The sequence below is a fragment of the Cibotium barometz genome, chromosome 45 (genome assembly GCF_041138505.1).
Source record: "Cibotium barometz isolate CiBa-2024 chromosome 45, ASM4113850v1, whole genome shotgun sequence".
Lineage (NCBI taxonomy): Eukaryota > Viridiplantae > Streptophyta > Polypodiopsida > Cyatheales > Cibotiaceae > Cibotium > Cibotium barometz.
The window spans coordinates 28,072,306-28,144,394 of record NC_141090.1 but is presented as its reverse complement, the minus strand read 5'-3'; the positions used below and the strand labels follow the sequence as shown (position 1 = coordinate 28,144,394).

Here is a 72,089-nt window from a genome sequence, read left to right as displayed (position 1 = left end):
TTCCAAAGGAAAATAGACTACCCACCTCAAGAGACATAGCGAGGCGCTATGTGACATCTCTTAGAGGACTGGATTATGATAAAATACATGCATACGTCAATGATTGCATTCTCTTTCGTGGGACGCATAAGGAGGCTCTGACATGTCCCACTTGTGGTGAAGCAAGGTACAGAACAGATATGAAGAGTTTTGATGTACCTCGTAAAGTCTTGCGACACTTTCCTATAATTCCTCGCATCAAACACATGTTCAAGTGCAAATCCATAGCAGAGCTCATGTCATGGCATTCCTCACATCGATCGGATGATGGCATGTGGAGAATTCCCGCAGACACTCCTGCTTGGAAGCATATTGAAGATGAGTGGCCCAGCTTTAAAACAGAGCCCAGAAACTTGAGACTTGGCCTGGGTATGGATGGAGTGAATCCATTTGGTTTCAAAAGCACCGCATACAGCGTGTGGCCAGTTGTGCTGGTGAATTACAACCTTCCACCATCAATGGCGATCAAGAAGGGACATCTTATGTTATCCCTTCTAATTCCAGGGAAACATAAAGTCAAGCATATGGATGTTTATCTTGAACCACTGATTGATGAGTTGGAGGAACTATGGAGAGGTGTTGCGGTGGTGGACATTAGTAGGCCTCCCTCCTCTCGACACTTCGACTTAAAAGCAGTGTTGATGTGGACAATGCATGACTTTCCAGGATACAGCGATTGTTCTGGTAAGAATTCTAATTACCTCCCTACTCTATTACTATTGGCTATATATATTAATTAGACGGTTTGACTTTATTATTCTAGCTTTTATTTATATTTTAACAGGTTTGAAAACATCGGGTAAACATGCATGTCCTGTTTGTGGTCCTTCGTTAGTACATGAGTATGCTGATGGTTTGTGTAAGACTATATTCGATAATCATCATCGATTTCTCCCTTCAGATCATCCTAAATATGTTGCTAGTAAGAGTAACATTCCTCCACAAACACTTCGTGCAAAAGATTGGAAGCGTATTTGGGAGTCTACAACTATTCTTCCTCCAGATGGCATGAACAGGTATAGTGATGTTTTTTCAATCTTGTTTTGTGTAGTCTCTAATTGGATTAAAGGTCACATAGAGCAATCCCTTGTGCAGGTACTCCATTTTTTTTCGGCTGCCATATTGGACCCATCTTAAGATCAACCATCTTCTTGATCCCATGCACATCTTCAAGAATGTGGGATCTGGTATTTGGGAACATATTACTGGTAAACGAGACAATGTTAGCGTACGTGAGGACTTGCGGGTCGCAGGACGTATGCGTCAAGCTTGGCCACGAGAGGTGGGTGGGCACGTTCGTCTTCCGCCTGCACCATGGATTATATCAAAGAAAGAGGAGAAGCAGGTAAAGCAGGCCATCACCACTTTGCGTACTCCCACTGGATGCATGAGATCATTGAAGGGAGCCTTTACAACCACTAAGAAAAGAGGCGTTGAGCAACTATATGGGTTGAAGTCCCACGATTGGCACAAGATGCTTCAAGTAAGTGTTTTCCAAGTCTTGTACGTACGTTGAAATTAAATTTTGTAATGCCATAAACCATAAATGTGCTCTTATGTGCGCAGTTCATACTACCTACTAGCATCGACCATTGTGCGAATAAGAGTTTGAAAAAATGTATTTATAAGATGGGCGATCTTGTGAGGTATGTAAAACCCATGCTCAGATCACCCTTCATTATACCTTGCAAAATGAACGTGCATGAGGTATAACGTACTATTTATTTATTTTTCAGATATGTTAGTTCCAAAGCAATTGATCCAGCCACGTTGGATGATGCGCGTGTTATGGCAGTGGAGGTGGTTTGTTTGGTAGAGGAGACTTTTCCGCGAACCATTCTCACAAGTCAACTACATCTCATTGTGCATTTAGTGGATGAAATTGCTTTATGTGGTACTGTGCATGCACGTTGGATGTTCTTTCTAGAGCGCTTCATGAAGACCTTAAAAGACTTTGTGAGGCAAAGTGCAAGGCCTGAAGGAAGCATGGCCGAGGGTTGGTTGATACAAGAGTCTCTTGTATATATTTCAGAATTTCTTGGTCAGGTGGACAGCTCTTTGCCACGACTATGGAGCAATGAAGAGGACTTGAGGATGACCTCTATTGTGCCTCAAGGAAAAGGACAGAGTAAAGTAATTGACAGAACATTGATTGATGATCTCAATTTCACTTGTATCCTTAATAGTGATGTGATGAGCAGATGGGTTACAAGATATGAGGATGCAAAGACAAAAAGGCAAGCAGAAAGAGCTCTCTTTCGGAGGCAACATGGCTCTCGGAAGGCGTACCCTAAGCATCTAGCAACACTTCCGAATGATATCCATGTTGATTGGTTGCATGAGGAAATGGAGAGAGCAGAGAGTGACGAGGGGCTGCATATCACGGCGGAAGAATGGGAGTATGCACGAGGATGCATGTCAAAGGTACATAGAAGTAATGTTTTGCATTAGTTGTAAGTGATTTGCTTTTAATATTTATTCACATTGCTTACACAATATTAATATTGCTTCTATTTTGGTCCAGTGCACTATGTTCAATGCTATATGGTGTGAAGGCAAGCATTTTCGAACACAAAGAATTGATGAAAAGAGAAATACACAAGATTGCGGTGTCATTAGTAGCTTTGAGGGAGCTAATGGAAAAATGGATGATTATTGTGGCATAATCCAAGACATATTTAGGCTTGACTTTCGTCGCTTCTTTGTGTATGTTTTGGATGTCAAATGGCAAATGAACGTGGTGGAAAAAGGGCCTGATGCAACGATAAAACGCCATGCAAGTGGATATGTAACTATTGACTCTACAAAGTTTTGGCAAACAAAGAAATATAGGCTCGTATTGCCACAACAATGTGAGCAGGTATGCATTTTTTTACTAATGTGTTTCATGTACATATATATCTAAGCTCGCGTACCCCTTGACTTTTGATATGCTAATTAATTACTGTACTGTGTGTATTTGAGTAGGTTATCTATCTACCAATGGTGCATGACATCAAATGGTGGTACGTCATCCCTATTGCACCACGTTCCAAAGTGATGTATAATACATTCACTGATATGGGGCATATGGAGGATGTAACAAGCCGCAATGAAGATGACGTCGAACATGCCATTGAAGATGTTGTGATCGATGATCAAGAAATAAGAGATGATCGTGATAATGAGGATGAGCATGCCATTTCTCATGATCATGAGAATGACCCTACCATTGAGGATGATGGTGATGTTGATGAGGATGATCAGGACATCGATACCATTATCAATGGAGTACAGAATATCGATAGTGGAATAAATTTAATCGTAGCCTTACCAATTGATCAAATGGATATTGATGTTGATCGTTTGACAAGGATGGATCTTATTGAAGATGAGATCGAACCCTAACCAATCCGTCACTGTATGTTCTAAATTGATGACATTTCTATCATCTCATATGCATGATTTATTTTTGAATATATTTCATTGTTGTAAATGCATGTAGTGGGATTGTGTAATGATGTATACTTTAATGTACTATGAGATGGTTTAAGGAAAATAGTTTTTAATTTTGTTAAGGAATTCAGTTTTTTTTCAGTTTTTCTCTGCCATGCGTGTATTAATCCGTGTACAGTGGCGTGTATTTATCCGTGTATAATAGCGAGTATTACCCCGTAAATATTATCGTGTATTTATGCGTGTATTACTGCGTGTATATAAACGCGTTTATACACGCGTTGATAAATGCAAATATACACGTAAACTTAAATGCTAAAATACACGCGCCCGATTTTATTCAAATACAAGCGCGACCATACACGCGTTCGTAATTTATCGCGTGTATGGCAGCATTGTCTTGTAGTGATTGAGATAAATTAGAAAAAACCATAAAATTTGATTTTACCTCCAAGTTTAGCTTGATTCTCACATCACATTCATATCTTATCATATCACATTCACATCTTATCACATCACATTTACATCTTATCACATCATGTTTACATCTCCTCTTATCACATTCACATCTCATCTACTCACATTGCATCCATTATCATCCCGTCACATTCATTTGGCTCTACATCACATCTTGTCACATCCACTTTTACTACTATTTTCTACTTTCGATATATCGATGGGACTTCTTTAAGTTTCTGCCAATTGATTGGCCTAGTTAAAGGTACTTTTTCTCCATGGATATTTTCATATTCTTTCTCAAATTTCTCAAGTGAAATATATTCAATATTCTTCTTTTGAGTAAAAGATTCATGGGATTTAGAAAAATCAATTGTACACATATTTTCCAATAAAATTAATAATGCTCAAAATTTCACTTTTGATAAATACTCATAATTTGAATTATGCCAAAAATTCCTCTTTTACCATTTAATTACTTGGATCTCAATTATCATGGGAATTTCTCTTTTTGCATAAAAATAAATTTACCAAAATTTACTCTTTTCTCATAATCAATTAATTATGCATAATTAGAAAAAAAATATTTCTCATGAATATGATGAAAATCATTCTTTTTGCATAGGATGTCCAATCCTAGAATATGGTAGGAAGTTTTCTTTTATCATTATGCATAAAAATAAGATATGTATTATTTTTTGAAACTTTTGCCATAGCTTCGCTGCTATTACTGATAATTCTCAATTTTTTTCTAAAGAATAAAAGCTTGTAATATGAAAATATGATAGTAGTTCCTCTTTTATGCATAAAATCAAACTATGAATTTAAATCATAATTTTAACCATAATCATAAATTAATTATGAATACTTCACTAAATTAAGCTAATTCCATTATCTTCCTTTTTCAAAATCGATAGGATAATCTATTTCTTATTTAGAATCAATCAAAGTAGTTTTTAACTACTTATAAATAATCTAAAAGAAATAACCATTATTTTTTTAACACAAAATCATAAAAATACCATTTTGTTAATCTCTAGCTTATCAAGCCTAGAGTTTAGCTTTGAATTAAGAGACTATCAATGAGAAGCATCCTTTTTCAAGGGATTTAGCCATAAAGATGGCTATTCTTTTAGAGAGAGAGATTTACTTAAGAAAGCATTATAATTTAAACATAAAGCTTAACTTAATGTTAATTAAACATTAAGAAACCTAGGAAAAGTTTGATTTGAATTAAAATAATTATTTAGAAATCTTCTAAAGCTTGAGAGGGGTTGAGAAGAGGAAAGTCATTGAGATAAATTGGAAAAAACCATAAAATTTGATTTTACCTCCAAGTTTAACTTGATTCTCTAATTGCAGTGAAGCCCCTAAATAATTATTTGGTCCCCCAAGAGGAGAAGAGCAACTCCAAGAAGTGTTGTAGAGAGAGAAAGCTTCAAGCTCTCAAGAAAGGAAAATTTAAGAGATTACATAGCAGATACGGGCTGTGCATGCCCTTGTAATCATGTAACCCCTAGATCAGTATGGTTTCTTTTGAAAGGGCACAGCCCGTATCTACTATGTAATCGTCAGTCCCTTTTCTTTTTCTAATTCAAAATCCCTGCTTTTTATTTTTTTTAAAAAAATATGATTATTTTAATATAATACTGGCATGGTATAGCTCCAAAATTTTTTTCAAATGATTGAGGGTCTATTTATAGTTGAGGTAGGCCACTAACGAAGTCCAACTGGGTTCTAGAATTTTCCAAGTTCAGTTTGACTCAATTTGGATAAGATTTGGACCAGTTTGGCTCCCTTTTTTATTTAGTTTGATCCAGGAGAGAGGAGAGATAAAAATATCACAACTTTTTTGAATTAAAAACCCTTCCACACATGTGAAAGAGGTGCCTACCTCAAGAGTCCCCCTTTCCTCACCAAGGTGTCAAAAATGCATCATTATTCCAAAATATGTCATTTTTTTATAATATCTCATAATTTTTAACTAATAAACCTTGTACTCAGTCAACTCTTCATCTTATGTGAGCATTTACTCATTTTTGGATATTTGCTTTTATTCTTTTGGATTTATCTCATTCCAACACTTGGATCAATCCAATTGGCCCATTGGAACCTTAATTGGACCATAATCCAAAAAATTCTTAAAATGTATAGCTTTAGGCTAAGGTCCCTTATACACATTTTCAATTACTTCCTAATTCACCTTGGAAAGTTCATTTTGAACTTCTGTTTCAAGGGAATCCATTTTATACACTAGGAGGATTTTTATATCCAAAGGTATCTCAATTTTGGATTATCTATCTCTAGACCAAAACAGGGTAAAACAAGATCTTTCTTCTATTTCAGAGAGGGGAATAATTTCAAGAACAGAAGGGGAGGTTCTTACACCTTTAAACCTCAAAAGCTAGAGGGAGGAATCTTACATCCTACCCCACTTAAAAAACACGAGATGTCCTCATCTCGCAGCTGGGGGATAAACTCTTTCACCTTAAGATCCAATTGATTTTGGGGTTCCTTATAGTCTGGTCAACCCACACAGAATCCTAGGATAAAGATCCCTTCTACAAGAAGAACATACAAAACTCATTTTTAGAGAACAATTCATTCAGAACATACAGAACATTCATATCCTTAACACAATAATGGTCCATCCTTGTGGCTTCTAGTTCTCATCATCTTCCCAAAAATCTCTATTTTTCTGACCTGTTTGGAGGTGTCCTTTGTGCCTGTGCCCTCGCTTTGGCTACTTTGTGTCTCATCTATGCCTTCCCTTTCTTCTCAAGACCCTCCTCTGTCTGCATGGCATCCTCCAAATCATGCCCTTCATTCTCCTCCATGAGTCGTCCCATGGCCGTTATCATCCTCATAAAGGCTGACATCATCTCCTTCCACTCATTTCTCTAGAGGTCCCATTCCATGGACTGCAACATAGGTAGTCTTGGCATGATTGGCCTCTTCTTCATCTCCTTCTAAAATGACATTTCTAGGGTCTTCAAAAAGACCCCTCCAAGCTGGAGCTGAGGTTGTGGGTCTCTCCTCACTTATGGCTCCACGATTTTCGACATGCACGATAGATTTACGCTTTTTACGTCGTCCTGAAAGAAGCTGAGATTCTCCCTCCATTTCACACACACTTAAAGACTGGGAGAGCAGAGATGACGGAGTGGATATCTGGAGGATTTGTTGTCGATATTGCTTCTAGATGCAAGGCTCATTTTCGACAAACAACATACTTCCACAATGGTTTCATGTTCAAGATAATAACGTTGTGCATTCATTCATAAATGGATAAAATAAACACAATAGAATATTCCCTCACTGACACTCGAGGCCAGTAGTCACCGCCAACTACCAATTTTTTAGGAAAAAGAACATCCCTTAATGCACAAATTTAATATCGGCCACCTCCCAAAATGAATGAAGTCCGCGGATGGCCACCAAATGTGGCACCTACCGAATTTAATCCTATATTGAACAACAGATCATCTACATATGTTCCATCATTTTTCAAAATAACAAATCTCACAAAGTGCAATGGGATTTCAATGAGATACATTGTGTGCATCTAAATGGAAGCATTGAACTCAAAAATTTTCTTCTTTGTTGTGCATGCTAGAAGTTCATTTTTTAATTCCTATTTTCGGTGGGTTTTTGACCTATCCAAATCTCTTGATTTTTTGGTGGGTTTTTTCTGCTAGATTTTATGGCCAAGGAAAAGCTTATCTTGCCAACCAATAGGCCAATCCAGATCACCTCATAGGCCGACTATCAAGAGGCTGGATAGAAATCCCAAAAATCCCACGCCTCACATACACCCCCCTTTTGAAGGGCTTGAAGTCCCTTTCAAGCCATTATTCTAGATGTACATCATCCCCAACAGGCACTATGTTGTAAAACTGCAGAACCAATGGACGTGCCATTTGAATCATTTTTCCTTGTAGCACCCATGTGCAATCTATCATGGGGCGATGTTTCCATTTCACATAGAATTCTGGCGTTCCTCGCCAGAACCATGATTTCAACATCAGTTCTGGTTCAAAAGGCGTAACGGTGGGTGTTGCACCATCTGCAAGCATTGATACATGGCGACCAAACCTGGTATCGACGGCGACAAACCTCTTGAGTAGGCCTATATGAAATGCATTATGTATGTGTACTGTTGCGGGCACCTCTATTTTGTAGGTGACTCCATTATAAGATTTGAGCACTTTGTATGGGCCATAGAAGTGATGGTTGAATTTCGGTGTGAGGTTGGCAGGTAGTGCAATGTTTTGGGCACTAACCAGGACCAAGTCTCGGGCCTCATGAAATTCGTCATCACGTCTCTTCTTGTTGGCATGTTTGACATATAGGACTTTGCTTTGTTCTAGATTCTGCTGTGCAACCCGCATTCTCTTCTGCCATTTCTGCAAAATTCCTCTGTATCTGCATCTAGGGCATGCACATCTCTTGTGAGTGGCAATGGCAAGAGGTGTATTGACCTCTTTACCGGTGGCCAGCTCAAACGGAGTGTACCCGGGTAGCACTGTGCACGGAGTTGTTAAAATGGAATTCTAAAATTTCTAGGTAGTTCGCCCAACCTTCTGATCGGCATGAACGTAATTGCGAATGTAGTCTTCTATGCCTTGATTGATTTGCTCCGTTTAACCATTTGTTTGTGGGTGATATGCTGAAGACATGCGCAATTGTGTGTCTATTAACTTGAACAGTTCTCTCCACATGTTGCTCATGAATCTGCTGTCCCAGTTTGACACAATAGCCATTGGCAGTCCATGGTATTTGAACACTTGACTAAAATATCCTCTACCACAAATATGGTGTTGTATCCATGGGACTCCTAGAGATCCACAATAAAGTCCATACTGACAATGTCCCACGGCCTTGACGGGATGGGCATGGTTTGCAATAAACCAGTCGGTTTGACTCGCTGTGCCTTCACGAGTTGATAAGTTGGGCATGTACGAACATATTCGATGACATCCTCAATCATGCGTGGCTAGAAGAAATGACGTCAAAGTTGCTCGAGCGAGCACTTCTGCCCACCATGCCCGACCAGCTTACAGTCATGGGTTTCCCAAAGTAGCATGGCTTTGAGGTCCGGGTCATTGGACACATACACCTTTTGGTGGACGTAGAATATTCCATCTTTGAATTCAAATAAACCCACGGTTGAAGTACCACTGTGCAACTCTGTGACCATGCGAATGACTGCTGCATCTAACTTCTGAGCATCTCTGATCTTGTCAAACAGCGCCCCATTTGCAACACTCACTGCATTCAACTGTAGCTTACGGCTTAGAGCATCTGGCATCAAGTTATGTTTCCCCATCTTGTGAATAATATCTATGTCAAATTTTGCGATGAAATCCTGCCATCTGCCTTGTTTTGGTGACAACTTGGGTTGCGTCTGAAAGTACTTGAGAGATATGTTATCTGTAAGAACTTTCGTGTGCTTGTCTTGCACATAATGACGCCACTTCCTAAGGCAATGAACCACTGCTTGCATTTCCTTTTCATGTGTGGTCTATTGGCATTTTACATCGCTGAACTTGTGAGACTCATATGTGACAGGGTGCCCGTCTTGTAATAAAACTCCTCCAAGGGCCCCGTCCGATGCATTCGTGTGGATCTCAAACTCCTTGTTGAACTCTGGGAGCTTAAGCATCGGGGTACTGCACATTGCGACTTTCATCTTTTCGAAAGCGCTCTTTTCTATATCTGTCCACTTAAAAGGCTTAATGCCTTTAGTTATATCAATGAGTGGGGTGGCGATTTTGCTAAAATCTTTGATAAACTTTCGACAGAATTGTGTGAAACCTACGAACTCGCAAACTTCACGCACAGTTCTGGGTGCATTCCATTTCACCACTACCTCGATCTTCTTGGGGTCTACTTGTACCCTTTTTTGATTGACCACAAAGCCTAGAAACTCCACTTCAGTGACTTCAAATTCACATTTCTCTGGCTTGGCATACAGTTTGTGATGCCGTAACATTTGGAAGACCTTTGTTAAGTGTTCTTTATGCTCACTCAAAGTCTTCGCTATATATGAGCAGATCATCTATATATATGATCAAAAACTCATCTAGATAATCTTTAAATATCATTCATCATCGTGCAAAAGATGGCCGGGGTGTTGGTTAGCCCAAACGGCAACACCAACCATTTGTAGCTTCCATACCTTGTGCGAAACGCCGTTTTCTCAATGTTGTCTTCGGCGATTCGTATCTTATAATATCCGGATCGTAAGTCGATCCGACTGAAGTACTTCGCTCCCGCCTATTGGTCTAAGAGTTCCTTCATTACTGGTATGGGGTAGCGGTTCTTGATGGTGATTTTATTGAGGTCTCTGTAATCGGTGCATAACCTAGCTGACCCGTCCTTCTTTGTGACAAACAGCACATGTGCACCATACGGCGACTTGCTGGAGCAAACCATTCCATTTTCAGCCAGTTCGTTCAACTGTACCTTGAGCTCCTTGAGCTTTGTAGCATCCATCCTATATGGAGCTTTAGCCGGAGGACTATGCCCTAGCAAGAGTTCGATTTTGTGATCCACTTATCCTTTTGGCGGTAACCCAGTTGGCAATTTTTTGGGCAAGACATCTTGGAACTCATGTAACACTTCGTGTATTTCTGCTTCACCAATTTTGCACTTCGTCTGATGTGCATTCTTGACCTTAATTACGCATAAATGTATTTGGCAGCCCTCCTTAGCTGCCCTCTCTGCGTGCTTGGCACTGCACCATTCCGGCATCTTTCCACGGCAATCTGTTACTCTTCGAGCCTTACTCGACCCTACTGCATACATTGGGGTGTCTTGGATTTTGCTTCCAATGTCCTTGTTGACTGTTTTATCCCCTGAGTGAGGACGGATGCATGGCACACTGACTCCTGTACCCTGCATATCTAGTATCATGTTATTTACACCTTTTCCTATAAAGGCGATGAGATATTTGTCGACCCAAGTGAGCCTAACATCACTTTGAAAGTAACCATGGGCACAACTATGAAATCCAATCGCGCTTTGCCTGCACGTGCACATTGTATGCCATCTTTACATTGTCATCCTGTCCTTGTGCAAGCGACACTGAGAGTTTACTGGAGTCGCACACCTTCACTCCCAGCTTCTTAGCGCATTTTGGGGTGATGAAATTATGGGTGGCTCCCATATCCAACATGATGTTTTGCTTTAGGCCATTCACATGAGCCTCGAAATACACATTTTGCACTGTCGATAACTGTGCTGCCATGCATTTTCGTATTGCCTGCACGGCACCTACCCTTGGTGGGCTATTGCCTCGTCAAGACGAGGTCTTTGTATCCTCAATCTCGGTGATCCTCAGTCGATCCATCTGTTCATAATTATCTTATTGCCCTTGGGCCTGAACGGTGGTAACTCGGCTTTGTGCAGGTCGACGCGAGGGCATTCACTGTCATAATGATTGCCCGCGCAACTTCTGCACAGGCATGTCGGGGAGGAAGAGGACGCCTTCTTGCAATATTGAAAAATCCCCTTTTATTGGTTGATTGGGGTGTTGCTCCCATAGGTTCGGGGTATGCAAGATCCACTCCCATAGGTATGCAAGATCCACTCAACCTTGCCCCGCTTGTACTTGTCCCAGAATTTTCTTCTCGGGTTTCATTGGAGGAGTTATCATTCTTGTTTTGAGGTTTGGCACCATTCCATCCCCCTGTTCCTGTTGCATTGTTTTTACTTTGCCACTTTCTGCTCTTAGTGTCGGATAGCCGTTCCGCCATTGTGAGTGCCGCCTCATAATTTTCAGGCTCCTGCTTCTCGATCTCTCTACGGGTCCAGTCACACAATCCGAGCAGGAACCCGTGTAATCTATCTATAGAATGCATATCCATAATTTGCAGCATAAGTTGCCTATATTTGTTGATATAATCTCGCAGTTTTCCATTTGCGTGTTTGAGGTTACGCCATTCATCACATACCCTGAAGACTTCATTCCGTGGTACAAAATACTCGGCCATGTCCTTGGTAAAATCATCCCACCTTGTCCATGGCCTTTTTGCCTCACCTGCCAGAAACCACATGTATGCAACCACTGATAGCAGTCGCGACACCACAGGGATCCAGTGTTCATGAGACACTTTGTTCATGGTGAGATAATCCTCTGTCTCACGGATCCACCTTGTCACCACCACAAACGAATCTCTTTGCCTAGTATACTTCTCTGGGGATAACAGTTTGTACTTCCCGTATTCCTCATGTGATGACTCTGAGTCTTGTCATTCCATCTTCTGTGTTGACGTTGGGAGGGGACCTCGACCTCATCTGTCTTGGCGACGAAGGTCAGCTGCCATCCTTCTTGTGTAGTTGCTCGACTAAGGAGGCCAATATGCCTTCTAGCCGGTTCAGTCTGTCATCTTGGTGATCTTGCCAAGTCGCCCTGGATCCCTTGGGTCATCCATTTGGTGTTGTCGAGTATCTATTGCTCTTGACTCGAGACTTCTGTTGTGCCTTTCACGCCGAATCCAAGCTGTTACTTCGGTGCGTCAAGCTCTGCCTCTCTTTCTTACCTTGCTTCCTCCTCAATTCTCGTGGCTTCCTCCGCGTCCAGGTAGCCACCTTCTGTGGTCTTAATCAAACTCACCGCGACGCAGCATTTCCTGCTCTGATACCAAGTGTCACCAAGTGGTGATCTCGGGTCGCGTGCTGGGCGTGAGTTCTCTCTCGGGACTAGAAAATCCAGTACAAAAGTGAAAACAGAGAGTACTTGCTAAATGGTGCACACCAAGACCTATAGTTCATCTCAAAGAGGACGATGAGCCGGTCATTTTGAGTACTAGAACTTTGAAATCGGACTCTGTACGAAGGAGTTATGACCAAAAACGTACGAACGGCAATGGAAAACGGTGTCACCCAAATGCGGGCTTCCAACCCAAAACTTGTATTGATAAAATGCCAACATGCGAGGAGATTACAATGGGATCACAAGAGTGATGAGAGAAAATGACTTGCGGGTATCCGAGGCGCGGGATCCCTTACCCACGAGCCGTCTTGTATCTAAACGAAGGTAGGAGAGGTCGGGCTATAGGCCACATTACTCCACCTCAAGGTACTCCCATATAGATGCAAAGAATTCGGGGTGTCCAAGCATACCTCGAGAGCACCATGTGAGGCCGGATAGAAATCCCAAAAATCCCACGCCTCACAGAAACCCATGCTTAGAGTAATAGCTCCATTTTTTTGACAGAAGATCACATGTTTTGACGACATGAAATGTAAGGATGCTACATGAGATAAGGTAACTATACAATAGCAAATACCATATATAATATTACACCATTCGATTGGGTTAATCAATAAACCAATCTAGATATCATTAGCTCAATTACTAAACCAATCTAGATATCATGATCTGGGTCTCCTGCTCAATTCCTTGGCAATTAGCTCCTCTAGCTTCTCCTGCAGATCCACGCATCCAACCTCGGGGATGTTTTCAACCTGCTTGACAATCGAAAGGCATGTGAACAGCTTTCACCGATGTGATAATCGTGGAAATTATTAGAATAACTTATGAATTAAGAAATTAACCTGCGGATTAAGCTAGTTTCATACATTAGCACATTCAAACGTGACATTAGTCCATGCAATTAAAGTTAAGAAGTCACGTATGGATAAGCTATTTGCATGCATCAACACAGTTAAGTGAGGCACTAATCCATGCATTTAAGCAACGAGTTAGACGTTGATTGCATTCATTAGCACATGATTCCAGTGAAAAACTAAAGCACACGTGAAGTAAACAATTAATCGACGGGTTGGGTTAGCAATCAATCCATGGATTAGCTACATGCATAGGATATCAGCACACTTGAGTGAGGTTATACGAAACCATGGCTTAAGGTAACTGAGTACAATGGCATAATTAAGGGAGGGTTAATGACTAATTACCTTGCCACGGATGCAATGGAAATTGTTATCGCCACTGGTGGCGGCCAATGTGGCATTGACAACTTCAATGCCGTGTCGTTGGAGCAAAAGCAAGACCTTAGACCAAACACCTTTCTGCTTAGGAGCATAATTAAGACTGACAAAGACGTCAACTCCAGAAATGCGAACAGTAACCTCTGCATGGCAATCCAATAATTGGATTTTATCAATACTACTGTAGGGCTTTCTCTTCGCCCTTCGATCGGATAAACTCATGAAGCCCCTCTGCATGTGTTCAGCTTGCAGGCTCGTGTAATAATAATCCTCTTCCGACAAGCCCAATATCGTGAGCAAATCAACCTTCTTCTGTTCCAACTCTTTCAACGTTCCTTGCAGAGATTCAATGTAGGCGACTACCTCTGTCAAGATCGTGATCCGGTCTGTATGCTGCACATCCATAATCTCAATACGTAGTTCAGTTCACCCACTCATTAATCACCATATTATCAATTAATCTCACGTTGATCATCTCACCCACTCACTAATCACCATATTCTCAATTAATAAGCTTGTGTACTGCCTTCAGCAAACAACTATCACATTCACGTAAATAAATTAACTGCATACATTATCTCATTTTTGTGACACACTAATCCATGCATTGCAGCAAGGCATGCAATTAATACCTTTCATCAATAAGCACACACTTTGATTACATCATATATTTCTCATCCCATTGGCACTCTGAACAATCATTAATATTCACACCACAGTCCCTCATTCTCAGCCTTAACACATCCATAAATCACCATGTTAGATGATTAGGCTCAAACATGAATACTGCCCCTCATCTTCATTAAGCTCAGAAAACAGCATGTCGTCGGTCATGATTAAGCTCAAACAGTTATACTTCCCCTCATCCTTAATCTCAGTCAGTATATGATCATTCATGATCTGCAAGCTCAATCTCTCGACATATGATTAATTATTTACGATTAAGCTCATTAAGCATTTTGAATTCCGTCCTGACACTTCCAGCCTCAACAATCATGATCATCATATGATGATTTATGATAATTACTCTTGATTAAGCTCAAACACGAATAACAGTCCCTCATTATTAACAAAATCCTATTGTAGATTAGGTATCAAATCATTACTAAGGATATGATTACATCAAACCGCGAATATGAACACACACCCAGGCGAGAGTATGACATTATAATATCAAAGTGTACGACCCATGTTCATTGCCAACGAGAAGGTTGCCTGTACTATCGTCAGATTAATTAGAGTAGATTAACTTACCTTTTTTCATGTGATTAGGCTACAAGAAGCTTATTAAAGTAGATTAACACACGGCTAAAATAAATTTTAGAACACTTAGAGAGCTGATATAAATTAAGCTGGGTTAACTTACTGACATCTGCTGATTATTATAAGGCCAAGAGAAGCTGATTAAACCAGATTAACTTACTGCTATAATAAGTTCAAGTAGATTATAACTTAATTGGCTCGTTTAACTTACTTTAAGCTTGAGTCTAGGCACCAAAGACTGCAATATAGTGAAGTTATCTGACATACTCTTCCTTCTGAGCCTCTCAGATTGAATGTGGGCTTCTCGCTGGGACAGGCCTTCTCTGTTGGCAGGTTTTCTACCCACATCAAGAATATCAGCCCTCAAAGCAGTGTTAATGTCTAATCCGAACTTAGAGCTTTGAGAGATCTTGGGCCTTTTCGCAGGGCTACAGCTTTGCGTGCAGGGAAATGGAAAACATAGACGAAAGGAATTAGAAGCTGTAGGTAATTCAGGCTTAACATCTTCACTGATCTCATTATTATCCACCACCACCTGCAAAAGATTGCGTTTCTCACTGATAATCTGGCTATGGGCATGGGCATGGCCATTGCCGGTGGGCGGCTTCTTACTGAGGCTACCGGCCATGGGCACGTCCAGCTCACGACCGGCCGCAGCAGTCGAGTTTAAAGACTCCGAGCATAGAGAAGGCTTTGAGAACTTCCCAAGGGCGCAGGCTATGTCGGAAATCTTGAGCACAGATGTGAAGGGAGTGCCGATACTACTGGTCACAGATTTCTCTAGGGGCTCAAAATCCATAGCTGGCGGTTTAGTACCAATATTCCTTTCACAAACGTTGTGGGTAGAGAGAGAAGGATCACTAGATTGTGCGCCTGCACTGTACCAGTCATCAAACTCATCAAAATCAGTAGAAAGGAGGTTCAAGAAGGAGTCAGGATCCATGGCGATGATGAAAGAATGCTCAGAATAAGAAGCAATTTGGACTAAATAGGCAAGCGTGTTTTTTTTTTGGTGGGTTTTTTTGCTTTTCTGCTTTTTTTTTTGGGGGGGAGGGGGGCCATAAATGCGCAGATGTTGTCTTTGCGAGAGCACGAGACTCTCATACACGTCCCCTCTTCCCATGCACACTCCACGCTCCCATTATCGTTCTCAAGTACGTAAACGTGTCACACCAGCTTTGAGTTCGATAAGTTTGGGAAAAGCAGTAAGACCACATAAATGTCATCACGTTCAATTTGGGAGATTTGTTTTCAAAGGTGGTGATCAAGTGCTCGAAAAAAATAGCTTTTTTAACCCTTCAAAAATTAAAGGCTACGCTTAGGCTTAATTGCGATTTAGAATTTAATTTAATCATTAAAAATCATGCAATTGATGGGGCATAGTCTTGCAAATGACTAGAAATTGTACAATTGAGGGGATTTATAACTAAAATGTATAAATTTCAACCCCTAAATTAAAGACAATATCAAATTCCAACCAGGATTTCTAAATTTCGATCGGAAAAACTACATTGAGGGGATTAAGAACTAAAATGTACAAATTTATACCCTTAAAATTAAAGACAATATCAAACTCCAACCAAGATTTCTAAATTTCGGCTAGAAAAATTACACTACAAACCGGGTTATGTGAGCACTAGTGGTGATCATCTACATGCTTCTGGCCTTTGATTCGGATTTTTTTTTTGGTAACCATACACATTTCCAAGGTGCGTTAGTGAGTTGGGATAAGTTGGTATAGCCTGGTGGCTCTCAAGCAAAGACTCAAGAGCTTGCTTGAATATAAATTCCTTCATGTTCAAAATCAAACCTTGAACACAAATTCCTTCATTACCCATCTTTGGCCAAAAAAAACCATACACATTTTTCTTAAGAGAAAAGAGGTTTTTTTTATTAATAGTAAGAAAGAATTTATATCACATTAGGCGTGGAGCTCGACTCATAAACTCTAGCTTAAGTTAGCAATTGCTACTAAGAAGCCCTTGCAATAGTGTTATTCTTGAGAAATATACACACTTCCTTTTGCTTCACTCTTGGTGAAACCAAAAAATTCAAGAGAATAGCCATACTTTTTGAAAATATTACACTACTATTGCATTATCTACAATCGGCTCAATTCCTTTAAAGAGAATCCCTGAACTGGCTATTGTGAATTTTCATCTAGCATTTTTCTCAAGATGAGGCACACCTATTTCCAAAAAATTGTATCTCACACACATGACATGAAAAGGTGCATGTTATAATTTTATAAAATTACTTTATTATTGCCATTCTCACTAATGGTTATATTCCTCTTTGAGTTAATATTAGTTGTTAACCACTCTAGTTATTAACATTATTTTTAAATTGTGGCCCATGCTTTCTTGTAACTTATTTTTTTGTAACTACGCAAAGCGCTGAATGATAAAAGAGATATGGGATGACTGAGCTTACGGCTTGTGTAATGCCGGTCATAGGAATGCGATGTACATAGAGCTAGGAAGCTAGTTTTGGGCCCCCAATTGTAAATGGGCGGCCAGCCATTGTAAAATGAGAGCTCTTGTATATAAGACATTTTATGGAATATGAATAGGGACAATCCCATTAGTCTCAATTAAGTTTTGCTCTCTCTCTCTCTCTCTCTCTCTCACTCTCTTGAGCTTGTGGATGCTTGCTTGTGTTGTAAATGTTTACATGCTTGATTGTTGTTGTGTGTGCATGTTAGGGATGGTAATGATCTAGCTTCTCTTCTCCTCTCCCCTCTATTGTCTCTCTACCAAGATCCCTTGGAGTGAAGGTTGAGCTTTCCATAGCTCCCTTCTTCTTTGCTCCTCACCTAGCTTGTGAATCTCCACTTGGGTGACACAAGTGGTGGTGGAGTGAGCCCCTAGCGGCCTCACAAAGGGGAGTTAACCCTCATTAGGGTTGGCTAAGTGCACATCTCTGACTCCACCCTTGCATGGGTGTTTCTCTTCTTCTTCCCCTCTTTTGTGTGCAAGGTTGTATATTTAGATTAACATCTTTGGCACCACTACCGGAGATAGCACTTAGCTTAGGGTTCATCCACATATTTCATGTTCATTTTTCCCAATAGGAGTACAAATCCACCGATTGGTTTCATGTTATTTTAGTTTGTTGTTTGTTTGATTGATTGTGTTCAATTGAGCTATGGAGGTCAACGAGAGCATTGGAGCATTGATGTCTTCACCAACAAGTGTGAGAGACACAAGTAAGTGTTTAATTTTTGCTCTTGACATTCATACAATTTTTTATTTTTGTTCCTCTTTCTTTGAGTTTTCACAATAGATTATTCATCAAATTATTCTTAATTTATTAGGTTTCTTTATGCATTCTAGGTATCAATAGGTAGCTAGAGACTAGCTCTAGCTCCCCATAAAAACAAAAGTTCAAAAAATATTTTGGGAATGCCTAAATCAACAAAATTCAGAGCAGCAACGTAGGTAAAAATCCCATTCTGGATGAACTCTGAGAAGTGAACGCCCATTTCATTCATAGCGACCATGGCAAACTTGCCACGCCCGTCCATTCCTCCTGGGAAAATCTTGTGAGATCTCTAGCCATTAATTTAGCACTGTGCGTTAAAAAAGGAATAATTGCATTGAGTAAGCATAAATTGCATTTAAACAAGGGGTACATCTGCACTGTCACAGAATATTTGTAGGTGGCAGTCAGACGTGCATAATTCAAATCTATGAAAATTTCTAAGTGAATGCTCGCACCATTTACAGCATACACCCATACCATTCAAAGCGCACAATTGTTCCTTTCCAAAGCATATACTTGTTCCCTTCAACTTGCCATGCGCGTGTCAGTTTCACCATGCCCGTGTCATTTTATTTTTCCATGGCTACAACAAGTGTATGTCCGTGTTATTTTTTCCACACCTGTACCATATCTCCTTTCTAAAGCGTACACCCGTGGCAACCTTGCCATGCCCATGTCATTTTTGCCATGCCCGTACCTTCATCATTCAAAAGAGTTTGTTCACTCCTTCCTAAAGCGACGTCCATGTCTTCCAGGAAGCGTACGCTTGGGTCATCTTCTTTTTGAGAAGCATATGCCTATGTCTTCAACAAAGTGTATGCCCATACCATCTTAAAGCGTATGGCCATACTATTTCCCAAAAAAAAGATTGTTCATCACAAGGGATCCTACACAGTAATTCCACACATGTAGGACCCCCATGTTCAGCACAGGGGGGTCCTACACAATAATTCACACACATTTATACACCTACGTTAAGGAAAATTGGTGTGAAACAACCCTCTCTTTGATGATATAAATTATCTTGAACCCATTGATCAATACAGCTTGGAGCCAAATGGTGCTAGTCTTTGACAACACCAATGAGACGACCAAAGATCGTCCCTGCATGAGACGAGATACGCCTACCCTCGACACACCAGAACTTGAAGCTCAGTGTATAGAGAGACCACCTATCCAAGAGAAAGACCCTAGCTCCCCACACATTCACAAAGAAGCCTTACTTTGAGGCTCCACAACTTTATCATGGGAAATGCATAGTCGAAAGAGCCACATCCCAGGGCGAGAGGTATGAAACACTAATAGGAAAGAGAGCCCATGCCGCCTCTAGATCCTAGAGCAGATATAGGGCAAAGTGAGATCCATCAAACCTCGTCCACGAGTGTGGAGAGCCATGCGTGTCTCGAGGGTGGCTGATTCATTTCGAGCCTACATACCCATACCAAACTTGGGTCCATATCTAGCTTCCCAAAGGCCTAAAAAGTCGTATCAGAGAGAAAGGGCCTACCCAGCCCTGTCACATCCACTAGGCCCACTTGTATATCAACAATATCCACCTCAGGGAGTATACCCAGGATACCACATGGGGCCACATGAGGCACAATCCACCCATAAGACAAGTACCTCCTATGGTCTACTATCTTCCTAGCCTAGCTCCTCCACCCATCGTTCCCCAACCAGCACCCACTCCCGGGCTAACACCAGAAATATTGAGAATAGCCATGGAAATAGGGAGGGGGTGGCTACTGGCATCATGCCCCCACGGTCAGCTTAACCAATACCAAGACGCAGACTAGATTAGAAAAAACCCGCAAACATCTCAAAGCTAATTACTAAGTTTGATGGGACTGGAGAACCCATTCCGCACTTAGAGACGTTCACCCAGATCTGTGACGCTTTTAGCCATGTGGACGATCAAGTCAAGGTGAGTTCCTTTGGCCTCACCCTAGATGATAAAGTTAGTCAATGGTTTAGGTCCTTGAAAACATAATATAAGGCCACCTTCAAAGCCTTGAAAGAGGACTTAAAGGTTGGATATTCTTGTCAAGGAAACCAGATGGAGTCCTATTGAGCAACTGCACAATGTTAGACAAAAGGTTGGTGAAACCATCTGAGATTACATCAACAGAGTCAGATATCTCCACGCTTGTGTAGTGCCAGAGACAAGTTCTTTGATGAAAGGTTAATAGGGATATTTTTGAAAGGTCTAGATGATGTAACCCTACACAATTCCTTGTATTCCTTGGACCGTACCTCCTTCGAGCAATGTTGTAGGAGTGCTATGGACTTTGAGGACAACTTCAAGGAAACACGTTCTCGATAACTCCATGAGGGTACATCAGAAGCCGCATTCAAGGCCACCAGCACAAGATCTGATGGAAAGAGCAAGGAGTCCACCTCTGGACAATAGGTCAAGCACTTGGCCACTGCATTAATGCAGCAAATGACCCAATAGTGGAGAACTGACGAAGGCCGCGATCACGTTGGCCAACCCCATCTCTATCCAAAGAGGGAGATAATATGGTGCCCAATTTGTCGAGCTAACCATACCATCACGGAGTGTCCACATCTGTGACCCCGTTCCACACTCTATTGCACATATCTCCAAACATGGGGCAAACATGAAGTCACAAACTCCTATGGGCTGATCAAGCCCACGTTCTACCTCAAGCCTTGCATGCAAACCAAAGGCAACCGTTGTTCTTTCCAGCACCTGCTATTCACAACGTACCTCAACCAGGCCAAGAAGTAGCCCAAAGAGGAATTCTGAGTCCTCTAAATGCCCTTACCACCCCTAGTTCTCCCACCTCAACCCCCATTGCCACGAATCACACTTGTTCATTAGATAACCACCATGACATAAATCTTTGAAGAAGGGGATGAGGGGGAACTCTGTGAAGGTCCCACCTATGACCCCTCGAGCGCCAACTAGTCCACCCTCCCAAATTCTATGCCACTACATGATTGAGGGCAACCAAATGTTCCCAGTATACTTAGCCACACCCCAATCCCATGAGGCCAGGACATGAATACAATGGCTAAACGACCACCCATGCAATGCTACAAGTGCGCAGGACCTCCCCGAGTGGTTGAGTGTCCAATCAAGGAAGGGATGGAAAGTACCTCTATAGGTGCTTCTCATTAAGTCCTTTATGCATTGGGTGTGAGATAGACCATATGTATAAGGATTGTCTACCGAGACCATGAACAATAGAAAAAGCTCATGAAGCTAATCCTAGCACTAGCAATAATGTGTTGAGTGTAAGAGACGACTTCATCCACACAATCCCTCTCAACACTCTGACCAAATTGTAGAACAGACAAAGTGTCATAGCTCATGTTGTAGTAGAGGCATTGACCTCATGAGACGAGGGACATTGTCATGAACCATAGAGCTTGATTTCCATATGTACATGGGGCCCATGGGCAAAAGGAGAAAGTGACTATAAATAGGGCTTGGGGTACATTGGTAGGATCTTTTAACACTTTTACTAATTTTGGTCATCTTGTACCTTTGGTCTCCATCAATGCAGATTTGGCCTTCCATGGTCAAGTTCATGGCTAACATGAAAGCCATCCTCTTGGTGAGAGGTTAAACACACTTAGGCTATTTGTGCATCTTCTCTTGCTACATGCACTTATAGATTTTCTCTCTCTTGTATATTCATGTTATGAGCCATTTGATAACTAATCTCATGATTAATGGATACTAGATTCTTGCTTTGATGTGTTTGATTCAATATTTTGCTCTAGATCCATTTCATTTGGTATCACAGCCTTGACTTTGATCCATTATCAAGGTTTTGGGCATGAGATTAGTCATTTTCTTATAATTTTCTGAATTTTCTCTTGATTTCTTAGAGTTTTAGCTTAATCTTGCTTAATTTCTACTTAATCTTTAGGGATTAGTGGAGAGGAGACATCATTTCATGTGATTTCATGTGATTTCATGGAGATTTAGCTCAATTGGACCTAATTTGGGCACCCTAGACCAATTATTTGGAGCGGGGTACAAAAATTGGAAAAAATTTGAATTAATCACCTGTTAATCTCTATGTTAATCATGTTTATATTTTTGTGCTTCTTTTCCAAGCTTTCCATAGCCATTACTTCTCATCTTTCCCCTGTTTTGCTCCCATTTGCTAGGGCTTTTGTTGATCTTGAGGAGAGGAACACATAGAGTACCAATTTACATGCATTTTTTCTGAAAATTTCTTTCCCTTTGCTCCAAACCCTAATCTCTCTCACATAGCTCACCATTTTCCATCTCCACTCATTCTAATGGCTGCAAGTGTTATCCTATTGCAAGTGTTATCCCATTCCACTCACTCATACTGCTTGTGGCTGTGTCGATCATGGACGCCAAAGGTGGGAGCAAGGGAGGTCGTGGTAAGCCTAAGAAGAAGGCTGTGTCCAAGACTTTGAAAGCAGGGCTGCAATGTCCTGTGGGCCGCTTGGTTCGCTATTTCAAGAAGGGCTGCTATGCTCAGAGAATCGGCTCCGATGCTCCCGTCTACCTTGCAGCGGTCCTCGAATACCTGGCAGCCGAGGTGCTTGAGCTGGCTGCTAATGCTGCCCGTGACAACAAGAAGAAGATCCATTACACCACAGAGAGATTCGTGTGCTGCTGCTCACGAAAAAAAAAGGCCGTCGCCTCTCCAGCACTACCGGCTGCTGCTTCTGATACTTGAACTGCTGCTGGTGCAAATTGTGGCCATTAAGCTTTGTTTTGTTACCATATGAAGTTATTGCTTCAAAGCCATAGAAGGCTAGCACAAGACCTATTACATTTGGCACAAGATCTATTCCATTTGGCACAAGATCCATGTGGTTGTTAGCTATGATGTTTGGCATCTTTTTGGTGGATTTTGGGGAGTTCTTCATTGCTTTTGGAGAGGGAGAAGAGGAGGTTTGAGCAGCTCTCAGAAATTTCAAAAATCTTCAAGATTTGGATCCATTGAAGGCTCTTTCAAGCAACAATCCAACCATTGAAGCTTTCGGAATACCATTGGTGAGTTGCTATGGCCATTTTCTCAAGCATTGGGGATTAATCCTCATGCTATGGACAAATTGGGGTTATTCATGAAAGGAAATCCTAATTTATAGAATTTTAACATTTTTCTTTAATCACACCCATTTGGATGTCATGTGGCCATTTGTGAGACAAATGCAGGATTCTTTGATGAATCCATGCATAAATGGATGAAGGAATGCATATGCTTAGATGCATTGATTGAGCCACATGCATGGAGTGGATGTTGGGTAATAATGAGAAGGTTTTTGCTATGGACATGATGCTTTTATGCATTGGAATGATGCTATTGAGCATTGGAAGAGCTTGATGTGTGATTGGAATCAATTGGTAATGCTACATTCACATGCAAGTTGATGCCCTTGAATGCCATTTGATGCCAATTACTCATAAGCAATGCTTATGGGAGTGATACCAATTGGATATTGATATCATTGGTATATGGTATTACCTCACTTGTGCTTATTGATTGATGTTGGATTTTTGGATGAATGGCGGACATTTGGAGCTATGTGGATAAGTATGAGTTCATGCATAATGGTTTATGAGTATATTGTAATGGGCATGAGTCATGCTACATCCTTGCAAGTGATCCGCCTCATTTTCATATTCAAGCTATATGCACCTCACAATTGTTTGCACTCACTTCAATTTCGAGAAACTAGATATGTTGGCGAGGGTACCCCGGGTGTTGGCGGAGAGGCCCGGGGGGAGCACGGCTTGAATCCTCCGTGCCGTGAGTGCCGTGGTAAAGCGGTACGGTGGAGGATTAGGTGTGGAGGTGAAGACTTGGCCTCAACCCGTGCCTTGGTTTGAACTAGGTACGAGGGTGAGAAGAGCTTGGCCGGGAGATCGGCAAGCTTCAACGTGCTACACTGACGATCTTCTTCGCACAATCATCCTCTTGGTTTATGTACATGGCAATGGCACCTTAATATGGACATCTCATGGAAATTGATCTTGCATTATGCCATGGGAAACACATATGGTGAATGCTTGGAATTGCAAGGAATTTGTATGCCTTTTGGTGATGCAAGTTAAGGCACATGCTATGTAATGGATGGAAATTGATAAGAGGATTATGGATTTTTGCATTGCTACTTGAGAAAAATTGAGATTTAGCTCCTAAAACAAAGGAGACTATGTCAAAATTTTCTCAAATTTTTGGTCATACATGGACAATTGAAGATTGTGGAGCATAATTTGCAAATCTTGGGATGCCAATGAGGTGCAGAAGGTGTTGACATTGGTTTGGGAGCAAACAAAGATCAATTGGGCACAAAAAGGGTCACTTTGGCAAGAATCTGCAGATTCACAAAAACCCTAATTCAGTCCCAACCCTTTTGGAATGAATTAAAAGGGACCATATAAGCTCTTAGTGCTTCCTTAGAGCTACCCAACGAGCCCTTCACCTCCGCATTTTGATATCTCTTTAGGGTAGAATTTAGGGTTTTTGTAAAAACAATAAACCCTAATTCAGTCTCACAGGGGTTTGAAGGTCTTCTAGATCTAATTACATAGGCTTGTAGTACTCATCTAGGCTTTCATTTGAGCTAAAAAGTTTTGCATTTGGATATCTCTAGCTCAAGTTGTACCCAAAATACCGTTTCAGCCCTATAACCCTGTAAACCCTAAAACAGAGAATAGTAGCACACCTCATCTCTTACGGATCTTTGCATAGTGGTCTAGTACACTTCATTAGCTCTCCAACAAGCTTTAGATCACTTCAATCGGACATCCCTACCTCAATTTAGAGCCAAATTTCTGAAACCAAAGGTTTCTATGGGGCCGAAGCCAAAAGGGCGACCGAAGCGCAACACTTTGGCTTCCGACGAGGTAGAGGGTGAAGAGGCAATGATGGAACAAGGAATTTTGGATGCTCCGGAGGATACTCTTGGGCACACTTCAAGAGAAGGGGATGCTTTTGGGCATACTTCAAGAGAAGGGAATGAGGAGTTGAATGTTGGAAGTGCCCATAAGCACACCCCACAATTTTCGCATACCATCCCCATCGATTCGATCATGCAAATGCTGATGGAAATGAATGCTAAGATGGACACGACGGCTACAAGGGTGGAAGTCAATGGTAGGCTTGACACTATGGCTACAAGGATGGAAGTTTTGGGAGAGAGGGTCGCTGGGCCAATGAGCCAACCTTCCTATAATAATGGTCATGGTGCTTTACATGAAGACAAGCAATTTGGGACAGCTTTTGAAGGCCGTAGGGAAGGCAAGCTACCCATTATACAAGAGGTTTCTCCCAAGGTAACACATGAGCATTCCACCAAGAATGTCACTTTCGGATTCATGGCGGATGCTAGGAGGCCTTCTATGTGGGAGATGAAGCCTACTACATTCCAAGCGGGTTCTTCTCAATTGGATGGAAAGCAACATGCACCTACATTCAGACATCAAATTTTGGAGATCCGAGGAGAGTACCTTTGCATCCCAAAGCAAATCAGTTCTCCATGCTTGAAGAGGAGGTGTATGATATGGATGATGTGGTTGAGCTTGATTGGGAACATATGTCATTCATTGAGAGACAAAGAGAAGCTCATGATAGGTGGATGGAAATGCCAAATTTCCTCAAGAGGGAGTACAAGGATTTTGCACAATTTCTTGGATCTTTTGTGCAAATGCAAAAGCACAAGCCCTCGCACCATCATGCGAATGCATCGTCAACCGTGTCAAAGGATGTAAAGGACAAGATTTCACTCTCTAAGTTCAAGGGTGATGGTTCACCCCACATGAGTTGGAAGAATGGATGAATAAGTTGGATACATACTTTCATCTCTATCCAAAGAATGAAAGGGACAAAGTGCATTTTGCATCCTTGCATTTGGAAGACTATGCACATTAATGGTGGACACATATGCTCAAGGAAGGAGTTATGCCTCATACTTGGGAAGAACTCAAGCATGAAATGAATGACATTTGTGTTGCCTTTGGTTCTTGACCGATACCATGAAGAATGGTATGAACTCACACAAAAGAGCATGTCGGTTAGGGAGTATATCAAGAGGTTCATGAAGCTCTCTATGTTTGTGGATGGACTCAATGAAGGCATGCGATTGAAGAAGTTCGTGCATGGTCTAGATTCATACATCAAAGCGGATGTCTTGGCACAAAGACCAAGCACTATCAAAAGAGGCTATGAGGTTGGCGGAGCTATATGAGCCAAAGTATAAGAGGGTTCAGCCAAATGTACCTTTTCATAAGCCATTTCACACTTCTTCAAATGTGGGGAAAAGTCTACCTTATTCTACATCCACTTACACTTCCAAATTCCATACATCTTTTGGAAGTGGACAGTCCACAAGTGGAGTTCATAATGATGCTAAGAAGAGCAATGGGTTTGTCAAGAAGCCTCCTCATCAACCATTCAAGAAGACTCAACGGATGGATGATCCTAAGATTGAGGAATTGAGGAGCAAAGGCCTATGTTTTAAATGCAAAGAGAAGTGGTCACCCAGGCACATTTGCAAATCAAAGAAAGTGTTGGCTACTATGATCATTATGGATGAGGATGATGATTCCAAGTCATCTCATGATGTGGAAGAGTTTGAAGATTTTAGCGAGGAGACACGTGAAGAAGACTTGGAGGGTCATTCTTTTGTCAAAGAAGAGGATGAGTTTCCTTTTGACCCCGATGGAAGGGATCATAGTAGTGGACGCATTGTCTAGAATGTGGGCTTGCACCTTGACATCAATTATGGAAGTGCATAGTGAATGGATGAAAGGGATACAAGAGAAGTATCTTGTCAATGAGAGTATTGCCCATATTTACAGAAAATTACAGCAAGGAGATGGTGAAGAATTTCCTCATTATAAGCTTTGGAATGGTCTACTATGGCACAAGGATAAGGTGTATTTCGTTCCAACCTCATCCTACATTCCCAAGGTGCTTCCAGAGATGCATTCTTCACCGCTTTCAGGTCATCTTGGTGTTCTCAAGACATTTGACAAAGTGAGCAAGAGCTTCTATTGGAAAGTCATGTGGAGGGATGTCAAGAAGTTTGTTTTGGAATGTGTGTCATGCCAAAGGAATAAGGATAGTCACCAATTGCCAAGTGGTTTACTTCATCCTTTGCCTATTCTGGATGGAAAATGGACTCACATTTCCATGGACTTCATCATCACGGGCAAACAAAGCATGGATGGGATCAAGTATTTGTGGTGGTGGATAGACTCACCAAATCAGCTCATTTTATTGCTTCCAAGACTACTTATGGGGCCTCTCACATTGCCAAGCAATTTATGGAGCATGTTTTCAAGATACATGGTTTGCCACTCAACATAGTTTATGATAGAGATACCAAGTTCATGGGCACTTTTTGGAGGACATTGTAGAGAACTTGGGGACTCAAATCACTCCTTCTACAACCTATCACCCTCAAACGGATGGGCAAATGGAGTGCACAAACAAATGGCTCGAAGTGTACTTGAGGCACTATTGTTATGACATGCAAGCATCATGGGATGAATGGCTTTACCTTGCTGAATTTTGTCATAATTCAAGCAAGCATTTGAGTATCAATTGGGATGTCACCTTTCGAGGCTCTTTATGGGTATCAAGTGCATGTGCCATCTATTGCCTTCCATGAGGATAAAATGGTTAATCCTTTAGCCAAGGAAGAGTTGGAAAGGATGAGACAGCTTCTTCAATTATGCAAGGATAATATGAAGAAGGCACACACAAGAAGTCATGAAGGCAAATGCAGATGAGTATAGACGCAAAACGGAGTTCAAGGAAGGTGATTATGTGTTGATCAGACTTCCTAAGAGCGGTCACAATATTCTCAAAGGGTCTTCCAATTCCAAGTTGGCACATAGATACTATGGATCATATTTGGTAGTCAAGAAAGTGGGTGACTTGGCTTATAAGCTTGACCTACCTCCTTCTACAAGGATTCATAATGTGTTTCATGTATCCAACCTTAAGATGTTTGTGGGCTCTCTTCCTCAAGAGATTGAAGAGTTACCACCGATGGATGAAGGAGGAGAGATTATCTATGAGCCGGAGAGGATTGTGGACAAGAGGACAAGGGCTTTGAGGAACCGGAACATTGATGAATTCCTTGTGAAATGGAAGCGCTTGCCCATAGATGAGGCTACTTGGCAATCAATGGAGTATGTTCAACAACATGGTTTACTTGGTGGAAGTATTCCTTAATCAAGTGGCATGATTATTATATGAAGAATGGGCATATCATGAGGTTTTATATGTGAAGAATGGGCATATCATGAGGTTTTATATGTGCTGTAATTTCTGGACAGCTTTGGTTGGATCTATTGTTGGGGTTACCAATCTACTCCAACACACTTGGAAGATCATTTGGTTCGATGATAAATATGTGGGACCCTTTTGGGTGTGGCTATGCATCATTTGCAGCTCATTTTTATGGAGGTTTCATGAAGAATTTCAAGGGAAACCTTTGCATCCCAAAGCAAATCAGTTCTCCATGCTTGAAGAGGAGGTGTATGATATGGATGATGTGGTTGAGCTTGATTGGAAACATATGTCATTCATTGAGAGACAAAGAGAAGCTCATGATAGGTGGATGGAAATGCCAAATTTCCTCAAGAGGGAGTACAAGGATTTTGCACAATTTCTTGGATCTTTTGTGCAAATGCAAAAGCACAAGCCCTCGCACCATCATGCGAATGCATCGTCAACCGTGTCAAAGGATGTAAAGGACAAGATTTCACTCTCTAAGTTCAAGGGTGATGGTTCACCCCACATGAGTTGGAAGAATGGATGAATAAGTTGGATACATACTTTCAGCTCTATCCAAAGAATGAAAGGGACAAAGTGCATTTTGCATCCTTGCATTTGGAAGACTATGCACATTAATGGTGGAGACATATGCTCAAGGAAGGAGTTATGCCTCATACTTGGGAAGGAGTTATGCCTCATACTTGGGAAGAACTCAAGCATGAAATGAATATGACATTTGTGTTGCCTTTGGTTCTTGACCGATACCATGAAGAATGGTATGAACTCACACAAAAGGGCATGTCGGTTAGGGAGTATATCAAGAGGTTCATGAAGCTCTCTATGTTTGTGGATGGACTCGATGAAGGCATGCGATTGAAGAAGTTTGTGCATGGTCTAGATTCATACATCAAAGCAGATGTCTCGGCACAAAGACCAAGCACTATCAAAAGAGGCTATGAGGTTGGCGGAGCTATATGAGCCAAAGTATAAGAGGGTTCAGCCAAATGTACCTTTTCATAAGCCATTTCACACTTCTTCAAATGCGGGGAAAAGTCTACCTTATTCTACATCCACTTACACTTCCAAATTCCATACATCTTTTGGAAGTGGACAGTCCACAAGTGGAGTTCATAATGATGCTAAGAAGAGCAATGGGTTTGTCAAGAAGCCTCCTCATCAACCATTCAAGAAGACTCAACGGATGGATGATCCTAAGATTGAGGAATTGAGGAGCAAAGGCCTATGTTTTAAATGCAAAGAGAAGTGGTCACCCAGGCACATTGGCTAATCAAAGAAAGTGGTGGCTACTATGATCATTATGGATGAGGATGATGATTCCAAGTCATCTCATGATGTGGAAGAGTTTGAAGATTTTAGCAAGGAGACACGTGAAGAAGACTTGGAGGGTCATTCTTTTGTCAAAGAAGAGGATGAGTTTCCTTTCGACCCCGGTGGAAGGGATCATAGTAGTGGACGCATTTTCTAGAATGTGGGCTTGCAGCTTGACATCAATTATGGAAGTGTATAGTGAATGGATGAAAGGGATACAAGAGGAGTATCTTGTCAATGAGAGTGCTGCCCATATTTACAAAAAATTACAGCAAGGAGATGGTGAAGAATTTCCTCATTATAAGCTTTGGAATGGTCTACTATGGCACAAGGATAAGGTGTATTTGGTTCCAACCTCATCCTACATTCCCAAGGTGCTTCCAGAGATGCATTCTTCACCGCTTTCGGGTCATCTTGGTGTTCTCAAGACATTTGACAAAGTGAGCAAGAGCTTCTATTGGAAAGGCATGTGGAGGGATGTCAAGAAGTTTGTTTTGGAATGTGTGTCATGCCAAAGGAATAAGGATACTCACCAATTGCCAAGTGGTTTACTTCATCCTTTGCCTATTCTGGATGGAAAATGGACTCACATTTCCATGGACTTCATCATCACGGGCTTGCCAAAGACGAAGCATGGATGGGATCAAGTATTTGTGGTGGTGGATAGACTTACCTAATTAGCTCATTTTATTGCTTCCAAGACTACTTATGGGGCCTCTCACATTGCCAAGCAATTTATGGAGCATGTATTTAAGATACATGGTTTGCCACTCAACATAGTTTATGATAGAGATACCAAGTTCATGGGCACTTTTTGGAGGACATTGTATGAGAACTTGGGGACTCAAATCACTCCTTCTACAGCCTATCACCCTCAAACAGATGGGCAAACGGAGTGCACAAACAAATGGCTCGAAGTGTACTTGAGGCACTATTGTTATGACATGCAAGCATCATGGGATGAATGGCTTTACCTTGCTGAATTTTGTCATAATTCAAGCAAGCATTTGAGTGTCAACTGGGATGTCACCTTTCGAGGCTCTTTATGGGTATCAAGTGCATGTGCCATCTATTGCCTTCCATGAGGATAAAATGGTTAATCCTTTAGCCAAGGAAGAGTTGGAAAGGATGAGACAGCTTCTTCAATTATGCAAGGATAATATGAAGAAGGCACACACAAGAAGTCATGAAGGCTAATGCGGATGAGCATAGACGCAAGACGGAGTTCAAGGAAGGTGATTATGTGTTCATCAGGCTTCCTAAGAGCCGTCACAATATTCTCAAAGGGTCTTCCAATTCCAAGTTGGCACATAGATACTATGGATCATATTTGGTAGTCAAGAAAGTGGGTGACTTGGCTTATAAGCTTGACCTACCTCCTTCGACAAGGATTCATAATGTGTTTCATGTATCCAACCTTAAGATTTTTGTGGGCTCTCTTCCTCAAGAGATTGAAGAGTTACCACCGATGGATGAAGGAGGAGAGATTATCTATGAGCCAGAGAGGATTGTGGACAAGAGGACAAGGGCTTTGAGGAACCGGAACATTGATGAATTCCTTTTGAAATGGAAGCGCTTGCCCATAGATGAGGCTACTTGGCAATCAATGGAGTATGTTCAACAACATGGTGTACTTGGTGGAAGTATTCCTTGATCAAGTGGCATGATTATTATATGAAGAATGGGCATATCATGAGGTTTTATATGTGAATAATGGGCATATCATGAGGTTTTATATGTGCTGTAATTTCAGGACAGCTTTGGTTGGATCTATTGTTGGGGTTACCAATCTACTCCAACACACTTGGAAGATCATTTGGTTCGATGATAAATATGTGGGACCCTTTTGGGTGTGGCTATGCATCATTTGCAGCTCATTTTTATGGATGTTTCATGAAGAATTTCAAGGGAAGCTTCATCGACAACATGGCTGCCATAACAGTCCTACATGCTATTTTTGGAGAAGGAGTTTGCCGGCTTCACTACATTTGGTTTCCCTATTCCAAATGTATTCGAGGTGCATTTTTGAAGACCTCTCTACTTCCCATGGGTTTACATTGAGATTGCGATTTAATTGTAAATATCTTGTATGATTTTGAGGACAAAATCTTTAGGAAGGGATGGTTTGTCACATGAACCATAGAGCTTGATTTCCACATGTACATAGGGGCCCATGGGCAAAAAGGAGAAAGTGACTATAAATAGGGCTTGGGGTACATTGGTAGGATCTTTTGACACTTTTACTAATTTTGGTCATCTTGTACCTTTGGGTTCCATCAATGGAGATTTGGCCTTCCATGGTCAAGTTCATGGCTAACATGAAAGCCATCCTCTTGGTGAGAGGTTAAACACACTTAGGCTATTTGTGCATCTTCTCTTTCTACATGCACTTATATATTTTCTCTCTCTTGTATATTCATGTGATGAGCCATTTGATAACTAATCTCATGATTAATGGATACTAGATTCTTGCTTTGATGTGTTTGATTTAATATTTTGCTCTAGATCCATTTCAGACATGCAAGGGTCTTCACTTCAAAGAATGTCCCTGAAAACAAGCATGAGCAACTAGACACTCAAGAAAGAAAACCATGAAGATCGGCGAAGGGGTAGCCAGGTAGTTATTAAGTGTGGTTCAAAAGATGGCATGACCACACATGCACCAACCTATTAGTCAGAAGAATATCTACTACATTCAGCTACCCAATCTAGGGAACCGATTGACACTAACTAGCTTCCTAAAAAGCTTGCCGAATACCCTAATGCCATCGAGGAGAGAAGGAAAGACTCTTGGTGGCCCAAGAATTGGTCAGGGATTACCAAACTCATATAGAAGATGAGCCTCCAAACAACTGCTTACCTTAAGCCGCCATGCTCTTCGGTCTCCAACATGAGAACCACTGAAGAGGCTCCAGTATATAATAGAGAGCTCCCAAACCAACCACCCCCTCATAGCCCAACACAAGATTTTGTGTGGATTCTTCCTTCCCATTTACTTGCATGAAGTAGATTGTTGACTTCTTATGTATGATCATATGTTGCTCTATCAGCTTCTTAATCACTTCATTGAGGAAGTGGCTCCCTTGGTCTCACTAACTATCTCTATTCTTGGCATCTGAGTCTTGTCATGATAGTTTCATTAAGAAACTTTGCTATTGACAATGATTTTTAGTATTTCAAAGCCTTCGCTTCTACCTATTTTGCGCAGCAATCTGTGCCTACCAAAATGTATCTATTTCATGTTCTCTAAGCTATTGGCTTGAATGGGCCAACAAATTCCATACCCCATTTTTGGAATGGTGCTAGTGGCAATATTGGGGTGTGAGGCATTCATTAGGATGGCCCAGCCTCTGGCACATATCGCACTGTTTTATAAATTTTTCTGTAGCTTTTAATGCCGTTAGCTAATATAATCCTACTTGGAACACTTTCTGCCTTGTGACTTCTCCAGATAAGTGCCCTCCACTTATATCTTGATGTACTTTTGCCAGCACAGCCTGTTATTCATGCCCTGGGACACATATTCTTAGTATTTGAAAAATGACCTTCTTATAGAGCTGGCTTACTACCACCATGAATGAATTGCTCAAGAGAGTCATCCTTTTCCTCTCATCTTTGGAAATATACTTTGGAAAAGACAAGTTAGAGAGGAACCGCAACATCTCATCATACCAGGTGGGTTTTTCTCCATATATGATGAAGAGTTGAGCATCTGGGAAGTCATCTTTTCCCCTTGTTGGATCTTCTCCTGACTATAGTTTGGAGAGGAAATCTTTTACTAGGTTCTTATTTCCTAGGGTGTGCTTGATAGTGAACTCAAACTTTTGTAACAATAGTATCCATCTAGCTAATTTTCCTACTAGGTCTGGTTTGTTCACTAGGTACAAGAGTGCTTTGTGGTCTAAATGAAATTCAAACATGTTTCCTAACACATGAAATTCAAAAAAATTTCCTAACAGATAGTGCCAGAATTTCTTGATCAAGTACATCATCCCCAATGACTACTTTTCTGTGGTAGAGTAGTTATCTTGGAAAGCCTTTTGCTTATGTAGTAAACTAATAAAAAAACTAGCCCTCTTGGCATTCCTGCATCAAAGCACTACCAATGGTGAAATCAAAATCATCAACAAATACAAGAAACACCAAATCAAAGTTCAATTGTTGTTGCAGAATGGGTGTGAGGACAATATCCACTTTAGATTCTAGAATGCCTCCTGACAGAATCCAAACCAGACTTATTCTGCATCTTTCATCGTCAGGCTATACAAGAGTATTGTCACATTTTCCAGGAACATCATGAATCTGCTATGCCATTTGATCACTCCTAGGAATCTAGCAAGTTCTTTGGAATTCTTGGGCGGCTGCAGCTTTACAATGATCTCGACCTTGGCTGGATCTACTGCCAGTTTGTTTGTAGATACTATGTGCCCTATCAGGGATCCACGTGTGACAGCACACAGGCACACTTGGCTGGATTAATGTTATGGGTTGCCGCATCTCATAAGAGGGAGCTCCACACATCCATAGTTGGAAGAAGTAATAGACCATAACTATCATTGGGTACTTACCAATACTTCAGGATCACGTCCCTTGAGGCAGTGATCACGTCCCTTAAGAATATACTATAATGAAAACCATCATCAATATGAGAGCCCATGGCATGGATAGGCGAATCAGTCCCATCATGCTTCATAAAAGAATGGGATAAACCCTTCATCACATGGAAAAATCCATCAACATGGTGTTTTATGTTGAAAGAATGGTAGAGGGAGAGGAGACACACACACAGGAGCAAACCCTAATGTATATTGTAGACCCTAACCATAGAGGGAAGCCATCTCCCTTCTCACACAATGCATAAAGCCATCATCCACAATACACACAACACTCTATGAGTTGTGTCCACACTCTACTAACCCTAGCTAATGTCCACATCACATTTACATCTTATCGCATCATGTTTACATCTCCTCTTATCACATTCACATCTCATCTACTCACATTGCATCCATTAACATCCCGTCACATTCATTTGGCTCTACATCACATCTTGTCACATCCACTTTTAGTACTGTTTTCTACTTTCGATATATCGATGGGACTTCTCTAAGTTTCTGCCAATTGATTGGCCTAGTTAAAGGTACTTTTTCTCCATGGATAATTTAATATACTTTCTCAAATTTCTCAAGTGAAATATATTCAATATTCTTCTTTTGAGTAAAAGATTCATGGGATTTACAAAAATCAATTGTACCCATAATTTCCAATAAAATTGATAATACTCATAATTTCACTTTTGATAAATACTCATAATTTGAATTATGCCAAAAATTTCTCTTTTACTATTTAATTACTTGGATCTCAATTATCATGGAAATTTCTCTTTTTGCATAACAATAAATTTACCAAAATTTACTCTTTTCTCATAATCAATTAATTATGCATAATTAGAAAAAAAATTATTTCTCATGAATATGATGAAAATCATTCTTTTTGCATAGGATGTCCAATCCTAGAATATGGTAGGAAGTCCTCTTTTATCATTATGCATAAAAATAAGATATGGATTATTTTTTGAAACTTTTGCCATAGCTTCGCTGCTATTACTGATAATTCTCAAATTTTTTCTAAAGAATAAAAGCTTGTAATGAAAATATGATAGTAGTTCCTCTTTTATGCATAAAATCAAACTATGAATTTAAATCATAATTTTAACCATAATCATAAATTAATTATGATTATCCCAAGACATTAAGCTAATTCCATTATTTCTCTTTTTCCGAATTGATAGGATAATCTATTTCTCATTTAGAATCAATCAAAGTAGTTTTTAACTACTTATAAATAATCTAAAAGAAATAACCATTATTTTGTTAACACAAAATCATAAAAATACCATTTTCTTAATCTCTAGCTTATCAAGCCTAGAGTTTAGCTTTGAATTAAGAGACTATCATTGAGAAGCATCCTTTTTCAAGGGATTTAGCCATAAAGAAGGCTATTCTTTTAGAGAGAGAGATTTACTTAAAGAAAGAATTATAATTTAAGCATAAAGGTTAACTTAATGTTAATTAAGTTAACCTTTATGCTTAATTAAGCATAAAGGTTTTCTAATTAAACATTAAAAAACCTAGGGAAAGTTTGATTTGAATTAAAACATTTATTTAGAAATCTTCTCAAGCTTGAGAGGGGTTGAGAAGAAGAAATTCATTGAGATAACTTGGGAAAAACCATAAAATTTGATTTTACCTCCAAGTTTAGCTTGATTCTCCCATCACATTCATATCTTATCATATCACATTCACATCTTATCACATCACATTTACATCTTATTGCATCATGTTTACATCTCCTCTTATCACATTCACATCTCATCTACTCACATTTCATCCATTAACATCCCGTCACATTCATTTGGCTCTACATTACATCTTGTCACATCCACGTTTACTACTGTTTTCTACTTTTGATATATCGATGGGACTTCTCTATGTTTCTGCCAATTGATTGGCCTAGTTAAAGGTAATTTTTCTCCATGGATATTTTCATATTCTTTCTCAAATTTCTCAAGTGAAATATATTCAATATTCTTCTTTTGAGTAAAAGATTCATGGGATTTGGAAAAATCAATTGTACCCATATTTTCCAATAAAATTAATAATGCTCAAAATTTCACTTTTGATAAATATTCATAATTTGAAATATGCCAAAAATTTCTCTTTTACCATTTAATTACTTGGATCTCAATTATCTCGTCAATTATCATGGGAATTCCTCTTTTTGCATAAAAATAAATTCACCAAAATTTACTCTTTTCTCATAATCAATTAATTATGCATAATTAGGAAAAAAATTATTTCTCATGAATATGATGAAAATCATTCTTTTTGCATAGGATGTCCAATCCTAGAATATGGTAGGAAGTCCTCTTTTATCATTATGCATAAAAATAAGATATGGATTATTTTTTGAAACTTCTGCCATAGCTTCGCTTGCTATTACTGATAATTCTCAAATTTTTTCTAAAGAATAAAAGCTTGTAATGAAAATATGATAGTAGTTCCTCTTTCATGCATAAATTCAAACTATGAATTTAAATCATAATTTTAACCATAATTATAAATTAATTATGATTATCCCAATACATTAAGCTAATTCCATTATTCCTCTTTTTCCAAATTGATAGGATAATCTATTTCTCATTTAGAATCAATCAAAGTAGTTTTTAACTAATAAATAATCTAAAAGAAATAACCATTATTTTGTTAACACAAAATCATAAAAATACCATTTTCTTAATCTCTAGCTTATCAAGCCTAGAGTTTAGCTTTGAATTAAGAGACTATCATTCAGAAGCATCCTTTTTCAAGGGATTTAGCCATAAAGAAGGCTATTCTTTTAGAGAGAGAGATTTACTTAAAGAAAGAATTATAATTTAAGCGTAAAGGTTAACTTAATGTTCATTAAGTTAACCTTTATGCTTAATTAAGCATAAAGGTTTTTTAATTAAACATTAAAAAACCTAGGGAAAGTTTGATTTGAATTAAAACATTTATTTAGAAATCTTCTCAAGCTTGAGAGGGGTTGAGAAGAAGAAATTCATTGAGATAAATTGGAAAAAACCATAAAACTTGATTTTACCTCCAAGTTTAGCTTGATTCTCCCATCACATTCATATCTTATCATATCACATTCACATCTTATCGCATCACATTTACATCTTATTGCATCATGTTAAAATCTCCTCTTATCACATTCACATCTCATCTACTCACATTTCATCCATTAGCATCTCGTCACATTCATTTGGCTCTACATCACATCTTGTCACATCCACTTTTACTAGTGTTTTCTACTTTTGATATATCGATGGGACTTCTGTAAGTTTTTGCCAATTGATTGGCCTAGTTAAAGGTACTTTTTCTCCATGGATATTTTCATATTCTTTCTCAAATTTCTCAAGTGAAATATATTCAATATTCTTCTTTTGAGTAAAAGATTCATGGGATTTAGAAAAATCAATTGTACCCATATTTTCCAATAAAATTAATAATGCTCAAAATTTCACTTTTGATAAATACTCATAATTTGAAATATGCCAAAAATTTCTCTTTTACCATTTAATTACTTGGATCTCAATTATCTCGTCAATTATGATGGGAATTTCTCTTTTTGCATAAAAATAAATTTACCAAAATTTACTCTTTTCTCATAATCAATTAATTATGCATAATTAGGAAAAAAAGTATTTCTCATGAATATGATGAAAATCATTCTTTTTGCATAGGATGTTCAATTCTAGAATATGGTAGGAAGTCCTCTTTTATCATTATGCATAAAAATAAGATATGGATTATTTTTTGAAACTTTTGCCATAACTTCGCTGCTATTACTGATAATTCTCAAATTTTTTCTAAAGAATAAAAGCTTGTAATGAAATTATAATAGTAGTTCCTCTTTTATGCATAAAATAATCTTTTTTAACTACTTATAAATAATCTAAAAGAAATAACCATTATTTTGTTAACACAAAATCATAAAAATACCATTTTCTTAATCTCTAGCTTATCAAGCCTAGAGTTTAGCTTTGAATTAAGAGACTACCATTGAAGAGCATCCTTTTTCAAGGGATTTAGCCATAAAGATGGCTATTCTTTTAGAGAGAGAGATTTACTTAAAGAAAGCAATATAATTTAAGCATAAAGATTAACTTAACATTAAGAAACCTAGGGAAAGTTTGATTTGATTTAAAACAATTATTTAGAAATCTTCTCAAGCTTGAGAGGGGTTGAGAAGAAGAAAGTCATTGAGATAAATTGGAAAAAACCATAAAATTTGATTTTACCTCAAAGTTTAGCTTGATTCTCACATCACATTCATATCTTATCATATCACATTCACATCTTATCACATCACATTTACATCTTATCGCATCATGTTTACATCTCCTCTTCTCACATTCACATCTCATCTACTCACATTGCATCCATTAACATCCCGTCACATTCATTTGGCTCTACATCACATCTTGTCACATCCACTTTTACTACTATTTTCTACTTTCGATATATCGATGGGACTTCTCTAAGTTTCTACCACAATTGATTGGCCTAGTCAAAGGTACTTTTTCTCCATGGATATTTTCATATTCTTTCTCGAATTTCTCAAGTGAAATATATTCAATATTCTTCTTTTGAGTAAAAGATTCATGGGATTTAGAAAAATCAATTGTACCCATATTTCCCAATAAAATTAATAATGCTCAAAATTTCACTTTTGATAAATACTCATAATTTGAATTGTGCCAAAAATTTCTCTTTTACCATTTAATTACTTGGATCTCAATTATCATGGGAATTTCTCTTTTTGCATAAAAATAAATTTACCAAAATTTACTCTTTTCTCATAATCAATTAATTATGCATAATTAGAAAAAAAATTAGTTCTCATGAATATGATGAAAATCATTCTTTTTGCATAGGATGTCCAATCCTAGAATATGGTAGGAAGTCTTGTTTCATCATTATGCATAAAAATAAGATATGTATTATTTTTTGAATTTTTTGCCATAGCTTCGCTTCTATTACTGATAATTCTCAATTTTTTTCTAAACAATAAAAGCTTGTAATGAAAATTTGATAGTAGTTCCTCTTTTATGCACAACATCAAACTATGAATTTAAATCATAATTTTAATTATAATCATGAATTAATTATGATTATCCCAATACATTAAGCTAATTCCATTATTTCTCTTTTCCCAAATTGATAGGATAATCTATTTCTCATTTAGAATCAATCAAAGTAGTTTTTAACTATTTATAAATAATCTAAAAGAAATAACAATTATTTTGTTAACACAAAATCATAAAAATACCATTGTTAATCTCTAGCTTATCAAGCCTAGAGTTTAGCTTTGAATTAAGAGACTATCATTGAGAAGCATCCTTTTTCAAGGGATTTAGCCATAAAGATGGCTATTCTTTTAGAGAGAGAGATTTACTTAAAGAAAGCATTATAATTTAAGCATAAAGGTTAACTTAATGTTAATTAAACATTAAGAAGCCTAGGGAAAGTTTGATTTGAATTAAAACAATTATTTAGAAATCTTCTCAAGCTTGAGAGGGGTTGAGAAGAAGAAAGTCATTGAGATAAATGGGAAAAAACCATAAAATTTGATTTTACCTCCAAGTTTAGCTTGATTCTCCCATCACATTCATATCTTATCATATCACATTCACATCTTATCACGTCACAATTAAATCTTATCGCATCATGTTTACATCTCCTCTTATCACATTCACATCTCATCTAGTCACATTGCATCCATTAACATCTTGTCACATTCATTTGGCTGTACATCACATCTTGTCACATCTACTTTTACTAGTGTTTTCTACTTTCGATATATCGATGGGACTTCTCTAAGTTTCTGCCAATTGATTGGCCTAGTTAAAGGTACTTTTTCTCCATGGATATTTTCATATTCTTTCTCAAATTTCTCAAGTGAAATATATTCAATATTCTTCTTCTGATGAGTAAAAGATTCATGGGATCTAGAAAAATCAATTGTACCCATATTTTCCAATAAAATTAATAATGCTCAAAATTTCACTTTTGATAAATACTCATAATTTGAAATATACCAAAAATTTCTCTTTTACCATTTAATTACTTGGATCTCAATTATCATGGAAACTTCTCTTTTTGCATAAACATAAATTTACCAAAATTTACTCCTTTCTAATAATCAATTAATTATGCATAATTAGAAAAAAAACTATTTCTCATGAATATGATGAAAATCATTCTTTTTGCATAGGATGTCCAATCCTAGAATATGGTAGGAAGTCCTCTTTTATTATTATGCATAAAAATAAGATATGTATTATTTTTTGAAACTTTTACCATAGCTTCGCTGAAAATTCTCAGTTTTTTTCTAAAGAATAAAAGCTTGTAATGAAAATATGATAGTAGTTCCTCTTTTATGCATAAAATCAAACTATGAATTTAAATCATAATCATAAATTAATTATGATTATCCTAATAGATTAAGCTAATTCCATTATTTCTCTTTTTTCAAATTGATAGGATAATCTATTTCTCAATTAGAATCAATCAAAGTAGTTTTTAACTACTTATAAATAATCTAAAAGAAATAACCATTATTTTGTTAACACAAAATCATAAAAATACCATTTTCTTAATCTCTAGCTTATCAAGCCTAGAGTTTAACTTTGAATTAAGAGACTATCATTGAGAAGCATCCTTTTTCAAGGGATTTAGCCATAAAGATGGCTATTCTTTTAGAGAGAGAGATTTACTTAAAGAAAGCATTATAATTTAAGCATAAAGGTTAACTTAATGTTAATTAAACATTAAGAAACCTAGGGAAAGTTTGATTTGAATTAAAACAATTATTTAGAAATCTTTTCAAGCTTGAGAGGGGTTGAGAAGAAGAAAGTCATTGAGATAAATTGAAAAAAACCATAAAATTTGATTTTACCTCCAAGTTTAGCTTGATTCTCACATCACATTCATTTCTTATCATATCACATTCACATCTTATCACATCACATTTTTATCTTATCGCATCATGTTTACATCTCCTCTTATCACATTCACATCTCATCTACTCACATTGCATTCATTAACATCCCGTCACATTCATTTGGCTCTACATCACATCTTGTCACATCCACTTTTACTACTATTTTCTACTTTCGATATATCGATGGGACTTCTCTAAGTTTCTGCCAATTGATTGGCCTAGTTAAAGGTACTTTTTCTCCATGGATATTTTCATATTCTTTCTCAAATTTCTCAAATGAAATCTATTCAATATTCTTCTTTTGAGTAAAAGATTCATGGGATTTAGAAAAATCAATTGTACACATATTTTCCAATAAAATTAATAATGCTCAAAATTTCACTTTTGATAAATACTCATAATTTGAATTATGCCAAGAATTCCTCTTTTACCATTTAATTACTTGGATCTCAATTATCATGGAAATTTCTCTTTTTGCATAAAAATAAATTTACCAAAATTTACTCTTTTCTCATAATCAATTAATTATGCATAATTAGAAAAAAAAAATTTCTCATGAATATGATGAAAATCATTCTTTTTGCATAGGATGTCCAATCCTAGAATATGGTAGGAAGTTTTCTTTTATCATTATGCATAAAAATAAGATATGTATTATTTTTTGAAACTTTTGTCATAGCTTCGTTGCTATTACTGATAATTCTCAATTTTTTTCTAAAGAATAAAAGCTTGTAATATGAAAATATGATAGTAGTTCCTCTTTTATGCATAAAATCAAACTACGAATTTAAATCATAATTTTAACCATAATCATAAATTAATTATGAATATTCCACTAGATTAAGCTAATTTCATTATTTTTCTTTTTCCAAATCGATAGGATAATCTATTTCTTATTTAGAATCAATCAAAGTAGTTTTTAACTACTTATAAATAATCTAAAAGAAATAACCATTATTTTTTTAACACAAAATCATAAAAATACCATTTTCTTAATCTCTAGCTTATCAAGCCTAGAGTTTAGCTTTGAATTAAGAGACTATCAATGAGAAGCATTCTTTTTCAAGGGATTTAGCCATAAAGATGGCTATTCTTTTAGAGAGAGAGATTTACTTAAGAAAGCATTATAATTTAAACATAAAGGTTAACTTAATGTTAATTAAACATTAAGAAACCTAGGGAAAGTTTGATTTGAATTAAAACAATTATTTAGAAATCTTCTAAAGCTTAAGAGGGGTTGAGAAGAGGAAAGTCATTGAGATAAATTGAAAAAAACCATAAAATTTGATTTTACCTCCAAGTTTAACTTGATTCTCTAATTGCAGTGAAGCCCCTGAATAATTATTTGGTCCACCAAGAGGAGAAGAGCAACTCCAAGAAGTGTTGTAGAGAGAGAAAGCTTCAAGCTCTCAAGAAAGGAAAATTTAAGAGATAACAAAAAATATGATTATTTTAATATAATACTGGCATGGTATAGCTTCAATATTTTTTCCAAATGATTGAGGGTCTATTTATAGTTGAGGTAGGCCACTAACGAAGTCCAACTGGGTTCTAGAATTTTCCAAGTTCAGTTTGACTCAATTTGGACAAGATTTAGACCAGTTTGGCTCCCTTTTTCATTTGGTTTGATCCAAGAGAGAGGAGAGATAAAAATATCACAACTTTTTTGAATTAAAAACCCTTCCACACATGTGAAAGAGGTGCCTACCTCAAGAGTCCTCCTTTCCTTACCAAGGTGTCAAAAATGCATCATTATTTCAAAATATATCATTTTTTTATAATATCTCATAATTTTTAACTAATAAACCTTGTACTCAGTCAACTCTTCATCTTATGTGAGCATTTACTCATTTTTAGATATTTGCTTTTATTCTTTTGGATTTATCTCATTCCAACACTTGGATCAATCCAATTGGCCCATTAGAACCTTAATTCGACCATAATCCAAAAAACTCTTAAAATGTATAGCTTTAGGCTAAGGTCCCTTATACACATTTTCAATTACTTCCTAATTCACCTTGGAAAGTTCATTTTGAACTTCTGTTTCAAGGGAATCCATTTTATACACTAGGAGGATTTTTATATCCAAAGGTATCTCAATTTTGGATTATCTATCTCTAGACCAAAACAGGGTAAAACAAGATCTTTCTTCTATTTCAAAGAGGGGAATAATTTCAAGAACAAAAGGGGAGGTTCTTACACCTTTAAACCTCAAAAGCTAGAGGGAGGAATCTTACATCCTACCCCACTTAAAAAACACGAGATGTCCTCATCTTGCAGTTGGGGGATAAACTCTTTCACCTTAAGATCCAATTGATTCTGGGGTTCCTTATAGTCTGGTCAACCCACACAGAATCCTAGGATAAAGATCCCTTCTACAAGAAGAACATACAAAACTCATTTTTAGAGAACAATTCATTCAGAACATATAGAACATTCATATCCTTAACACAATAATGGTCCATCCTTGTGGCTTCTAGTTCTCATCATCTTCCCAAAAATCTCTATTTTTCTGACCTGTTTGGAGGTGTCCTTTGTGCCTGTGCCCTCGCTTTGGCTACTTTGTGTCTCATCTATGCCTTCCCTTTCTTCTCAAGACCCTCCTCTGTCTGCATGGCATCCTCCAAATCATGCCCTTCATTCTCCTCCATGAGTCGTCCCATGGCCGTTATCATCCTCATAAAGGCTGACATCATCTCCTTCCACTCATTTCTCTAGAGGTCCCATTCCATGACCTGCAACATAGGTAGTCTTGGCATGATTGGCCTCTTCTTCATCTCCTTCTAAAATGACATTTCCAGGGTCTTCAAAAAGACCCCTCCAAGCTGGAGTTGAGGTTGTGGGTCTCTCCTCACTTATGGCTCCACGATTTTCGACATGCACAATAGATTTACGCTTTTTACGTCATCCTGAAAGAAGGTGAGATTCTCCCTCCATTTCACACACACTTAAAGACTGGGAGAGCAGAGATGATGGAGTGGATATCTAGAGGATTTGTTGTCGATATTGCTTCTAGATGCAAGGCTCATTTTCGACAAACAACATACTTCCACAATGGTTTCATGTTCAAGATAATAACGTTGTGCATTCATTCATAAATGGATAAAATAAACACAATAGAATATTCCCTCACTGACACTCGAGGCCAGCAGTCACCGCCAACTACCAATTTTTTTAGGAAAAAGAACATCCCTTAATGCACAAATTTAATATCGGCCACCTCCCAAAATGAATGAAGTCCAAGTGTGGCACCTACCGAATTTAATCCTATATTGAACAACGGATCATCTACATATGTTCCATCATTTTTCAAAACAACAAATCTCACAAAGTTCAATTGGATTTCAATGAGATACATTGTGTGCATCTAAATGGAAGCATTGAACTCAAAAATTTTCTTCTTTGTTGTGCATGCTAGAAGTTCATTTTTTAATTCCTATTTTCGGTGGGTTTTTGACCTATCCAAATCTCTTGATTTTTTGGTGGGTTTTTTCTGCTAGATTTTATGGCCAAGGAAAAGCTTATATTGCCAACCAATAGGCCAATCCAGATCACCTCATAGGCCGACTATCAAGAGGCTGGATAGAAATCCCAAAAATCCCACGCCTCACATACACCCCCCTTTTGAAGAGCTTGAAGTCCCTTTCAAGCCATTATTCTGGATGTACATCATCCTCAACGGGCACTATGTTGTAAAACTGCAGAACCAATGGACGTGCCATTTGAATCATTTTTCCTTGTGGCACCCATGTGCAATCTGTCATGGGGCGATGTTTCCATTTCACATAGAATTCTGGCGTTCCTCGCCAGAACCGTGATTTCAATATCAGTTCTGGTTCAAAAGGCGTAACGGTGGGTGTTGCACCATCTGCAAGCATTGATACATGGCGACCAAACCTGGTATCGAGGGCAACAAACCTCTTGAGTATGCTTATATGAAATGCATTATGTATGTGTACTGTTGCGGGCACCTCTATTTTGTAGGTGACTCCATTATAAGATTTGAGCACTTTGTATGGGCCATAGAAGCGATGGTTGAATTTCGGTGTGAGGTTGGCAGGTAGTGCAATGTTTTGGGCACTAACCAGGACCAAGTCTCGGGCCTCATGAAATTCGTCATCACGTCTCTTCTTGTTGGCATGTTTGACATATATGACTTTGCTTTGTTCTAGATTCTGCTGTGCAACCCGCATTCTCTTCTGCCATTTCTATAAAAATTCCTCTGTATCTGCATCTTCGGCATGCACATCTCTTGTGAGTGGCAATGGCAAGAGGTGTATTGACCTCTTTACCGGTGGCCAGCTCAAACGGAGTGTACCCGGGTAGCACTATGCACGGAGTTGTTAAAATGGAATTCTAAAATTTCTAGGTAGTTCGCCCAATCCTTCTGATCGGCATGAACGTAATTGCAAATGTAGTCTTCTATGCCTTGATTGATTTGCTCCGTTTAACCATTTGTATGTGGGTGATATGCTGAAGACATGCACAATTGTGTGTCTATTAACTTGAACAGTTCTCTCCACATGTTGTTTATGAATCTGTTGTCCCAGTCTGACACAATAGCCATTGGCAGTCCATGGTATTTGAACACTTGACTAAAATATCCTCTACCACAAATATGGTGTTGTATCCATGGGACTCCTAGAGATCCACAATAAAGTCCATACTGACAATGTCCCACGGCCTTGACGGGATGGGCATGGTTTGCAATAAACTAGTCGATTTGACTCGCTGTGCCTTCACGAGTTGATAAGTTGGGCATGTACGAACATATTCGATGACATCCTCAGTTATGCATGGCTAGAAGAAATGACGTCAAAGTTGCTCGAGCGAGCAATTCTGCCCACCATGCCCGACCAGCTTACAGTCGTGGGTTTCCCAAAGTAGCATGGCTTTGAGGTCCGGGTCATTGGACACATACACCTTTTGGTGGACGTAGAATATTCCATCTTTGAATTCAAATAAACCCACGGTTGAAGTACCACTGTGCAACTCTGTGGCCATGCGAATGACTGCTGCATCTAACTTCTGAGCATCTCTGATCTTGTCAAACAGCGCCCCATTTGCAACACTCACTGCATTCAACTGCAGCTTACGGCTTAGAGCATCTGGCATCAAGTTATGTTTCCCCGTCTTGTGAATAATATCTATGTCAAATTTTGCGATGAAATCCTGCCATCTGCCTTGTTTTGGTGACAACTTGGGTTGCGTCTGAAAGTACTTGAGAGATATGTTATCTATAAGAACTTTCGTGTGCTTGTCTTGCACCACATAATGACGCCACTTCCTAAGGCAATGAACCACTGCTTGCATTTCCTTTTCCCGTGTGGTCTATCGGCATTTTACATCGCTGAACTTGCGAGACTCATATGTGACAGGGTGCTCGTCTTGTAATAAAACTCCTCCAAGGGCCCCGTCCGATGCGTCCGTGTGGATCTCAAACTCCTTGTTGAACTCTGGGAGCTTAAGCATCGGGGTACTGCACATTGCGACTTTCATCTTTTCGAAAGTGCTCTTTTCTATATCTGTCCACTTAAAAGGCTTGATGCCTTTAGTTATATCAATGAGTGGGGTGGCGATTTTGCTAAAATCTTTGATAAACTTTCGACAGAATTGTGTGAAACCTACAAACTCGCAAACTTCACGCACAGTTTTGGGTGCATTCCATTTCACCACTACCTCGATCTTCTTGGGGTCTACTTGTACCCTTTTTTGATTGACCACAAAGCCTAGAAACTCCACTTCAGTGACTTCAAATTCACATTTCTCTGGCTTGGCATACAATTTGTGATGCCGTAACATTTGGAAGACCTTTCTTAAGTGTTCTTTATGCTCACTCAAAGTCTTCGCTATATATGAGCAGATCATCTATATATATGATCAAAAACTTATCTAGATAATCTTTAAATATCATTCATCATCGTGCAAAAGATGGCCGGGGCGTTGGTTAGCCCAAATGGCAACACCAACCATTTGTAGCTTCCATACCTTGTGCGAAACGCCGTTTTCTCAATGTCGTCTTCGATGATTCGTATCTTATAATATCCGGATCGTAAGTCGATTCGACTGAAGTACTTCGCTCCCGCCTATTGTTCTAAGAGTTCCTTCATTACTGGTATGGGGTAGCGGTTCTTGATGGTGATTTTATTGAGGTCTCTGTAATCGGTGCATAACCTAGCTAACACGTCCTTCTTTGTGACAAACAACACATGTGCACCATACGGCGACTTGCTGGAGCGGACCATTCCATTTTCAGCCAGTTCATTCAACTGTACCTTGAGCTCCTTGAGCTTTGTAGCATCCATCCTATATGGAGCTTTAGCTGGAGGACTATGCCCTAGCAAGAGTTCGATTTTGTGATCCACTTATCCTTTTGGCGGTAACCCAGTTGGCAATTTTTTGGGCAAGACATCTTGGAACTCATGTAACACTTCGTGTATTTCTGCTTCACCAATTTTGCACTTCGTCTGATGTGCATTCTTGACCTTAATTATGCATAAATGTATTTGGCAGCCCTCCTTAGTTGCCCTCTCTGCGTGCTTGGCACTGCACCATTCCGGCATCTTTCCACGGCAATCTGTTACTATTCGAGCCTTAGTCGACCCTACTGCATACATTGGGGTGTCTTGGATTTTGCTTCCAATGTCCTTGTTGACTGTTTTATCCCCTGAGTGAGGACGGATGCATGGCACACTGACTCCTGTACCCTGCATATCCAGTATCATGTTATTTACACCTTTCCTATAAAGGCGATGAGATATTTGTCGACCCAAGTGAGCCTAACAATCACTTTGAAAGTATCCATGGGCACAACTATGAAATCCAATCGCGCTTTCCATGCGCGTGCCTGCACCTGCACATTGTATGCCATCTTTACATTGTCATCCTGTCCTTGTGCAAGCGACACTGAGAGTTTACTGGAGTCGCACACCTTCACTCCCAGCTTCTTAGCGCATTTTGGGGTGATGAAATTATGGGTGGCTCCCATATCCAACATGATGTTTTGCTTTAGGCCATTCACATGAGCCTCGAAATACACATTTTGCACTGTCGATCACTGTGTTGCCATGCATTTCCGTATTGCCTGCATGGCACCTACCCTTGGTGGGCTATTGCCTCGTCAAGACGAGGTCTTTGTATCCTCAATCTCGGTGATCCTCAGTCGATCCACCTGTTCATAATTATCTCCTTGCCCTTGGGCGGCCTGAACGGTGGTAACTCGGCTTTGTGCAGGTCGACGCGAGGGCATTCACTGTCATAATGTTTGCCCGCGCAACTTTTGCACAGGCATGTCGGGGAGGAAGAGGACGCCTTCTTGCAATATTGAAAAATCCCCTTTTATTGGTTGATTGGGGTATTGCTCCCATAGGTTCGGGGTATGCAAGATCCACTCAACCTTGCCCCCCTTGTACTTGTCCCAGAATTTTCTTCTCGGGTTTCATTGGAGGAGTTATCATTCTTTTTTTGAGGTTTGGCACCATTCCATCCCCCTATTCCTGTTGCATTGTTTTTACTTTGCCACTTTCTGCTCTTAGTGTCGGGGATAGCCGTTCCGCCATTGTGAGTGCCGCCTCATAATTTTCAGGCTCCTGCTTCTCAATCTCTCTGCGCGGGTCCAGTCACACAATCCGAGTAGGAACCCGTGTAATCTATCTATAGAATGCATATCCATAATTTGCAGCATAAGTTGCCTATATTTGTTGATATAATCTCGCAGTTTTCCATTTGTGTGTTTGAGGTTACGCCATTCATCACATACCCTGAAGACTTCATTCCGTGGTACAAAATACTCGGCCATGTCCTTGGTAAAATCATCCCACCTTGTCCATGGCCTTTTTGCCTCACCTGCCAGAAACCATGTGTATGCATCCACTGATAGCAGTCGCGACGCCACACGGATCGAGTGTTCATGAGACACTTTGTTCATGGTGAGATAATCCTCTGTCTCACGGATCCACCTTGTCACCACCACAAATGAATCTCTTTGCCTAGTATACTTCTCTGGGGATAACGGTTTGTACTTCCCGTATCCCTCATGTGATGACTCTGAGTCTTGTCATTCCATCTTCTGTGTTGACGTTGGGAGGGGACCTCGACCTCATCTGTCTTGGCGACGAAGGTCGACTGCCATCCTTCTTGTGTAGTTGCTCGACTAAGGAGGCCAATATGCCTTCTATTAGCCGGTTCAGTCTGTCATCTTGGTGATCTTGCCAAGTCGCCCTGGATCCCTTGGGTCATCCATTTGGTGTTGTCGAGTATCTATTGCTCTTGACTCGAGACTTCTGTTGTGCCTTTCACGTCGAATCCAAGCTGTTACTTCGGCGCGTCAAGCTCTGCCTCTCTTTCTTGCCTTGCTTCCTCCTCAATTCTGGTGGCTTCCTCCGCGTCCAAGTAGCCACCTTCCGTGGTCTTGATCAAACTCACTGCGACGCGGCGTTTCGTACTCTGATACCACGTGTCACGGAGCGGTGATCTCGGGTCACGTTCTGGGCGCGAGTTCCCGCTTGGGACTAGAAAATTTAGTACAAAAGTGAAAACAGAGAGTACTTGCTAAATGGTGCACACCAAGACCTACAGTTCGTCTCAAAGAGGACGACGAGCCGGTCATTTTGAGTACTAGAACTTCGAAATCGAACTCTGTATGAAGGAGTTATGACCAAAAACGTACGAACGGCAATGGAAAACGGTGTCACCCAAATGAGGGCTTCCAACCCAAAACTTGTATTGATAAAATGCCAACATGCGAGGAGATTACAATGGGATCACAAGAATGATGAGAGAAAATGACTTGCGGGTATCCGAGGCACGGGATCCCTTGCCTACAAGCTGTCTTGTAATCTAAACGAAGGTAGGAGAGGTCGGGCTATAGGCCACATTACTCCACCTCAAGGTACTCCCATATAGATGCAAAGAATTCGGGGCGTCCAAGCATACCTCCAAAGCACCATGTGAGGCTGGATAGAAATCCCAAAAATTCCACGCCTCACAAAAACCCATGCTTAGAGTAATAGCTCCATTTTTTTGACAGAAGATCACATGTTTTGACGACATGAAATGTAAGGATGCTACATGAGATAAGGTAACTATACAATAGCAAATACCATATATAACCATTCGATTGGGTTAATCAATAAACCAGTCTAGATATCATTAGCTCGATTACTAAACCAATCTAGATATCATGATCTGGGTCTCCTGCTCAATTCCTTGGCAATTAGCTCCTCCAGCTTCTCCTGCAGATCCACGCATCCAACCTCGGAGATGTTTTCAACCTGCTTGACAATCGAAAGGCATGTGAACAGCTTTCACTGATGTGATAATCGTGGAAATTATTAGAATAACTTATGGATTAAGAAATTAACCTGCGGATTAAGCTAGTTTCATACATTAGCACATTCAAACGTGACATTAGTCCATGCAATTAAAGTTAAGAAGTCACGTATGGATAAGCTATTTGCATGCATCAACACAGTTAAGTGAGGCACTAATCCATGCATTTAAGCAACGAGTTAGACGTTGATTGCATTCATTAGCACATGATTCCAGTGAAAAACTAAAGCACACGTGAAGTAAACAATTAATCGACGGGTTGGGTTAGCAATCAATCCATGGATTAGCTACATGCATAGGATATCAGCACACTTGAGTGAGGTTATACGAAACCATGGCTTAAGGTAACTGAGTACAATGGCATAATTAAGGGAGGGTTAATGACTAATTACCTTGCCACGGATGCAATGGAAATTGTTATCGCCACTGGTGGCGGCCAATGTGGCATTGACAACTTCAATGCCGTGTCGTTGGAGCAAAAGCAAGACCTTAGACCAAACACCTTTCTGCTTAGGAGCATAATTAAGACTGACAAAGACGTCAACTCCAGAAATGCGAACAGTAACCTCTGCATGGCAATCCAATAATTGGATTTTATCAATACTACTGTAGGGCTTTCTCTTCGCCCTTCGATCGGATAAACTCATGAAGCCCCTCTGCATGTGTTCAGCTTGCAGGCTCGTGTAATAATAATCCTCTTCCGACAAGCCCAATATCGTGAGCAAATCAACCTTCTTCTGTTCCAACTCTTTCAACGTTCCTTGCAGAGATTCAATGTAGGCGACTACCTCTGTCAAGATCGTGATCCGGTCTGTATGCTGCACATCCATAATCTCAATACGTAGTTCAGTTCACCCACTCATTAATCACCATATTATCAATTAATCTCACGTTGATCATCTCACCCACTCACTAATCACCATATTCTCAATTAATAAGCTTGTGTACTGCCTTCAGCAAACAACTATCACATTCACGTAAATAAATTAACTGCATACATTATCTCATTTTTGTGACACACTAATCCATGCATTGCAGCAAGGCATGCAATTAATACCTTTCATCAATAAGCACACACTTTGATTACATCATATATTTCTCATCCCATTGGCACTCTGAACAATCATTAATATTCACACCACAGTCCCTCATTCTCAACCTTAACACATCCATAAATCACCATGTTAGATGATTAGGCTCAAACATGAATACTGCCCCTCATCTTCATTAAGCTCAGAAAACAGCATGTCGTCGGTCATGATTAAGCTCAAACAGTTATACTTCCCCTCATCCTTAATCTCAGTCAGTATATGATCATTCATGATCTGCAAGCTCAATCTCTCGACATATGATTAATTATTTACGATTAAGCTCATTAAGCATTTTGAATTCCGTCCTGACACTTCCAGCCTCAACAATCATGATCATCATATGATGATTTATGATAATTACTCTTGATTAAGCTCAAACACGAATAACAGTCCCTCATTATTAACAAAATCCTATTGTAGATTAGGTATCAAATCATTACTAAGGATATGATTACATCAAACCGCGAATATGAACACACACCCAGGCGAGAGTATGACATTATAATATCAAAGTGTACGACCCATGTTCATTGCCAACGAGAAGGTTGACTGTACTATCGTCAGATTAATTAGAGTAGATTAACTTACCTTTTTTCATGTGATTAGGCTACAAGAAGCTTATTAAAGTAGATTAACACACGGCTAAAATAAATTTTAGAACACTTAGAGAGCTGATATAAATTAAGCTGGGTTAACTTACTGACATCTGCTGATTATTATAAGGCCAAGAGAAGCTGATTAAACCAGATTAACTTACTGCTATAATAAGTTCAAGTAGATTATAACTTAATTGGCTCGTTTAACTTACTTTAAGCTTGAGTCTAGGCACCAAAGACTGCAATATAGTGAAGTTATCTGACATACTCTTCCTTCTGAGCCTCTCAGATTGAATGTGGGCTTCTCGCTGGGACAGGCCTTCTCTGTTGGCAGGTTTTCTACCCACATCAAGAATATCAGCCCTCAAAGCAGTGTTAATGTCTAATCCGAACTTAGAGCTTTGAGAGATCTTGGGCCTTTTCGCAGGGCTACAGCTTTGCGTGCAGGGAAATGGAAAACATAGACGAAAGGAATTAGAAGCTGTAGGTAATTCAGGCTTAACATCTTCACTGATCTCATTATTATCCACCACCACCTGCAAAAGATTGCGTTTCTCACTGATAATCTGGCTATGGGCATGGGCATGGCCATTGCCGGTGGGCGGCTTCTTACTGAGGCTACCGGCCATGGGCACGTCCAGCTCACGACCGGCCGCAGCAGTCGAGTTTAAAGACTCCGAGCATAGAGAAGGCTTTGAGAACTTCCCAAGGGCGCAGGCTATGTCGGAAATCTTGAGCACAGATGTGAAGGGAGTGCCGATACTACTGGTCACAGATTTCTCTAGGGGCTCAAAATCCATAGCTGGCGGTTTAGTACCAATATTCCTTTCACAAACGTTGTGGGTAGAGAGAGAAGGATCACTAGATTGTGCGCCTGCACTGTACCAGTCATCAAACTCATCAAAATCAGTAGAAAGGAGGTTCAAGAAGGAGTCAGGATCCATGGCGATGATGAAAGAATGCTCAGAATAAGAAGCAATTTGGACTAAATAGGCAAGCGTGTTTTTTTGGTGGGTTTTTTTGCTTTTCTGCTTTTTTTTTTGGGGGGGAGGGGGGCCATAAATGCGCAGATGTTGTCTTTGCGAGAGCACGAGACTCTCATACACGTCCCCTCTTCCCATGCACACTCCACGCTCCCACCATCGTTCTCAAGTACGTAAACGTGTCACACCAGCTTTGAGTTCGATAAGTTTGGGAAAAGCAGTAAGACCACATAAATGTCATCACGTTCAATTTGGGAGATTTGTTTTCAAAGGTGGTGATCAAGTGCTCGAAAAAAATAGCTTTTTTAACCCTTCAAAAATTAAAGGCTACGCTTAGGCTTAATTGGGATTTAGAATTTAATTTAATCATTAAAAATCATGCAATTGATGGGGCATAGTCTTGCAAATGACTAGAAATTGTACAATTGAGGGGATTTATAACTAAAATGTATAAATTTCAACCCCTAAATTAAAGACAATATCAAATTCCAACCAGGATTTCTAAATTTCGATCGGAAAAACTACATTGAGGGGATTAAGAACTAAAATGTACAAATTTATACCCTTAAAATTAAATACAATATCAAACTCCAACCAAGATTTCTAAATTTCGGCTAGAAAAATTACACTACAAACCGGGTTATGTGAGCACTGGTGGTGATCATCTACATGCTTCTGGCCTTTGATTCGGATTTTTTTTTTTTTGGTAACCATACACATTTCCAAGGTGCGTTAGTGAGTTGGGATAAGTTGGTATAGCCTGGTGGCTCTCAAGCAAAGACTCAAGAGCTTGCTTGAATATAAATTCCTTCATGTTCAAAATCAAACCTTGAACACAAATTCCTTCATTACCCATCTTTGGCCAAAAAAACCATACACATTTTTTCTTAAGAGAAAAGAGGTTTTTTATTAATAGTAAGAAAGAATTTATATCACATTAGACGTGGAGCTCGACTCATAAACTCTAGCTTAAGTTAGCGATTGCTACTAAGAAGCCCTTGCAATAGTGTTATTCTTGAGAAATATACACACTTCCTTTTGCTTCACTCTTGGTGAAACCAAAAAATTCAAGAGAATAGCCATACTTTTTGAAAATATTACACTACTATTGCATTATCTACAATCGGCTCAATTCCTTTAAAGAGAATCCCTGAACTGGCTATTGTGAATTTTCATCTAACATTTTTCTCAAGATGAGGCACACCTATTTCCAAAAAATTGTATCTCACACACATGACATGAAAAGGTGCATGTTATAATTTTATAAAATTACTTTATTATTGCCATTCTCACTAATGGTTATATTCCTCTTTGAGTTAATATTAGTTGTTAACCACTCTAGTTATTAACATTATTTTTAAATTGTGGCCCATGCTTTCTTGTAACTTATTTTTTTGTAACTACGCAAAGCGCTGAATGATAAAAGAGATATGGGATGACTGAGCTTACGGCTTGTGTAATGCCAGTCATAGGAATGCGATGTACATAGAGCTAGGAAGCTAGTTTTGGGCCCCCAATTGTAAATGGGCGACCAGCCATTGTAAAATGAGAGCTCTTGTATATAAGACATTTTATGGAATATGAAAAGGGACAATCCCATTAGTCTCAATTAAGTTTTGCTCTCTCTCTCTCTCTCTCTCTCTCTCACTCTCTTGAGCTTGTGGATGCTTGCTTGTGTTGTAAATGTTTACATGCTTGATTGTTGTTGTGTGTGCATGTTAGGGATGGTAATGATCTAGCTTCTCTTCTCCTCTCCCCTCTATTGTCTCTCTACCAAGATCCCTTGGAGTGAAGGTTGAGCTTTCCATAGCTCCCTTCTTCTTTGCTCCTCACCTAGCTTGTGAATCTCCACTTGGGTGACACAAGTGGTGGTGGAGTGAGCCCCTAGCGGCCTCACAAAGGGGAGTTAACCCTCATTAGGGTTGGCTAAATGCACATCTCTGACTCGACCCTTGCATGGGTGTTTCTCTTCTTCTTCCCCTCTCTTGTGTGCAAGGTTGTATATTTAGATTAACATCTTTGGCACCACTACCGGAGATAGCACTTAGCTTAGGGTTCATCCACATATTTCATGTTCATTTTTTCCAATAGGAGTACAAATCCACTGATTGGTTTCATGTTATTTTAGTTTGTTGTTTGTTTGATTGATTGTGTTCAATTGAGCTATGGAGGTCAACGAGAGCATTGGAGCATTGACGTCTTCACCAACAAGTGTGAGAGACACAAGTAAGTGTTTAATTTTTGCTCTTGACATTCATACAATTTTTATTTTTTGTTCATCTTTTGTTGAGTTTTCACAATAGCTTAATCATCAAATTATTCTTAATTTATTAGGTTTATTTATGCATTCTAGGTATCAATAGGTAGCTAGAGACTAGCTCTAGCTCCCCATAAAAACAAAAGTTCAAAAAATATTTTGGGAATGTCTAAATCAATAAAATTCAGAGTAGGAACGTAGGTAAAAATCCCATTCTGGATGAACTCTCAGAAGTGAACGCCCATTTCATTCTTCATAGCGACCATGGCAAACTTGCCACGCCCGTCCATTCCTCCTGGGAAAATCTTGTGAGATCTCTAGCCATTAATTTAGCACTGTGCGTTAAAAAAGGAATAATTGCATTGAGTAAGCATAAATTGCATTTAAACAAGGGGTACATCTGCACTGTCACAGAATATTTGTAGGTGGCAGTCAGACGTGCATAATTCAAATCTATGAAAATTTCTAAGTGAATGCTCGCACCATTTACAGCATACACCCATACCATTCAAAGCGCACAATTGTTCCTTTCCAAAGCATATACTTGTTTCCTTCAACTTGCCATGCGCGTGTCAGTTTCACCATGCCCGTGTCATTTTATTTTTCCATGGCTACAACAAGTGTACGTCCGTGTTATTTTTTCCACACCTGTACCATCTCTCCTTTCTAAAGCATACACCCGTGGCAACCTTGCCATGCCCATGTCATTTTTGCCATGCCCGTACCTTCATCATTCAAAAGAGTTTGTTCACTCCTTCCTGAAGCGACGTCCATGTCTTCCAAGAAGCGTACGCTTGGTTCATCTTCTTTTTGAGAAGCATATGCCTATGTCTTCAACAAAGTGTATGCCCATACCATCTTAAAGCGTATGGCCATACTATTTCCCAAATACAAGGGATCCTACACAGTAATTCCACACATGTAGGACCCCCATGTTCAGCACAGGGGGGTCCTACACAATAATTCACACACATTTATACACCTATGTTAAGGAAAATTGGTGTGAAACAACCCTCTCTTTGATGATATAAATTATCTTGAAGCTCCCTCGCTCATAAGGTCAGACCCATCGGTCAATACAGCTTGGAGCCAAATGGTGCTAGTCTTTGACAACACCAATGAGACGACCAAAGATCGTCCTTGCATGAGACAAGATACGCCTACCCTCGACACACCAGAACTTGAAGCTCAGTGTATAGAGAGACCACCTATCCAAGAGAAAGACCCTAGCTCCCCACACATTCACAAAGAAGCCTTACTTTGAGGCTCCACAACTTTATCATGGGAAACGCATAGTCAAAAGAGCCACATCCCAGGGCGAGAGGTATGAAACACTAATAGGAAAGAGAGCCCATGCCGCCTCTAGATCCTAGAGCAGATATAGGGCAAAGTGAGAGCCATCAAACCTCGTCCACGAGTGTGGAGAGCCATGCCCGTCTCGAGGGTCGCTGATTCATTTTGAGCCTACATACCCATACCAAACCTGGGTCCATATCTAGCTTCCCAAGGGCCTAAAAAGTCGTATCAGAGAGAAAGGGCCTACCCAGCCCTGTCACATCCACTAGGCCCACCTGTATATCAACAATATCCACCTCAGGGAGTATACCCAGGATACCACATGGGGCCACATGAGGCACAATCCACCCATAAGACAAGTACCTCCTATGGTCTATTATCTTCCTGGCCTAGCTCCTCCACCCATCGTTCCCTAACCAGCACCCACTCCCAGGCTAACACCAGAAATATTGAGAATAGCCATGGAAATAGGGAGGGGGTGGCTACTGGCATCACGCCCCCAGCGTCAGCTCAAATAATACCAAGACACAGACTAGATTAGAAAAAACCTGCAAACATCTCGAAGCTAATTACTAAGTTTGATGGGACTGGAGAACCCATTCCGCACTTAGAGACATTCACCCAGATCTGTGACGCTTTTAGCCATGTGGACGATCAAGTCAAGGTGAGTTCCTTTGGCCTCACCCTAGATGATAAAGTTAGTCAATCGTTTAGGCCCTTGAAAACATAAGATAAGGCCACCTTCAAAGCCTTGAAAGAGGACTTAAAGGTTGGATATTCTCGTCAAGGGAACCAGATGGAGTCCTATTGAGCAACTACACAATGTTAGACAAAAGGATGGTGAAACCATCTGAGATTACATTAACAGAGTCAGATATCTCCACGCTCGTGTGGTGCCAGAGACAAGTTCTTTGATGAAAGGTTAATAGGGATATTTTTGAAAGGTCTAGATGATGTAACCCTACACAATTCCTTGTATTCCTTGGACCATACCTCCTTCGAGCAATGTTGTAGGAGTGCTATGGACTTTGAGGGAAACACGTTCTCGATAACTCCATGAGGGTACATCAGAAGCCGCATTCAAGGCCACCAGCACAAGATCTGATGGAAAGAGCAAGGAGTCCACCTCTGGACAATAGGTCAAGCACTTGGCCACTGCATTAATGCAGCAAATGACCCAATAGTGGAGAACTGACGAAGGCCGGGATCACGTTGGCCAACCCCATCTCTATCCAAAGAGGGAGATAATATGGTGCCCAATTTGTCGAGCTAACCATACCATCACGGAGTGTCCACATCTGTGACCCCGTTCCACCCTCTATTGCACATATCTCCAAACATGGGGCAAACATGAAGTCACAAACTCCTATGGGCTGATCAAGCCCGTGTTCTACCTCAAGCCTTGCATGCAAACCAAAGGCAACCGTTGTTCTTTCCAGCACCTGCTATTCACAACGTACCTCAACCAGGCCAAGAAGTAGCCCAAAGAGGAATTCTGAGTCCTCTGAATGCCCTTACCACCCCTAGTTCTCCCACCTCAACCCCCATTGCCACGAATCACACCTGTTCATTAGATAACCACCATGACATAAATCTTTGAAGAAGGGGATGAGGGGGAACTTTGTGAAGGTCCCACCTACGACCCCTCGAGCGCCAACTAGTCCACCCTCCCAAATTCTACGCCACTACATGATTGAGGGAAACCAAATGTTCCCAGTATACTTAGCCACACCCCAATCCCACGAGGCCAGGACATGAATACAATGGCTAAACGACCACCCATGCAATGCTACAAGTGCGCAGGACCTCCCCGAGTGGTTGAGTGTCCAATCAAGGAAGGGATGGAAAGTACCTCTATAGGTGCTTCTCATTAAGCCCTTTATGCATTGGGTGTGAGATAGACCATATGTATAAGGATTGTCTGCTGAGACCATGAACAATAGAAAAAGCTCATGAAGCTAATCCTAGCACTAGCATTAATGTGTTGAGTGTAAGAGACGACTTCATCCATACAATCCCTCTCAACACTTTGACCAAATTGTAGAATAGACAAAGTGTCATAGCTCATGTTGCAGTAGAGGCATTGACCTCATGAGACGAGGGACATTGTCATGAACCATAGAGCTTGATTTCCACATGTACATGGGGCCCATGGGCAAAAGGAGAAAGTGACTATAAATAGGGCTTGGGGTACATTGGTAGGATCTTTTGACACTTTTACTAATTTTGGTCATCTTGTACCTTTCGGCTCCATCAATGGAGATTTGGCCTTCCATGGTCAAGTTCATGGCTAACATGAAAGCCATCCTCTTGGTGAGAGGTTAAACACACTTAGGCTATTTGTGCATCTTCTCTTGCTTGCTACATGCACTTATAGATTTTCTCTCTCTTGTATATTCATGTGATGAGCCATTTGATAACTAATCTCATGATTAATGGATACTAGATTCTTGATTTGATGTGTTTGATTCAATATTTTGCTCTAGATCCATTTCATTTGGTATCACAGCCTTGACTTTGATCCATTATCAAGGTTTTGGGCATGAGATTAGTCATTTTCTTGATAATTTTCTGAATTTTCTCTTGATTTCTTGGAGTTTTGGCTTAATCTTGCTTAATTTCTACTTAATCTTTAGAGATTAGTGGAGAGGAGGCATGATTCCATGTGATTTCATGGAGATTTAGCTCAATTGGACCTGATTTGGGCACCCTGGACCAATTATTTGGAGCGAGGTACAAAAATTGAGAAAATTTTAAATTAATCACCTATTAATCTCTATGTTAATCATGTTTATCTTTTTGTGCTTCTTTTCCAAGCTTTCCATAGCCATTACTTCTCATCTTTCCCCCGTTTTGCTCCCATTTGCTAGGGCTTTTGTTGATCTTGAGGAGAGGAACACATAGAGTACCAATTTACATGCATTTTTCTGAAAATTTCTTTCCCTTTGCTACAAACCCTAATCTCTCTCACATAGCTCACCATTTTCCATCTCCACTCATTCTAATGGCTGCAAGTGTTATCCTATTGCAAGTGTTATCCCATTCCACTCACTCATACTGCTTGTGGCTGTGTCGATCATGGACGCCAAAGGTGGGAGCAAGGGAGGTCGTGGTAAGCCCAAGAAGAAGGCTGTGTCCAAAACTTTGAAAGCAGGGCTGCAATTTCCTGTGGGCCGCTTGGTTTGCTATCTTAAGAAGGGCTGCTGTCTCAAGAAGGGCTGCTATGCTCAGAGAATCGGCTCCGGCGCTCCCATCTACCTTGCAGCGGTCCTTGAATACCTGGCGGCCCGAGGTGCTTGAGCTAGCTGGTAATGCTGCCCATGACAACAAGAAGAAGATCCATTACACCACAGAGAGATTCGTGTGCTGCTGCTCATGAAAAAAAAAAGGTCATCTCCTCTCCAGCACTACCGGCTGCTGCTTCTGATACTTGAACTGCTGCTGGTGCAAATTGTGGCCATTAAGCTTTGTTTTGTTAGCATATGAAGCTATTGCTTCAAAGCCATAGAAGGCTAGCACAAGACCTATTACATTTGGCACAAGATCTATTCCATTTGGCACAAGATTGTTAGCTATGATGTTTGGCATCTTTTTGGTGGATTTTGGGGAGTTCTTCATTGCTTTTGGAGAGGGAGAAGAGGAGGTTTGAGCAGCTCTCAAAAATTGCAAAAATCTTCAAGATTTGGATCCATTGAAGGCTCTATCAAGCAACAATCCAACCATTGAAGCTTTCGGAATACCATTGGTGAGTTGCTATGGCCATTTTCTCAAGCATTGGTGATTAATCCTCATGCTATGGACAAATTGGGGTTATTCATGAAAGGAAACCCTAATTTATAGAATTTTAACATTTTTCTTTAATCACACCCATTTGGATGTCATGTGGCCATTTGTGAGACAAATGCAGGATTCTTTGATGAATCCATGCATAAATGGATGAAGGAATGCATATGCTTAGATGCATTGATTGAGCCACATGCATGGAGTGGATGTTGGGTAATAATGAGAAGGTTTTTGCTATGGACATGATGCTTTCATGCATTGGATTGATGCTATTGAGCATTGGAAGAGCTTGATGTGTGATTGGAATCAATTGGTAATGCTACATTCACATGCAAGTTGATGCCCTTGAATGCCATTTGATGCCAATTAAATGCTTATGGGAGTGATACCAATTGGATATTGATATCATTGGTATATGGTATTACCTCACTTGTGCTTATTGATTGATGTTGGATCTTTGGATGAATGGCGGACATTTGGAGCTATGTGGATAAGCATGAGTTCATGCATAATGGTTTATGAGTATATTGTAATGGGCATGAGTCATGCTACATCCTTGTAAGTGATCCGCCTCATTTTCATATTCAAACTATATGCACCTCACAATTGTTTGCACTCACTTCAATTTCCAGAAACTAGATATGTTGGCGAGGGTACCCCGGGTGTTGGCGGGGAGGCCCGGGGGGGGGAGGGGGGGGGCATGGCTTGAATCCACCGTGCCGTGAGTGCCGTGGTAAAGTGGTACGGTGGAGGATTAGGTGTGGAGGTGAAGACTTGGCCTCAACCCGTGCCTTGGTTTGAACTAGGTATGGGGGTGAGAAGAGCTTGGCCGGGAGATCGGCAAGCTTCAACGTGCTACACCGACGATCTTCTTCGCACAATCATCCTCTTGGTTTATGTACATGGCAATGGCACCTTAATATGGACATCTCATGGGAATTGATCTTGCATTATGCCATGGGAAACATATGGTGAATGCTTGGAATTGCAAGGAATTTGTATGCCTTTTGGTGATGCAAGTTGAGGCACATGCTATGTAATGATGGGAATTGATAAGAGGATTATGGATTTTTACATTGCTACTTGAGAAAAATTGAGATTTAGCTCCTAAAACAAAGGAGACTATGTCAAAATTTTCTCAAATTTCTGGTCATACATGGACAATTGAAGCTTGTGGAGCATAATTTGCAAATCTTGGGATGCCAATGAGGTGCAGAAGGTGTTGACATTGGTTTGGGAGCAAACAAAGATCATTTGGGCACAAAAAGGGTCACTTTGGCAAGAATCTGCAGATTCACAAAAACCCTGATTCAGTCCCAACCCTTTTGGAATGAATTAAAAGGGACCATATAAGCTCTTAGTGCTTCCTTAGAGCTACCCAACGAGCCCTTCACCTCCGCATTTCGATATCTCTTTAGGGTAGAATTTAGGGTTTTTGTAAAAATCATAAACCCTAATTCAGTCTCACAAGGGTTTGAAGGTCTTCTAGATCTAATTACATAGGCTTGTAGTACTCATCTAGGCTTTCATTTGAGCTAAAAAGTTTTGCATTTGGATATCTCTAGCTCAAGTTGTACCCAAAATACCGTTTCAGCCCTATAACCCTGTAAACCCTAAAACGGAGAATAGTAGCACACCTCATCTCTTATTACGGATATTTGCATAGTGGTCTAGTACACTTCATTAGCTCTCCAACAAGCTTTAGAACACTTCAATCAGACATCCCTACCTCAATTTAGAGCCAAATTTCTGAAACCGAAGGTTTCCATGGGGCCGAAGCCAAAAGGGCGACCAAAGCGCAACACTTTGGCTTCCGACGAGGTAGAGGGTGAAGAGGCAATGATGGAACAAGGAATTTTGGATGCTCCGGAGGATACTCTTGGGCATACTTCAAGAGAAGGGGATGCTTTTGGGCATACTTCATGAGAAGGGAATGAGGAGTTAAATGTCGGAAGTGCCCATAAGCACACCCCACAATTTTCGCATACCATCCCCATCGATTCGATCATGCAAATGCTGATGGAAATGAATGCTAAGATGGACACGATGGCTACAAGGGTGGAAGTCAATGGTAGGCTTGACACTATGGCTACAAGGATGGAAGTTTTGGAAGAGAGGGTCGCTTGGCCAATGAGCCAACCTTCCTATAATAATGGTCATGGTGCTTTACATGAAGGCAAGCAATTTGGGACAGCTTTTGAAGGCCATAGGGAAGGCAAGCTACCCATTGTACAAGAGGTTTCTTCGAAGGTAACACATGAGCATTCCACCAAGAATGTCACTTTCGGATTCATGGCGGATGCTAGGAGGCCTTCTATGTGGGAGATGAAGCCTACTACATTCCAAGCGCGTTCTTCTTAATTGGATGGAAAGCAACATGCACCTACATTCAGACATGAGGAGTCAAATTTTGGAGATCATCCAAGGAGAGTACCTTTGCATCCCAAAGCAAATCAGTTCTCCACGCTTGAAGAGGAGGTGTATGATATGGATGATGTGGTTGAGCTTGATTGGGAACATATGTCATTCATTGAGAGACAAAGAGAAGCTCATGATAGGTGGATGGAAATGCCAAATTTCCTCAAGAGGAAGTACAAGGATTTTGCACAATTTCTTGGATCTTTTGTGCAAATGCAAAAGCAGAAGCCCTCGCACCATCATGCGAATGCATCGTTAATCGTGTCGTCAAAGGATGTAAAGGACAAGATTTCACTCTCTAAGTTCAAGGGTGATGGCTCAGCCCCACATGAGTTGGAAGAATGGATGAATAAGTTGGATACATACTTTCAGCTCTATCCAAAGAATGAAGGGGACAAAGTGCATTTTGCATCCTTGCATTTGGAAGACTATGCACATCAATGGTGGAGACATATGCTCAAGGAAGGAGTTATGCCACATACTTGGGAAGAACTCAAGCATGAAATAAATATGACATTTGTGTCGCCTTTGGTTCTTGACCGATACCATGAAGAATGGTATGAACTCATACAAAAGGGCATGTCGGTTAGGGAGTATATCAAGAGGCTCTCTATGTTTGTGGATGGACTCAATGAAGGCATGCGATTGAAGAAGTTTGTGCATGGTCTAGATTCATACATCAAAGCGGATGTCTCGGCACAAAGACCAAGCACTATCAAAAGAGGCTATGAGGTTGGTGGAGCTATATGAGCCAAAGTATAAGAGGGTTCAGCCAAATGTACCTTTTCATAAGCCATTTCACACTTCTTCAAATGTGGAGAAAAGTCTACCTTCTTCTACATCCACTTACACTTCCAAATTCCATACATCTTTTGGAAGTGGACAGTCCACAAGTGGAGTTCATAATGATGCTAAGAAGAGCAATGGGTTTGTCAAGAAGCCTCCTCATCAACCATTCAAGAAGACTCAACAGATGGATGATCCTAAGATTGAGGAATTGAGGAGCAAAGGCCTATGTTTTAAATGCAAAGAGAAGTGGTCACCCAGGCACATTTGCAAATCAAAGAAAGTGGTGGCTACTATGATCATTATGGATGAGGATGATGATTCCAAGTCATCTCATGATGTGGAAGAGTTTGAAGATTTTAGCGAGGAGACACGTGAAGAAGACTTGGAGGGTCATTCTTTTGTCAAAGAAGAGGATGAGTTTCCTTTCGACCCCGGTGGAAGGGATCATAGTAGTGGACGCATTGTCTAGAATGTGGGCTTGCACCTTGACATCAATTATGGAAGTGTATAGTGAATGGATGAAAGGGATACAAGAGGAGTATCTTGTCAATGAGAGTGTTGCCCATATTTACATAAAATTACAGCAAGGAGATGGTGAAGAATTTCCTCATTATAAGCTTTGGAATGGTCTACTATGGCACAAGGATAAGGTGTATTTGGTTCCAACCTCATCCTACATTCCCAAGGTGCTTCATGAGATGCATTCTTCCCCGCTTTCGGGTCATCTTGGTGTTCTCAAGACATTTGACAAAGTGAGCAAAAGCTTCTATTGGAAAGGCATGTGGAGGGATGTCAAGAAGTTTGTTTTGGAATGTGTGTCATGCCAAAGGAATAAGGATAGTCACCAATTGCCAAGTGGTTTACTTCATCCTTTGCCTATTCTGGATGGAAATGGACTCACATTTCCATGGACTTCATCATCACGGGCTTGCCAAAGATGAAGCATGGATGGGATCAAGTATTTGTGGTGGTGGATAGACTCACCAAATCAGCTCATTTTATTGCTTCCATGAATACTTATGGGGCCTCTCACATTGCCAAGCAATTTATGGAGCATGTATTCAAGATACATGGTTTGCCACTCAACATAGTTTGTGATAGAGATACCAAGTTCATGGGCACTTTTTGGAGGACATTGTATGAGAACTTGGGGACTCAAATCACTCCTTTTGCAGTCTATCACCCTCAAACGGATGGGCAAACGGCGTGCACAAACAAATGGCTCGAAGTGTACTTGAGGCACTATTGTTATGGCATGCAAGCATCATGGGATGAATGGCTTTACCTTGCTGAATTTTGTCATAATTCAAGCAAGCATTTGAGTATCAATTGGGATGTCACCTTTCGAGGCTCTTTATGGGTATCAAGTGCATGTGCCATCTATTGCCTTCCATGAGGATAAAATGGATAATCCTTTAGCCAAGGAAGAGTTGGAAAGGATGAGACAGCTTCTTCAATTATGCAAGGATAATATGAAGAAGGCACACACAAGAAGTCATGAAGGCAAATGCGGATGAGCATAGACGCAAAACGGAGTTCAAGGAAGGTGATTATGTGTTGATCAGGCTACCTAAGAGCCGTCACAATATTCTCAAAGGGTCTTCCAATTCCAAGTTGGCACATAGATACTATGGATCAGTAGTCAAGAAAGTGGGTGACTTGGCTTATAAGCTTGACCTACCTCCTTCTACAAGGATTCATAATGTGTTTCATGTATCCAACCTTAAGATGTTTGTGGGCTCTCTTCCTCAAGAGATTGAAGAGTTACCACCGATGGATGAAGGAGGAGAGATTATCTATGAGACGAAGAGGATTGTGGACAAGAGGACAAGGGCTTTGAGGAACTGGAACATTGATGAATTCCTTGTGAAATGGAAGCGCTTGCCCATAGATGAGGCTACTTGGCAATCAATGGAGTATGTTCAACAACATGGTTTACTTGGTGGAAGTATTCCTTGATCAAGTGGCATGATTATTATGTGAATAATGGGCATATCATGAGGTTTTATATGTGAAGAATGGGCATATCATGAGGTTTTATATGTGCTGTAATTTCTGGACAGCTTTGGTTGGATCTATTGTTGGGGTTACCAATCTACTCCAACACACTTGGAAGATCATTTGGTTCGATGATAAATATGTGGGACCCTTTTGAGTGTGGCTATGCATCATTTGCAGCTCATTTTTATGGAGGTTTCATGAAGAATTTCAAGGGAAGCTTCATCGACAACATGGCTGCCATAACAGTCCTACATGCTATTTTTGGAAAAAAAGTTTGCCGGCTTCACTACATTTGGTTTCCCTATTCCAAATGTATTCGAGGTGCATTTTTGAAGACCTCTCTACTTCCCATGGGTTTACATTGAGATTGCGATTTAATTGTAAATATCTTGTATGATTTTGAGGACAAAATCTTCAGGAAGGGATGGTTTGTCATGAACCATAGAGCTTGATTTCCACATGTACATAGGGGCCCATGGGCAAAAGGAGAAAGTGACTATAAATAGGGCTTGGGGTACATTGGTAGGATCTTTTGACACTTTTACTAATTTTGGTCATCTTGTACCTTTGGGCTCCATCAATCGAGATTTGGCCTTCCATGGTCAAGTTCATGGCTAACATGAAAGCCATCCTCTTGGTGAGAGGTTAAACACACTTAGGCTATTTGTGCATCTTCTCTTGTTACATGCACTTATAGATTTTCTCTCTCTTGTATATTCATGTGATGAGACATTTGATAACTAATCTCATGATTAATGGATACTAGATTCTTGCTTTGATGTGTTTGATTCAATATTTTGCTCTAGATCCATTTCAGACATGCAAGGGTCTTCGCTTCAAAGAATGTCCCTGAAAACAAGCATGAGCAACTAGACGCTCAAGAAAGAAAACCATGAAGATCGGCGAAGGGGTAGCCAGGTAGTTATTAAGTGTGGTTCAAAAGATGGCATGACCACACATGCACCAACCTATTCGTCAGAAGAACATCTGCTACATTCAGCTACCCAATCTAGGGAACCGATTGACACTAACTAGCTTCCTAAAAAGCTTGCCGAATACCCTAATGCCATCGAGGAGAGAAGGAAAGACTCTTGGTGGCCCAAGAATTGGTCAGGGATTACCAAACTCATATAGAAGATGAGCCTCCAAACAACTACTTACCTTGAGCCGCCATGCTCTTCGGTCTCCAACATGAGAACCACTGAAGAGGCTCCGGTATATAATAGAGAGCTCCCAAACCAACCACCCCCTCATAGGCCAACACAAGATTTTGTGTGGATTCTTCCTTCCCATTTACTTGCAAGAAGTAGACTGTTGACTTCTTATGTATGATCATATGTTGCTCTATCAGCTTCTTAATCACTTCATTGAGGAAGTGGCTCCCTTGGTCTCACTAACTATCTCTATTCTTGGCATCTGAGTCTTGTCATGATAGTTTCATTAAGAAACTTTGCTATTGACAATGATTTTTAGTATTTCAAAGCCTTCTCTTCTACCTATTTTGCGCAACAATCTGTGCCTACCAAAATGTATCTATTTCATGTTCTCTAAGCTACTGGCTTGAATGGGCCAACAAATTCCATACCCCATTTTTGGAATGGTGCTAGTGGCAATATTGGGGTGTGAGGCATTCATTAGGCTGGCCCAGCCTCTGGCACATATCGCACTGTTTTGTAAATTTTTCTGTAGCTTTTAATGCCGTTAGCTAATATAATCCTACTTGGAACACTTTCTGCCTTGTGACTTCTCCAGATAAGTGCCCTCCACTTATATCTTGATGTACTTTTGCCAGCACAGCCTGTTATTCATGCCCTGGGACACATATTCTTAGTATTTGAAAAATGACCATCTTATAGAGCTGGCTTACTACCACCATGAATGAATTGCTCAAGAGAGTCATCCTTTTCCTCTCATCTTTAGAAATATACTTTGGAAAAGACAAATTAGAGAGGAACCGCAACATCTCATCATACCAAGTGGGTTTTTCTCCATATATGATGAAGAGTTGAGCATCCGGGCAGTCATCTTTTCCCCTTGTTGGATCTTCTCCTGAGTCCTGACTATAGTTTGGAGAGGAAATCTTTTACTAGGTTCTTATTTCCTGGGGTGTGCTTGATAGTGAACTCAAACTTTTGTAACAATAGTATCCATCTAGCTGATTTTCCTACTAGGTCTGGTTTGTTCACTAGGTACAAGAGTGCTTTGTGGTCTAAATGAAATTCAAACATGTTTCCTAACACATGAAATTCAAAAAAATTTCCTAACAGATAGTGCCAGAATTTCTTGATCAAGTACATCATCCCCAATGACTACTTTTCTGTGGTAGAGTAGTTATCTTGGAAAGCCTTTTGCTTATGTAGTAAACTAATCAAAAAACTAGCCCTCTTGGCATTCCTGCATCAAAGCACTACCAATGGTGAAATCAAAATCATCAACAAATACAAGAAACACTAGATCAAAGTTCAATTGTTGTTGCAGAATGGGTGTGAGGACAATATCCACTTTAGATTCTAGAATGCCTCCTGACAGAATCCAGACCAGACTTATTCTACATCTTTCATCATCAGGCTATACAAGAGTATTGTCACATTTGCCAGGAACATCATGAATCTTCTATGCCATTTGATCACTCCTAGGAATCTAGCAAGTTCTTTGGAATTCTTGGGTGGTGCAGCTTTACAATGATCTCGACCTTGGTTGGATCTACTGCCAGTTTGTTTGTAGATACTATGTGCCCTATCAGGGATCCACGTGTGACAGTACACAGGCACACTTGGCGGGATTAATGTTATGGGTTTCTGCATCTCATAAGAGGGAGCTCCACACATCCATAGTTGGAAGAAGTAATAGACAATAACTATCATTGGGTACTTACCAATACTTTAGGATCACGTCCCTTGAGGCAGTGATCACGTCCCTTAAGAATATACTATAATGAAAACCATCATCAATATGAGAGCCCATGGCATGGATAGGCGAATCAGCCCCATCATGCTTCATAAAAGAATGGGATAAACCCTTCATCACATGGAAAAATCCATCAACATGGTGTTTTATGTTGAAAGAATGGTAGAGGGAGAGGAGACACACACACAGGAGAAAACCCTAATGTATATTGCAAACCCTAACCATAGAGGGAAGCCATCTCCCTTCTCACACAATGCATAAAGCCATCATCCACAATACACTCAACACTCTATGAGTTGTGTCCACACTCTACTAACCCTAGCTAATGTCCACACACTATGACCAGCTGGACACGCGGTCATTTATGTCTCACACATGTTCCTACCTAACATGCCAGCACATAGCATAGCTGGCTCACACTGACATCGAGCTTGAATCTCAATAGCCCCTCTCAAGCTCATGATGTACGCCGATGAAGATGTAAATGAGCTTGGGATATCAAAGCTCTCAACACTCCCCCTCAAGCTCATCCCATGTACTCCCAACATAGTACGGAAGTACTCAAACTTCTCCCTGCTAAGTGGCTTTGTAAAGATGTCTGCCACCTGCTCTTCAGTTCTCACATACTGTAGATCAACTGTACCATCCAGCACCTTCTCTCTGACAAAGTGATAATGGACCTCTATGTGTTTGGTCCTCGCATGAAATACTGGATTCTTGGCCAACTGTACAACTTTCCCATCAATAGGCTCACCCAAATCTGCCAAGAGATTCTTAACCATACTGCCTCACAAGTAGCAATGGCTACACCTCTGTATTCAGCCTCTGTACTAGATAAAGCAATTGTAGGTTGCTTCTTGCTACTCCAACTCGCCACGGCACTTCCAAGTGTAAAAGCATAACCACTAGTAGACCTCCTGTCATATGAGCTACTTGCCCAATCAGCATCTGTGTAGCCATGTATATCTAAGCTTTTACCACTCTCATATAGAAGACCATAATGTGCAGTGGTCTTTACATATCGCATGATGCGTCTCACTACATCCAAATGTGGTTTTCTGGGGCTCTGCATGAATTGGCTTACTAGCCCCACAACATAACTCAAATCCGGGCGTGTGATAGTCATGTAAATGAGACTACCAACCATCTTTCTGTACATAGATGGATCATCCAACTCCTCACCATAATCAGCCCGCAACTTCACATTTTGCTCCAAAGGTGTACTGTCATGCCATATTTTGCCAACATATCCAATGCATATTGGCGCTGCACTAACCATGTACCTGCATGATCTTTGATCACTTCAATTCCAAGAAAGTATCTCAACTCACCAAGGTCTTTCATGTCAAATTGCCCACTCAAAGCTTTCTTGACATGCATCACACTAACAAGTAAAACAATCCCATGATCTGTCTTCTTCACATAGAGTGAAGAATCTGTTGTAGAAACCTGAAATCCAAGAGAGATAAGATATCTGCTCATCTTATCAGTCCAAGCACGAGGTGCTTGTTTCAAACCATATAATGCCTTTTTCAATCTGCATACATGAGTGGGATATCTTGGGTGTATATAACCTTCTGGCTGTGCCATATACACTTCTTCTTGTAGATCACCATTTAGAAATGCATTCTTGACATCCATTTGATGCATTTCCCAGACATTAGCTGCAGCCATAGCAATGACTGCTCTCACTGCTCCCATCTTTGCCACTAGACTGAATGTTTCATCATAGTCCAGACCTTGGGTTTGTGCATAACCCTTTGCTACCAATCTTGCTTTATGTCTCTCAATGGAACCATCAGATTTGCACTTCACTTTGTAAACCCATTCACAGCCAATAACATTCTTGTCCTTTGGTAATGCAACCAAATCCTATGTGTCATTATGAACCAATGCGTCCATCTCAACATCCATTGCTTTCTCCCATACATGCTTTCCAATAGCTTCTGTATAGCATGTAGGTTCCACATGCTTCACCATAGATGTCATATATGCATAATGCATAGCAAAATCTCAATATGTTAACCTGTCTTGACGACGGGATATCTGACCCTCTGGGATCTCCGAAATGCATGCGGATCACTCTGTACACCTGTCACTATAGCATGTGGTGGCACATATCTATCCTGCCTTGGACCAGGTGTGCGTAAAACAGGTATGCCAAGCTCCTCATCCAAACTCTCTGAACTAGATGACTCATAACCTGTAATTCCAATTCCTTCTACTTTCTTCTTTCCTTTATCCACAGCAGTACTCCCAGTGCTCACACTCTCATGCCTCAAACGTCCTGACCATGGACGTATGGTACTACTCTCAGCATCTGCTACTGCTGGCCCAGACATAGTAGTAGAACTAGAACTTGCTTGTGGCAAGTTTACATGCATATCAGCTTCAAGTGACTCAATGACACCCTCATCCTTTGCTTTGTACCAACTAGCAAGCTCATCAAACACCACATCTCATGAGATGACCACTTGTCTAGTTTGTGGATTGTAACATTTGTATACCTTTCGATCCTATGCATATCCAACAAATACACATTTTTCTGCCTTAGGATCCAACTTTCTCCTTCTCTCATCAGGCACATGTACATAAGCTATGCATCCAAAAACTTTGAGGTGTCCAATGTCTGGCCTATAACCTGTAAGTCGCATCTCTGGCGTACTTCCATGTATGGCTATTGTAGGTGTTTTGTTTCGGTTTCTCTCAGCCACACCATTTTGCTGAGGTGTATACCTACAAGTCAATTGTCTTCTTATACCATGCTTTCTCAAGAAATGCTCAAAAGCCTTTGAGGTGTATTCACCACCTCCATCTGTCCTTAAACATTTAATCCAACAGCCATATTGCTTTTCTACAAAAGCTTTGAAATCCATGAACTTTTTCAACACTTCACTTTTCTCTCTGAGAAAGTATATCCATGTCATCCTGCTGAAATCATCTATGAATGTCACATAGTATAAACTGCCTTTGATAGATGGGTTTTGTGCAGGACCCCATACATCACTATGTACTATCTCAAGTGGCCTGCTACTCATATTTCCTTCTCTAGGAAACTGTAACCTTGCCTGCTTTCCAAACTGATAGGCTTCACA

The 72,089-nt window shown here is 40.0% G+C and overlaps 3 protein-coding genes across 3 annotated transcripts; 1 reads left to right on the top strand and 2 right to left on the bottom strand.

Moving 5' to 3' along the window:
* Window positions 1–22,750: 22,750 nt before the first annotated feature.
* LOC147612601 (putative histone H2A.5) lies at window positions 22,751–23,105 on the top strand. The gene has a single exon (XM_086783539.1). It carries the CDS (start codon window positions 22,770–22,772, stop codon window positions 23,103–23,105), a length of 336 nt encoding a protein of 111 aa, XP_086639665.1. The 5' UTR covers window positions 22,751–22,769.
* A 22,091-nt stretch (window positions 23,106–45,196) lies between these two features.
* LOC147612600 (uncharacterized) lies at window positions 45,197–45,736 on the bottom strand. The gene has a single exon (XM_086783538.1). It carries the CDS (start codon window positions 45,734–45,736, stop codon window positions 45,197–45,199), a length of 540 nt encoding a protein of 179 aa, XP_086639664.1.
* A 622-nt stretch (window positions 45,737–46,358) lies between these two features.
* On the bottom strand, window positions 46,359–46,856 carry LOC147612599 (uncharacterized). Its single transcript, XM_086783537.1, has one exon. The coding sequence runs from the start codon at window positions 46,854–46,856 to the stop codon at window positions 46,359–46,361; it is 498 nt and encodes a 165-aa protein (XP_086639663.1).
* Between the last annotated feature and the right edge of the window lie 25,233 nt (window positions 46,857–72,089).

What these genes read in the sequence shown, in the direction of transcription:
- LOC147612601 (XM_086783539.1), top strand. Translation starts at nt 22,770, where the DNA reads ATGGACGCCAAAGGTGGGAGCAAGGGAGGTCGTGGTAAGCCTAAGAAG.
- LOC147612600 (XM_086783538.1), bottom strand. Translation starts at nt 45,736, where the DNA reads ATGCGGGTTGCACAGCAGAATCTAGAACAAAGCAAAGTCATATATGTC.
- LOC147612599 (XM_086783537.1), bottom strand. Translation starts at nt 46,856, where the DNA reads ATGCAAGCAGTGGTTCATTGCCTTAGGAAGTGGCGTCATTATGTGGTG.